Consider the following 71,787-nt stretch of genomic DNA (forward strand, 5'->3'; position numbering starts at 1 on the left):
AGAGGGTCTTGCGGGTTTTTTTGGGTAGGGCCTTGCAGGCTTTTTTGGACCGGGCTTTGTGGGCTTTATTTTCAAATAAATGTTTACAAATAAACACTTATTAGTTTCCGTTGATGCATATATATCTTTTTTATTTTCCCTTTTTTATTTGAAATCTGAATTTTATTAACTAGAAAGCAATACAACCATTGGGAAATATCCCATAAACAAAGTTACTTACCATCCACAATAATCTTGTAGAGCCTGGAGCCATGGAGGTCATACTTCTTAACAATACATATTGACCTGTAAATAGGCCAGATTTTGATCCGTACTCACTCTAGATCCGTGGCTATTCGACGGGTTTGGATTGAAAATTTTGATCCGTTGATCCGTTAATGATCTGAATCCGTTAAACCCGTTTATTTAACAGATCAAATACGGATTTAGGTTGATCCGATCCCTTTTTATAATAATAAAATATTATTTTTTATTAATACATTATTATTTTTTGAAAAATATAAAATATAAAATATAAATATTAAGAATTTCTAATACAGATTTTTGCAAAAACCTAAGGGCGGTCTTCATAAACAGTGTCCATCAATCCATCACCCAAGAAGCATTATTGATAAAGGCTTTGTTTAGTTTACCAAAAAGCTAAGAAGGTTGTACAAGCACAATAATCTCATACACATCTCCTAATGTCTCTCTCTTAATTTATTGGGTGTAGGGAATATTTTGATAATGTAATTCTACTTTTGGTGATACGTTTCATGTTGTTTTAATATTTTCTTAATTTTTTTTATGAGGTATCATGATATAAATTTAATATTCCTATTTAAAATTTAAAAATATTTAAAATTATAAACGGATCAGACACGGATTTAGATCGAGCTATCAATGATCCGCTAAATTAACTGAGCGGGTTCGGGTTGAATTTTTTTATTAGTAAACAGATTTAGATTTAGGTTGATGCGCTCTAAATTCGGTCTATTTACAAGTCTAAATACATAACTTGCACCATATGCAAGGTTCTCTAGCCTGTCTATGTCTCTATGAGCAATTCCATTATGTCTCTTACGTAAATGTTTCCATGAAACTATCTCAAACTCTTTTATCAGAGATTGAACTCCATCTAGTAATCCTCCAATGTCACAAAGATCCAATCCACTCCAATTTAAAGCTTGAATGATATTCAGAGCATCCCCTGCAATTCTTACCCTGTTTAATACCCAACTGCTTGCAGTAGCACAATCCATTTCAAAGCGCTAACGCCTCAGTTGCAGCCAGCTTAATCTTACCATTAACCGGAATAGCCAATGCCCTTTCAACCTTCCTGCGCCATCAAGTATCACAGCTCCCAAACCCACCTTGCCTTCATCTATAACATTTGAGCATGAGACCTGCCCATCACTTGGATCCCATGCATTTTGATCAGCCAACAAATACTCACTGCAGCTGTACAAACCGCCAATCCCAACCTGATCAGCATTCACCCTTCCATTCAAACCATCCACCCCATTCTACCCAATCTGTACGTTCATTAGCCACATTCTCAAATTGCTGCATCGTTCCTATACCATGATATCCGCCCCTTCTTTTCCTAGCCTCTTGTGCCTTAATGAACTCCCCCTGCCATTCAATGCACCTCACAACAATTACTTGAGGTGACACCTCATCTTTCTCACGCTCCACTTCATTTCTGTTTTTCCAAATCCACCAGCAAATTAAGCTAAAAAGTTCCACCTCCCTTTGACTTCAACTTGATTTATTATTTTGTATATTTAACTTTATCAATTTTTAATATGTGGCAATTAAATCTACTTGTTCTAATGAGTTGATATTAGATTGTACAAAAATATAAGGGTTTTTGGCACCAGTATCTGGACACTTAGATGACTTTTAAAATGACACTCGAACTTATAATGTTATCAGCATGATACCTAGACTCATTTTTTCTGATCAACGTCGTACCTCTGTTTATTTATTTATTTTTAACGGAGTCGTTAACTCTACCACATGTGACGCACGTGAGACACAAAATGAAGGTAAAAAGACTAATTTCCATGTATATGACATTTGACCTATTTTTAATAAATAACCGATTTATCTTTTTTTTTTTGGGTTATTATCACAAATGGTACCTGAACTTTTCCTCTATTTTATCGATGGTACCTGAACTTCAATTTTGATCACAACCAGTACCCGAACTTTTCGATTTCATTTTAAATGGTACCTAAGGCCACATTCGGTCACTATTCCGGCCAAAAAAACTCAAATTTAAAAAAATAAAAAATAAAAAAACAAGTTCAAGGCAAGTCTTTACTAAAAAATCATCACTATATATGATCACAACCCTTGAAATCATCAAAATCATCACTATGATCGCCTCCCGTGCCGTTTTTAGTCGGAATAGTGACCGGAGGTGGCTCTAGGTACCATTTAAAATGAAATTGAAAAGTTCGGGTACTGGTTGTGATCAAAATTGAAGTTCAGGTACCATCAATAAAATTGAGGTATAGTTCAGGTACCATTTATGATAATAACCCTTTATTTTTTACCTTCTCCACCTCTTGTTTTCTTCCTCTACACTCTCCCCCTCTTGACATCTTCCTCCTAAACTAAAGAAATGAGGTTTCACAGTCTTCCTTCCCACTTCTAACCATCCACCACCTACAAATTGTAGTCGTTGTCCTCTGTAGCTTTCAGAATCGAAGAATTAACATGAGGGGTTCCTCTTCTTCTCTATGCTTAGAGTCGGTGCTCGACATAACTGGGCGATCGAGAGAAAGAAGTAGAGAGTAGGAAGGAGTAGTAGAGAGAAGGGTGTGTGAGAATTAGGGGAAACTGTGAAGGGCTCTTCGTTTATGGTTTCTGGGTTTGTATGAGTTAATGATAGAGAGCGATTAAGTAACGATTAAAAGGTCCATGCTTTCTGGTTTCTGGGTTCTTCATGATTTATGGGCTCTTCGTTCATGATTAAAAGGTCTGCAGAATTCGGAAATTGAAATCGAGGGAATTTAATTGGAATGTTGGGTTACTTATTTGGTGGGGGGTTATGGGGATTGAATATTGATTATGGATATGGGTTTGGTGGTAGTGTGATTTGAGTTATTGAATTTTTCACCCATAATCTAGGTTCTTCACCTTTTGAATTTATTTAGAATTTTTAAGGCTTAATTTGGACTTGGACACACTCTGTGGAAGCAAAAAATTTGAAGGGAGATGGAGTGAAGAAATGGGTTTTGAAGAAAAGGTCACCCAGAAAGAGAAAAAGTTAAAGGTTCAATTTTTTTTTTTCCAACCCTGGTCTTGAATCTCTCAAATCTCGACGTCACCCAACCCTCCACTCTCATCTCCCACGGTGCTCTTGATCTCAAAGAAATTCAGATCCTCACTAATTTTTTCATGTTCGAGTTCCGTCATTGCACCATTGCTGATGAGATCGCCATTGAGTCCTTCTTGTTTCGTCATACCCTGCCAGTCTGCCTTGATCCTTCGCAGTGATCTTAAACAGAAGAACTCTGTTCTTTGGCGCTATACTTTCTAGACATTGATCCAGTATCTGCACACCATTAACCGCCGTACTCGAATCTACCAAACTGCTTCTCGGACGAATCACTTCAAAATCTACGGGATTGTAGATCTGTAATCCAAAAACCAATCTTTGAGGAGTATCATGACGATCTATGACGACGTCTTTGAATGAGATTTACAACTTCACAACTTTGATATTTTCCTCTCTTACATTCAAATATCATTGCGTTTTTATTAGTTGTGATCTCTGATGACGGATTTTTGCAGGTGATTTTCGTTTGGATGGGGTTCAACCCGTTTAAATGGTTATTTTTCTCTCCCGGCTACTGGGAGATAGTGTTCAGTTTCTGAACAGTTTGTTGTTCCAAATTGTCCAGTTACTCGATTGAGTTCCATTTTGCTCTACTCTATTCATCATGGTTGACAGAGATGAACAAATAAACATAGAAGAATTTCACAATCCAAGACAACCAGTCATCTATCAACTTCGTGTTTCGATACTGGTGGCGGTCCAGTTTCGCCGACAGGAGATGCGAACGGTTGCAGGAAGTTTTGAGGAGGTTACTCACAAGAAGAAACCACCCTGTTTTGCGGGAGTAGGAACTGCTATTGGCTACAACCAGTTGGCACAGTACAACTGTCCAAAACGTTCAATTTGGGTTTGACAGAAGAAATGGGCCGATCGTAGTTCACCTCGGCCTTTATTCATGATTGTTGGCTTGTTGCTGAGTTGGTTTAGGTCCCAATTGTTATTATAGGTGGTACTCTTTACTCAGTTCGGAATTTTTCCCATTGGGTTTTATACGAACAAGGTTTTAACGAGGCCACCTTTAGTTTAGGTTGAGGAGAAGTGAAGACCTTTTTCCACTTCTTCCATTTTCTAGTTATAAGTATGTTCTTTCGTGAAAGTTACAGGCAGCGCAGCTAATTAGTAGTGAACGCGCTTTTGTTTCCAGACTTTCATAGTTTACCTGGGTAGGATTGTCATTTTGACCCTCCCGTACTTATTTCTTGTAATCGTATCTCATGTGAATATAGTTCCGCTTTATTCTATAAAAAAAACCCTGGTCTTGAATCAAATTTGAAGAAAAATCTGAAGAATGGGAAGGAACAAATTCCCAACAAATAAATGCGTGCTGGTAAAATATATACTTGTTCTAAAGATTTGTCTTGTTGGCGAGACAAATCTAAAGTTGGGCACAAATCCAAAGAAAGTGTAAATCAACGCTTTGTTCTTTAGATTTGTCTAAAGTTGGATTAAAGTGTTCGCGGAACAAATCACAAGAGATTCTTCATTTTTTTTTAATAAAAAAAGTATAATAACACAATTTTGTCCTTGAAAATCAAGTCACATGCGTGACATGTGCTTTATTTTAACGACTCCGTGATAGAAAATGAAAGGAGATACGACGTTGATAAGAAATAATGAGTTCAGATATCATGTTGATAGCGTTATGAGTTCAAGTATAAATTTAAAAATCCTCTAAGTGTCCAGACACTGTTGATTCAAAAAACTCCAAAATTTAGTTTATTTAAATTCATATATTTTGAAATATTTATCAAATGAAAGTTCAACCCAGTCTATTTCAGAATTCTCGCTCCTTTCTTGGTCCCTTGGGGGACCCGGATTTTCTGCTAGAAGAAAAAAAGTGCTTGGATCTGCTTCACTTTGTTGGCAAGGTGCCTCATCATTCTTACACAATCCAACACCTAAAGTTTAAAAGACGAGAGAGTATTTAGTGCACCAACATGCACTTATACTAATAGAAATTGATGGCTGAATTACATTGTTGGAGCATGTGGGATAGACTCCCACATCTAATAAATGGTTTAAGCCAATTGTCCTTATAAGTGTTCACTTGGAACACATGATAAATGGACAAGGAAAGGGACAAGGCCCTTTGGATGGGAGGCAAGGCTCTATTGGAAATATATACATATAGTAAGTTCATTTTTGGTGAGTTCTGTTGGTTCTTGTTCTTGTTCTTGGTCACCATACTGGCTTGGCGTGAAACTTTTATGACACTTAGGTCATTTTCAATAGGAGGGCCAAAATGAGATCTCTAGCCATTTTTTCTAAATTATGGACTCCAACAACAAAAAGTCCAAAGAGCTATAAATGGGTCAAGGTTCAAAAGATGGTGGAGAGGGCTGAAAATAGCCCTGGAGGTGGCTCTTTGGCTCTTGTGGAACCCACTGAAAACCAACGACAATTAAACTTTAATGATCATGGTTGCTGAAGCATTGCAATTAAGCTTTAATAATCATGGTTGCAATTAAGCCATGCAATGCTGTTTGCATTTGAAAACTAATCCAAAGGCCCATATGATATAACCGTTGCAATCCAACGGTAGATAATCAAGCAACTTAATTAAAAGCCATGCAATGCTGCATGCATTTGAAAAAAAATCCAGTAGCTCATATGATATAACTGTTGCAATCCAACGGTAAATAATCAAGTAACTTAATTAAACATATCTGTTGTTCAATTTTATTTTAATATATATTATTAAATTAAAATATTATTATAATAAAATAAACTCATAAAATATGAAATTTTCCACTGTTCATTGTTGATCACTTTGTTTTGCCATTGATGGTAAACCACCCCCCCCCCCCCACACACACACACACACACACAAAAATCAATCTATTTCTACCTTAACGTTGGTCCCTCCTTTTTGTTTTCATCACTGGCAGTAACTTAACGATGAATTGAGCGATAATGGGAAAGGGGAGGCCAAATATGCTCCACATGTGGAGAGGCACAAACCAATAGCACCCAGCCTCATGTGGATAACCACCTCAGGCAGATAGCAGAAGTTTCCAGAAATGGGTTGGTACTTGTAAAATTTATACCTAGAGAGTGGAATATATATTTTTTTTTGGTTAACACCTGGAGAGTGGAATTTAATTTGACAAGTCCATGTAAACCTAACCTCGTCCTTTTCAATTCCTTTTAGGAAGGGAAAGAAATTAATGGAACTTCAAAGTTCTGAAAGATAGAGACCAGAGATTTCATTAAAAAAGGATCCATTAATTACAACCACTAAGCTATATATTCTACTTCTCCATTAGGCCTCATCATGGGCCGGGCTAGGGCCAGCCCTACCCTAAATTTTAGGGCTTAGGGCCGGGCCGGGCCGGGCTTTGACCAAGTCAACAAAACTTAGGGCCGGGCCGGGCCGAGGCTTCAAAATGCAGGCCCTTACCCGCCCTTAAGGCCCATTCCACAAGGGCCGAAAGGGCCGGGCCGGGCCACCCTTTCCGAGTAGGGTCGGGCCGGGCTTTTGTTTAACTCACATCAAACCAAATTTCTGTAAAAGATAAAAAAAAAAAAAAATGAAACTAAATACTTCAGATTTCAGAAACTGAGTGGTTGAGTTGATTAAAAATAATTACAACATATACTCACATTCTCAGTGATCAAGTCCTCTAATTGAAATTAAAATTGCACAGCCACTGAAGCACTAAGCCACTGACTCACTGTGGGTACAAAAAGTGAAGCAGTGTTTGATACAAAAACTGATGAACTGATCAAGTCTTCATCAATTCACAAAAAGTTGTTATCTTTGATACAAAAACTGAAGGATGTCTTGATTTAACACTAGCAAACTTTCCTTCATCTCTTACTGATATCCATATTCATGGCAACCAAGCAAAGAACCTGCACAAAACCAAATAGATAATTTAGCTACTGGATATATATTTCATTTCAGCAACACAATACAAATACAACTAAATAAATATCTGACTTTAGTTCGGCAACATATATATATAGACTTCAACCCAACTGGACAGTTTGATAACAATTAACACACAAGGATAAAATCATACCAAGATTACCAGACAATGTACAATTTCATGTTTATTTTGCAGCAGTCACACCTTTCAAACCAAAAGCATTTTAACACACAAGGATAAAATCATAACAAGATTACCAGACAATGTACAATTTCATGTTTATTTTGCAGCAGTCACACCTTTCAAACCAAAAGCATTTTAACACAAACAAAACATACCACATCAAAAAAAAAAAAACAAAGAAAACACACCGGATCCAAAAAACAGTCACACACCTCTTCCTCAATCTCCAATTGACTCGACGCCTTCCGTGTTTGAATTAGCACGTTCAAGTGCAATCATCCATTCCGGTCCTGCTAGTTTTGCATTTTGTTCCTCTTCAGCTCGGAGCTCATCTTGCTCTTTGTCTTGCTGCCTTGCTTCTGCCAACTTCCAATCTTTCAAGCAAATCAATGCTTGAATTGTGTCCGGGTTCAGACTTGCTCTCTTCTCCGATACAACCCTTCCACCGGCACTAAAAGCTGCCTCAGATGCTACTGTTGAAGCTGGAATCGATAGCAGGTCACTAGCTATCAAAGAAAGCACTGGATAGACTTCTTCATGAGATCTCCACCAACCTAAAAGATTAAGTTCAAATCTATCAGCAACTTCAAGTGTAGGCATATCAATATAATATTGTAAATCAGAACTAGAAGAGGTGGAAGTACAAGTTGCTGTTTTAGCTTTTTTTAAGACCTCTTCAGCAAAGTCCTCATCTTCATCATTAGGTAAAACAATAGTATCAGCAGAAGATGCAGGTAAATTAGAGCTTATACTAGAAGTTGGAACTGCAGGCACTATATTATCCTTATACACTTCGTGCAATTCAAACAATTGATGCTTTATACTAGAGATAGAACTTTCAATTTCCCAATCTTCAACACCCATACTTTTCATCCATTGGCTAATTGCAAAAAACTTATATCTAGGATCCAAAGCAGCAGCAAGACAAAATACGGTAGGAAATCATTTCCAATACTTAGCAAATTTAGACTTCATGGCCACCAAAGCAGCAGCAATTACAGAATATTTAGCATATTTATTAAAAGCTGCATTGATACTTACTAAGCAAGGAATAACACGACATGATGTCGGATAATACACACCACACAAGGTTTTTGTTGAAGAATCAAAAATTTTTAAAAAGCGACACACAATTGAAGCAACTAACCAATCTTCATCAGTGGGAAGTGCTAAAGTGGAATGGCGATTAGATTGGTTTAGTTTTTGAACATATCGATTCAAAACAAATTTATACCTTTCAGCTACATGCAGCAAATCATAAGTGGAATTCCACCTATGAGGAACATCATTATCGATATTCCTCTTTGGCATATTCAAATCTTGACAACAATTAACCCACAACTCATGCCTCTTAATTGAGCTATTCATGCTGCGAACTATATTTGTGATTTTTTCAACTGATGAAGATAATAACTGCAGACCATCTTGAACAATCAAATTCAAAATATGAGCACTACAACGCACATGAAACAACTTTTTAAACACAGAATTAAGCATGAGAAGATCAGGCAGTATTTCAACAACAACGTCATTATTTGTCGCATTATCTAAAGATATTGAGAATATTTTCCTATGAATGCGCCAAGAAATCAGCTCCTCATATATGTGACTAGCAAGTGACTCACCGGTGTGTGGGAACTCTATCATTTTAAAAGTAATGATTCTTTTATTCAAATTCCATTTTTATCAATAAAATGAGCAGTTAAAGACATATATCCCATCTTTTGACGCGATGACCAGCAATCAGAAGTTAAACAAATTTTCCCTTCAAAAGTTTCAAAAGTTTTAAGCAATTCATTTCTTCCTGCAACAAAGAGCTTCATCACATCTCTTTTGCAAGTAGAAGCTGATAATCCCACAAACTGAGGTGCAAAACCTCTTTGAATCATTCCCTTAAAATCATGTTTGTCTACAAATGTAAACGGTTGTTCAGCCCTAATGACATAATCGACAACTTCCTTTCTAGCACAATCTTTATTATAAGACCAGTTTAATACATTCCCACTAGAATCTGAACCTAATTGCATTTGAGTCCTAATATCAAGCGATTGACTGCTTATATGACCCTCCCAATGCCTACGTAAATGGCTAGTTCCATTCTTTCCTCCACGTACCAATAACTGAGCGCAAACACTACATTTAGCATATTGTACAGCAACATTATCATCATCTATTTCAACCTTTTCATAAAAACTCCAAACAGAATCTTTTTTTCTGTTTGTTTTTTAGGCAAAGGAGGTTTTGAAGGAGTTTGTAAGGCTGTTTCAGACTGAGGTGTTGGGTTTGGGCCTATGGAAGCAGCAACCATGGGACTAGTTACTGAGTCAGACATTTCCTCCATCACACTCGGGAGAATTAATCTAACAAAACACAGTGCACCACCAACAATACAACAAGCACATACACTAAACTACTAGGACAAAGGTTCAGAGTTTACTTGACGTCATATGTATCAAAATACAAGAGCCACTGCTCACTAAACAGAACACATCTCCTTCTCCTTGCAAGTCTGTTACTGCTCCCAGGTCTTCCACTGTTATAACACACAGAAGAGAAATTCCGTAAAGATGCTGATACTGAATTGTAATCAAGGGAAAAATATGTTTTTGAAAATAATGGAAACTCTTACAAGTAGTTCAAAACTGAATGCTAAATATGTCTTTATGTCTGGAAGAAAGAAAGAATGTACACTACTCCACTACTTATAGTTATAAAGGCTAGACATATTACTGTTTTTAACGGTAACTTAAAATTTTGGAGAAAGAAAATTGCAACGGACATATTACTGTTTATAACGGTAACTTAAAATTTTGGGAATCTGTGAACAACGATCTAAAGTCTCTATAGTCTATATAAACAAACCCAATGTCACTACACAGCCAACAACACTCACCAGATTAGTCATAGTGTCATACACAGTTACCATTGCCGCATCTTCATGAAAGTTGAGAATCTTCTTCTTCCTTCTCTCTCTCAACCCAACCAGAAAACCAAAAACCCACAAACATCAATCAATAATTCTAATTTCAACCGTAACTATGTAAAAACAGTAGTACCAGATCTTACCATGTATCGAAGAAGCGATGTCGGCGAAGGGTTCGGACTGAGTCGTCCACCACGCCTCGCAGATCGAGACGGCGAAGGGTTTCGACTGTGTAGACCGAGGACGCAGTTGTTAACTCTCCCACACAGATCGAGACGTCGACGACCAAGCACTCGCTGATAGAAGATGGAGCCGTCCACTACACGTCGCAGATCGGGATGGAGAAGTCCACCACACGTCGCAGATCGAGACGGAGCCGTCCACCACACGTCACAGATCGAGACGGAGAAGTCCACCCACGTCGCAGATCGAGACGGAGAAGTCCACCACACGTCGCAGATCGAGACGGAGCCGTCCACCACACGTCACAGATCGAGACGGAGAAGTCCACCCACGTCGCAGATCGAGACGGAGAAGTCCACCACACGTCGCAGATCGAGAAGTCACAGATCGAGACGTCGCAGATCGAGAAGTTGCAGATCGAGACGGAGAAGTCCACGATCGAGACGGAGCCGGCCAAGCCCTCCCCGACCGTCTGATGACTCTGATTGACTCATTCGAAATCGGAGGCTGTGGTGGTGATTTTACAGGAGGCGGAGGTGTGTGGGTTGGGTGTCTGAAGGAAGAGAGGGTTTTGACTTTTGAGTCTGTGAGAGAGTGAGAGAGAGGCGGAAACGAGTCTTCAAGTCTGAAGACTCCATCGAACTGATCGAAGTATTATCTAGGTTTTCCTCGAGTTGGACTTAATGGTTGGGCACTTGGGCTTCATATCTTTGGGCCTCAGCCGGACATCAACTTAAAAGACCCATAGATGGCATAGAATATGACAGATTCAATACAAGTTTATCTATACTTCTATAGTTTCATACACATATAATAGAAAATAACAAAAATATAATTTTAAATTTTAGGGCCGGGTTAGGGCCGGGCTTTTAGGGTCGGGCCGGGCCTAGCCCTAAAGGGCTCAATCGGGCCGGGCCGTAGGGTAGGGCCGGGTTTCATTTGTATGACCCATACCCTACCCTATTTTGAAAAGGGTCGGGCCGGGCGGGCTTAGGGCGGGCTTTGGGCCCAAGGGCCATATGATGAGGCCTATTCTCCATGATACGATTTAATTTCAAATCTAAAATAAAAAATCATAAATCCGGGAAAAGAAAAAAAACAATAAGGAGTCCTGATGTAGCACGGGGTTCTAGTTATGTGTTCCTCCCGTTGCAAATTCTACTATTAGTATAATAAATGAAAGCGGGCGTGGACTAGTTCCAAACCCTATTAAAAAAAAGAAAAAGGATCAGACCATATGTGGTAAAAGTTTTTTTTTGGGGGGGGGCGCCATTGGTTCCATGTTTTCCTTCACTTTCAATTGGCGCCATTGGTTCCATGTTTTCCTTCACTTTCAATTGGCATCAATTTTTTCTTGCTTGGGTGGATTGATGGCAGGGGTGGGCGTGGTTCCGTCAGATTGGTGTTGAACCCAAAATATTTCTATACCACCCAATTTGGTTGGGCCAAATCTCAAACCACAACTTAATTATTTCTGAGATGGACCCACATGTTCAGTGGGACGAAATAGTGGTTCGGCCTAATTCAGTTTCGGGTTTTTTTAATGGGCTTAAAAATTATTTTTTTTAACAAAATTCTTTTAATCAATTGTCTAATATCCAGACCCAATTTCAAACTTAGTAACATATTTAAGGCCCAATTTCAATTTAGCAACATATTTTAGACTTCAACAAAAGATCAACACCAATTCTTCAGTAATTTTTAATTAATATTGATGAAAAAAAATTGGGTGAACTGACAACAACAAACTAACTTATATATTACAGATCAAAGGAATCAAAAGTGTCACAATTCAGTAAAACAAATATACCAACAAAAATATATCAAAGTTTGGACGACAGAGTTCTAATATCCAACTTCTAATCATTTGGCTCCCGCAGATGACCAAGACCTGTGAAAACCACTGATCTTGGTACAAATTAACATACAAAAGTGTATTGCTGCTTCCAAAACAAACCCAAGCCTCTATTGTATCAGAGACTAATCTGTGCCGTAGGGTCATGTTAGAAAAGTTCTTCCCCTCCGGCTACCAAGAATATATTAAGATTTAACTCAAATCAGTGTCGGCGGGATTTAAACCCGGGTGTGAGGGGTCCACACCTCAAGGCTCTTACCAACTTGACCACCTATGGTAGTTTGTAAATTATAAACTTCAAGTTTTCATGTCATACAAAAGAGAAAAAAAAAATATCATCACTCAAGCATTAGATGAAATAACCAATCCTCATAAATATTTCCTTTTTGCAAAGCCTGTTTTCTTTGCAAATGTCCTATAACAAATTTAACAGATAGATTTTGATGTGAAGATAAATACTCATAAATACTCCTTTTTGTTGATCGTCTTTTCTTTGCAAATAAATATAATCAATCGATCCTCAATCCTCAAATCCAAATCCTTAGAAAGCAAACCCAAAACCATCCAATCAAAACCCAGATCTATAGCCTAGTTTATATTCAAAATAGGAACTTACCAATAGATTTTGATGAAAACCCGATTCGTTTAATGATGTCCGTTAGATCACGAACAAAAATAGTGACTAAATATTTTGTTTATGGATGATTTTTGTGAGAAAGAATGAGAGAATTGAGAGAATGGGAATGAGAGGGTGTGGGAGAACGAGAGAATGAGAAAGCTGTTGTTAGAGAGAGAGATAGAGAGAGAGGCTATTAGCTACGGTTATTGGATTTATATTAGGTGATTCAAAATTGTGTGTAGTAAGCTACACAGTAAACAAAACCTCACACACTAGCAAAGTGATAGCACATTAATAAAAAATAAAAAAAGTAATTGTGTTATAATTTGGTCAATTCGGTGCAGTTCCCTCAATATGAAGTGTAAAACCGGTTCCGAACCAGAAAGATCCAATCTGGTTCGATGAATGTCATTTTCTGTGTTTGTTGCATGCGGTTCGTTTTCTGACCCAATTTGGTAGGTTTTCGAGATCTTGGTCGGTTTAGGCCCACCCCTTTTGATGGTGCTTCTTTTATCAGGTTTGTAGGATGGACTGTGATTATCTCGATTTACTTAACTGAACTCATGGACGCAAACCCTAACTACCAACCATCATCAATATTTCTTGCAACACAAGGTACTTTAGCCATTGATTAAGACCACTTAATTTATATTCACAAAAAATAAATAAAAAATAAAGACGTGGTAGAACACTAGATTGTGATGCATATCATCATCTCCCTTAAATTTAAATTACATTTGTTTACTTAATGGTTTACAAGATCAACAATGGTTGTATATGTGCCTAGAACTCCAGCAAGAACACCAAACACCATTATAGCTAAAGTGGCTACTAACTTGCAGCTCCATGTTCTAAAGCTATGAGTAAGCTTGATGTAGCATGCACAAGGCAGTAAAAAAGATGCTAATACAATAAAAATGGATCCTAGTATGCCCACTAGGGTCTCAAAATAGGGAAAGAAATAAGCCAATAAGGTACTGCTAGCCAAAATTACTAGCCTAACAGCTCTCTGAATTAAACTCCTATTTTGGTACTTCTGAGGGAGGTGACCCTCAATAGACGAAGCTACAGGGGTAACTAACAATGCAAAGCGGGTAATCGGTATTAATAGTAATGTATAAATAGCGACTTTCGCACCTGCTTCTGAGGTGGGGAGGTTGAGAGTTATCTGAGATTGCACTCCTCCTCCATACATAAGATATCCAATCACAGCTATAACCAAGCAAGTCGTGGTGGTGAGAAGAAAGCTAATCATCAACACCTACAATATATGCATATACCAAATTAATTGCCATGAAATTAAACAACAAATTATTATGAAAGACATAATATTAGAGTTCAAGTGCATGCCTAGCGAGATTACCTTAATGAACTGTTGTCGATGTCTCATAGACACATAAATGGAAGGTAGAACCGCGTGGCCCGCGAAGCAGAAAATGTAGAAACTCATAGCGGTTGGGATTCCACTCATGTTCCACAGCTGATGCCCTTGTGCGTGGAAGCCAACTTTTGATATTCCAACGGATATGAGCGATCCCACGATAAGGAGAGAAGAAAGAACTCCCATGACCGACACGTACGACAATATGCTCAAATCCGTGAGCAGCATTGTCGGTAAAGTAATGCAAGCAGTAATTAAGACGAAAGTTTTTCTACCGCTAATTATTGTTGCCCCGCCGCCATGCTTAATGGAAAACGTGGGGAATAATTTGTGTAAATTTTCACTTTCGACTATCATCAAGCTGAGAGCGACTAAGTATAGTTCTGTGTTTAAAAACATGGAAGCTATAATCCTCCATTTATTGCCAAACGCTCGTTCGACAATATCGAGGTACGTGGTTAATGATGGGTTCGCATCCATGCATGCTTTTAGTAGCATGCCAGTATAGCATGTCATCATGGCGATGACAATGCAAAGAAGGAGCGATACCCACCCTCCTCTGGAGAGTGCGTACGGTAGAGTAATAATGCCTATCCCTGAAAAATAACAAGTTGATTAGCAACGATAGATTTCATCTAGTTTTATTAGATCAAATAAATTTTAATTATTCTAAAAAAAAAAAAATTAAGTTCCTCGAACGAAGTCACATTTGTGTAACAAAACAGATTGGTACATAAGACATAAAACAGCTAGGGCAATCTCACAGAAATACACACACATTAATGCACATATGGTTATATAGAAAAGAATAGGTTTTTGTATTAACATTGTTTGACTGGCAATATTGTTTTCAATCTAATCATTATGTAGGTCACGATCTAGTAATACTTGATTGGGGCACTGTAGGTTTTTCCGTTTTTATGAACAATTTCACTTTCTATGCATGTATCTCTAAAGCCTATCTTTCTTTCTTTCTTTTATTTTTTTATTTTTTTTATGACAATCTCTGAAGCTTAACTTTTATGCATCATAAAGTTGGATTGATGGACGAGGTTTAATTCCCAATATCACAAGTACAGAAAGGTGAGTTCTATGTTATATCATTTTCCATTTTGCTGGAGTAATTAATTCACTACTCATTCTTAGTCCATCAACTACAATAAACTAAATTAGCTATAGGTTGATCAAGGTTTTAACAGTTAGCATGACTCGAACAAATCTCTATCAAAAGCTTCAAAATTATCCAGCCATGCCAGCATAATTATATTGGCAGACACAAAAAGCAGAACTCAAAGGGAAAATAGTATAATGCGAAACTTTACCTCATTCAAGTTCAATGGAGTTTACAGTAAAATAAAACAACTAAACTGGATCACTACTTACCTAAAAACACACTAGTTGTATTAAACGTAGCTTTCCAAAGGCTGGATTGGCCCGTCGAAGGAGTTGTACTTTCACTGTTCATTCTGGTGAAATTAAAAAATAAAATAATTAAAATATTGTGGACAAAGAAAATATAATAATGAAAATGATATAAAGAAAATGATATACTATGATTTTTTCAGTTGCGGGGATGATGATGATGATGAGGACGTCTGGCTTCTTATGGATTCAGAGACAGCGTTGGGTTAGATCAGCAATGGATTCAGTTTTGGATTTGTTGGAGCAAATTCAGAAATTTTTATGCTTACTTCTCCTGAATTGATGGTTGGGGTGTAGATCAACGCACAAAGGCAATGACTTCACAACTAGTAAAACCTTTTCTTAACTACCTGATATTGGTGAGCCGATGAAGGTTCACTAAATTTATAGTGTCAATATTACTATCTTTCATTATTTATTGTTGTTCAAAGATTGTTGCTATCTTTTTACAAAGGCCGGATTCCTTAAGTGTTCGCTTGCTAAAAGCCAAGTATTATCCTAATTATTTTTTAATGGAAGTGGAGTTGAAAAAAGGTGCATCTGATACTTGGCATCGCATTATAGCTGGTAGAGAGGTGTTACAAAAGGGTTTTCGGTACCAAATTGGTGATGGAAGAAATGTCTCTTTGTGGAATGTTCCGTGGGTGCCCATCCATAGCTCTTTCAAACCCTTCTCACCCATAATGGAGGAAACAGTGGATTAGATAGTGGCAGATGTTATTGATCATGGATGGAGCCATGTTGGGGCCCGGTGGGTCCTGTGCCCCACTGAGATTTTTCCATAATAAGTAGTATAGAGTTTCCTACACTAACTAGATGCCAAGTTGGTGTAGGTTGGTGTAGTTGTGGCTTCTTGTTTTTAGTTACTTGTGTAGCTGCAGGTTTCAGATTCGAGGCTTTTTGCCACCATTAGACTAAGTTTTGTTTTTAATTTCTTGCATTTTCAACATTAACACTATTATTTCTTATAATTTTAAAAATAAAAGATAAAATATGTTACCATCATAAAGAAAACTATAAATTTGATTAAAAAATATATAACTTTTTTTAAAAAATAATTGATATTTTCGTAAATTTATTCTAATTTATTATTTTTTATTAAAATTTGATATATTTTAAGTTTCAAATGGTTTTGTAAAATTTCCGGCTGCCCCACTTGAGATTAATTTCTAGCTACGCCACTGTATTGATGAAGAGAATAAGGAGTGAGTTATTGAGGTATTAAATGAACTCTTTACGGATGAGGAAGTCAGTAAAGAGTGGTGTGGCATTATGATACAAAAGGGGTGTTTAATGTAAAGAGTGGATATCATGTTTATTGCAACTCACTGAAGATGGAGGAAAAGAAAGCGCTTCAACGTCATCTGTTATTGTTGGAGGTCAGTTGCGGCAATACTAGAGCAAAGTCTGGAAGGTTACTGTGCCTCAAAAATTCAAGGTGTTCATTTAGCGTCTCTTGCATGGTGCCCTACCTACCAGGCCTGCACTCCTTAAACGATATAATATAAGATATCTATGTTATATATGAAGCAATTCGTTGAGAAAGAGAGAAAAACTCATAGATCATTAGCCTTGGTCATAGGCAACTATGTTGAACTATAGGCTTGAGGATCATCACAGAGTTTAAGAAGAAAAAGAAATAAGAGCAAAAATGTGTTGATAACGTGTTATAAACTAGAGAATAAGAGAGATAGAAGAAAGAAACAGAATATGGAGGTAAAAGTATGTATTATTCATTCTCACGGACTTCTTTATATAGGTGTTGAGTTTATATCTTAAGGACATAAAAGATGAGAATTAATGTGGATAGCCACATATTTATAATATTTACAACACAAGATATTGATATTCTTTTCTCTGAAAGTATATTTCCCTATAATGCCGATAAACACGTACTGAATAAAAAAAAGCTTCAAGATGAGCACGCAGGGGCCCCCTTTTCCCAAGAAACAGGTCTTGTCACCCCACAATTGTAGGAGTAGGGGCAAAGGCGAGAAGTCCTAGCTCCATTACTATCATCATCTGGTGACTCTATAATTCTACAAAACCAAATAAAAACAAGGTTTAGTTTTTCCTCCAATCAATACACTGATATCGAGGCAACATCAGATTTTATAATTTTGAATTCTGTACTAAGCACATAATATTTTTGAATTCTGTACTAAGCACATAATATTTTATCCAAAGGTAAAACCAAATGTACCTTTACACTTTGTAATAGCTGTTTGGCAGCTTTGTCATTCTTGAAATGGGATCGTACGGGCTGTAAAAACAAAAACAAAAAAAACAATAAAAAACAAACAAAGAAACAAAGTTAATCCCAGCAGAAATGAACAAGAAGGCACATGTGCAAATTGCACAGTTCCTTAGCATAGACAAAACAACGGGTCAACAATATATGATAACAGCAAAAGATCTTGATCCTACAAATGAGGGAATAAACTTTTAAACTTTTTTGGGGTAGCGAGAAGGATCATATATCAGATATACAGCTTTGAATAAACTCCAATAATTTCTTGACAATATGGGGAAGGAATACCAACAATAATTGCCATCGGAACCTGAATTCAGGAAAAAGAAAAATTGAACGCACATGACATAAAAATATGAACCTACCTCCAGTATTCTATTCAATGCTTTTGCCAAAGATGGTTTGAGGTCTCCGGGATGGACCTCACCTTTTGCATAAGCAGCACTCAATTCTTCAAACTCTTTGAAAGTGCTGTATTGGAGGAATAGAATGTGGCACAAACAGAACAATTGTTACCAATGTTACAGGAAAAGTCCACTATGGAAGATAGCTCAAGACAACAACACCAAGTTTAAAAAATTGGCACTCTCAGTAGAATGTGAGGAAAATCGAACTAGGTAGGTGAACTTCAACCGGCATAGAATTATTTAGAGTCTGTGACTTACATATCTCCACCGTTCTTTTCACTGCACTCTACGGTGAACTCATGAAACCAAGGGAAAATGAGGTACTGTACGTATTCCAAACAAGGATTGCCTTCGACCTTTTCTGGAGGGCAGTAAGCCTTCTTAATCTTTGTATTCACTTCCGCCTAGGATTCAATCACAAATATAAAAAACTGAATTAAAACCAATCAATTTCAAGTGGCATAAAAGAATAGCTACCAAAATTTTAAACTTAAATATTTTCCCTTCCATTTCATTGTCAACTAGCAGTAGAGGTTAATTTACTTTACCCTTGCCTGAAAATGCAAGTTTAGTAAACATTAGTACCACCCCACCTCTTCATCTTCCATAAATATGGAGGAGGATAGATCACTTTTTGACATTTTCTCCTGCCCTTGCTGTAAACCAGGTAGCATATCTGCAAATCATCATATGAGCAAAATAAACAAAAATTATGTTACTACTCTCACATATCAGTATAAAAGATTAGCATTGCAATAGCTATAATAGAATTAGGATGTTACGGTGTGACAAGATAATAGGCTTGTTTTTCTTCTTGATGTCATCACAGTACTCTCGTGCGAGCACATTCACTTTACGTTGATCCATACCGAGTTGACAGATGTCAGCCTATTTAAGGAAAAACATCACATATCATCACATGTTGGTTAAATTTCAATATAGATATGTTCCTCTTCTTTTTATGTCAAACAAAACATCTATCTGATGAACCATGTTATATGCTAAGACCGGAAAATCAAAGTATCAAAATAAAGGGAAGATCAGAAAAATAACAGAATATAATGAATCACATTTAGTCTGCAAGCACCACAAACTAGTTCCATCATGTTGTAGGTGGTTGTGGCAATCCAAACCCTAGTGAGGACTAAATAGTGATAGGACCGCAATACTCGAAGAAATGAGCAATAAACAAGGGAATCTGAATTGTAAGGCGTGTATAAGTGGACATCTCGACATATCTCATTAAACTAAGCATCGCCCTTTTAGTTTTATTAACAAAGTTCTCAATAAAACCGAGTTAGCAGACAGGAAGTCTAATACCTGCTGGATTAGTGTCTCAAGATATGTTACCAGGGGTGAACCTAAGACTAGGCTAGGTAAATCCTACCTTTAAAACTCCGAAAATCATATAATGGTTTATATTCGAGCCATATAACAAAAACCAAGCAGTGTTCCTATAAAAGTGCTTTCGTCAGATGTCAGATAGCCATGTTGGCTTCCTCTAATTGGCTTTATGAGCTTCTTGCCCTTTGCAGTTTTAATTGATTAAGCTTTCTATATTCATGCAAGTATATATATATATATTTTTTTTTTAAATGAGGGCAAGAACTGAAATAGAATATACTGCAATGTCATCCAATAAGTGGATCTAACATATGCTTTACTCCCTAAAACTAGCATGGCTTCTTTCGAATCCATGCAAATCCATGCAACATTCAAAAAATGATAAAGGCAAACCTACATTCAGTCTCAAACACGAGCCAATGTCAAAAAAATATCAAATTCAAAAGTAAAACAGTAAGCACCTGCAGGAAGAAAATATCTGCACATTGCATACACGGGTAGAGGATCTGGGCAGCAGTTAACTCTTCTTGATCTGTGCGACCCATAATTTGACTACACCTGAACATTAGAAGCACAAGACATTAATATCGAAATTCACCAGATCCAATACAATGAGAATCACACACTCTAGGTACCTAATGATCCTCGAAAGCTTGTTTTTCCTGGCAATATCCATTACACGCGGCCAGTACTCATGTGACCTGGCATTGATCTCCTTAGAAGACCACAAAAACTCAACTTTCCCACTGTCCAGATTCATCCCCACAGACCTCCATATCTCAATAAAATACTTCCCCACAGTCTCAATCTTGTTCAAATCACCCCCCATCTTATTGTTTAGCTGCGCAAACCAATCGGCAATCCATATCTTCACTCTGCAGCCTGCGCCAATCATCTTGTTCACATTAATTGCCTTCAAAACTCCCTGCACAACAACAATAAAGACAAACACTTGCCTAATCAAATAACAGCTTGGCCCTTACATTCCGATTCGAATCTCTTTAACAAAACAAACTCTCATTCATAAACTGATAGCTCCGGAGTTCAATTACCTGAGCAATATGCATTCTACCGGAGGGCTCAAAGCCGTCGTAGCAGATCGGCTCGGCCTTCTTATCCAGCAAATTCTTGAGCTCTTCTTCTAGGATACACTCCTCCGCGATGCTCCTAAGTAGGTTGTACCTCTCATCCAGACTCAATCTTCAGCATAATCATCAACACAGTTTCCAAAATGAGTTCAAGTTAACAAGAATGATAGAGAAGATGAAAGAACAGAGAAGAAAGCGATGGAGACTTACTGGACAGATGGACTGGACGAGCTTGCGGGCTGGTCTTGCGACTCAGAGTCGGCGATCGACATCGATTTGATTTCGTCGTCAGGGACTTGCTCCGGTACTTCGGTTGCCATTGGAGAGAGAGCTGGAACCTTTCTAGTTGGGGCAGCTTTCTAGTTGCGTGAGAGGAGAGATTCTTACGTAGAGTATATGAGGGGTTCTGAGGTTTGTGGAAGGCTTTTGCTAAACGCTTTAATTGCGTGGTTTCAAAGCCGAAACAAAAATTAATAATAAAATAATAAAAAATAAAAGTATATATATATATATATATATATATATATATATTCGTGGCGGAATTATACATTTGGGCTCTATCCATGCAAAATTATACACTTGGGCTAGTCTATAATGTGTCAAAAATTATACCCCATGATGACATGATCTATCCTTTTACGAAAATGCTTGAGATTCCAAAAAATTGTACCAAAACTCATTTCCAAATGTTGTGGCATATGCCACATTATTGATTACATGGAGTTTTTACTTAATGGATTTTTTCTTTTTTTATTTTATTTTTTGTAATAAAAATAAACTAAAGTAAGAGCAACTCCAACAGTTTCTCTATAATTTTTGTATTATAGGGAAGCAAAAGTCAAAGCTTTAAGCAATTTTTCTTCTTCAACTCCAACAGATTCCCTAGTTTACAGCAATCTCTAAAATCTCTAAATTCTTCCTTAAAATTTTAGAGATTACTATAAATTTAGGGAATTTTGTTTTCTCTCTCCTCACTTTCCCTAAAATGGAGAAAGTTATAGGGAATTTGTTGGAGCAAAAGAGGCTCGTTTTTCCCTAAAATAGAGAAAAACTAAAATATGAGGAAGTTGTTGGAGTTGCTCTAATGAATAGAAAATAAATTCAAGATAAATCATTAAACTTTTTAAGAACGAATCATTCATTTGGTGCTTCAATTGCTGATATGAAATCATGATCAGTTTCATATATATGTCAATTCATTTGATGCTACAATAACAATTTGTAATCGATTTTGAAACTTTTTTTCTTTTGAAGAGAAATTGGTTTTGATACTATGATTAAAGTGATCAGTGGGATTCTATTAGGGCAAAAAAGTTGGTTCCAGATAGAAGGAAATTTTTTTTTATAGAATTAATCAACAGCCAAAGCAAATACTTCCATCAATTGCATTTGAAAGATCTGAGTTCTCAAAAGGCTGAGCATGAATTTTATATTTTGCCACTCTGTTGGTATAGATTGATTAAAACTACCAAACATCTATTATAAAATACAATTATTAATAGTTTCTAACATGAATTTCTTGAAAATATTATAGAGGAAAAAATTGGGTAAACCTTGAACTTTGGGCCTAAAATCAGTCTGGTCTTTAAATTATTATTATTTTTAATCAGACTGGTCCTTATACTCTCAAACAACATCACCCGAATTCAAAACTTGAATCTGGGTCCACAAATGACGTCACTTGCTGAGTTGGAGCTGACATGTGGGTCCACACTTCAGATTTTTAAACCTGAAGGAGGGTAGAATGGACATTTCAAATTTAATATAATTTCTAATTATTTTTTTTATTTTTTCTCTATATACTCTCTCCCTCCCTCCCTTTCTCTATGTCGGCGATCCCTTCTAAGATGCCAAAACCCCTCCTCCTCCGCTAAGCCCAAGAGGCCTCAGAACCATGCCCCCAAGTTCTTCAGCTTCGCCGATGATGAAGAAAATGCCATGCCATCTCGCTCAGAGCCGATGACGAAGAAAACGCCATACCATCTCGCGCTCCCTCTCTTCCAAACTCAGAGTCGACAAGAGCAGCTATCCTCCAAACTCATAGCCGCTAAGACCATCTCCAAAAGGTACAACTACAAAGATGAAGGATCTTGAAATTTACTTTTAGTCTGATCCAGAAATTTTGGATTTTGGATCTTGAAATTGCAAATCCAGAGTTGCTTGAATTTGGTGATTTGGGAGGGAGTTCGGGAGTAGATTACTTTGGTGGCGGTGCGAAGATCGGCTGTGGTGAGGGGTGAGGCCAAATTGGGCATTGAAGTTGGATTAGTGGCCGTCAGAGACTTGGGCCACCAAGGCCCGCTTCTTCTTCTTTAAGCCCTCTCTCCCTCCTCCATCCTCTCCCTCTCTGTCCACCTCAGCCTCGTCGTTGGAGAGATCACCGCCGAGGTGCTGAAGCAGTACAACGGCTCCGATCCCAAGAAGTCTCTGCTCATGGCCATCAAGGGTGAGATCGAAGACAGTGGATTTGAGTTTGATAGCAACTAGATTTGAGTTTGGGTGTTGGATTTGAATTTGAATTTGATAGCAATTGGGTTTTGGATTTTAATTTGGTAGCAATTGGCTTTGAGTTTGGGTGTTGATGGGTTCGGAATAGCGTGGAAGAAGAAGAAAGAAAGGGAATTGGATGGGTTCGGAAGAACAAAATCCTCTGAGGTTTTTTTTTTAAATCTTTTATTGTAAGAATGTCCATTCTGCCCTCCTTTAGGGTTTAAAAATCTGAAGTGTGGGCCCACATGCCGGCTCCAACTCAGTAGGTGACGCGCGTCATTTTTAGACTCGGATTCAAATTTTGGATTCGGGTGATGCTGTTTGAGAGTACAAGGATCAGTCTAATTAAAAAAAAAAAATTAAGGACCAGACTGATTTTAGGCCCAAAGTTCAGGGGGTAAACTGAATTTTTTCCTGTTATAAAATACAATTATTTTCATTTTTGATATATCTTAGAGAACCCTAATTCACCGATGCCTATGAGTTTCTTCTAAAACTTTATTTGAAGGTATCTGACAAAATTTGACATCTCCACCAACCACTACAAATCTTAGAGCTTGATGAAACAACATATAACAGATGTTTGTCTGTTTTTATCAAAATCTATACCAACCGAGTGGCAAAAAATAAATTCATGCATGCTCGGCCTTTTGAGAACTTAGATATTTCAAATTCAATTGATGGAAGTATTTGCTTTGGCTGTTGATTAATTCTAAAAAAATTCCTTCTACTTGGAACCAACTTTTTTAAGTTCTCAAATCCAATTGATGGAAGTATTTGCTTTGGCTATTGACTAATTCTAAAAAAAATTCCTTCTATTTGGAACCAACTTTTTCGAATCCCACCGATCACTTTAATCATAGAATCAAAACCAATTTCTCTTCAAAGTACCAAAATCAATTACAAATTATTGTTGTAGCATCAAATGAATTGACATATGAAACTGATCATTGTTTCACATTAGCAATTGAAGCAACAAATGAATGATTTGTTCTGAAAAAGTTTAATGATTTATCTTGAATTTATTTTCTATTGGTTACTTTAGTTTATTTTTATTACAAAAGATAAAATAAAAAATAAAAAATAAAAAATCCACTAAGCAAAAACTCCATGTAATCAATGATATGACATATTAATTTGGTAATGAGTTTTGGTACAATTTTTTGGGATCTCAAGCATTTTCCTTTGAAAATAATAGTGTTGGTGTGGCTGATGCCACATCATTTTGTTTTCATATTTGATAAAAAAAAATTTGTGATATGTAGCACTGCTCATCCTTATAATGAGCCATCTACAATAAAAAAATTTGAACCTAGGGCCCGATCTAACTTTTTGTTGAGAGAAAGAGGAGACTTGTCTTGTCTTATTATTTTTTTTTTTCAAGGACAATGATCATATCAATAGTGTCTCGATTGACGACTATATCAATAGTTTGAGTTTGAGTTTTCTTCTAGGAAAAAAATTGATGCCGGTAGTGTTAGAGTTTGTGGCACCTTTCTAGTTGCATGAGAATATATGAGGGGTTCTAAGGTTTGTGGAACTTTCTAGTTACTTTAATTGCGTGGTTTCAAAGACGAAACAAAAATTAATAATGAAATAAAAAAAAATATATATATATATATATATATTTTCAAGGACAATGATCATATCAATAGTGTCTCGATTGACGACTATATCAACAGTTTGAGTTTGAGTTTTCTTCTAGGAAAAAAATTGATGCCGGTAGTGTTAGAGTTTGTGGCACCTTTCTAGTTGCATGAGAATATATGAGGGGTTCTAAGGTTTCTGGAACTTTCTAGTTACTTTAATTACGTGGTTTCAAAGACGAAACAAAAATTAATAATGAAAAAAAAAAAAATTATATATATATATATATATATATATATTCTTGGCGCCGGTGGCGGAATTATACATTTGGGCTCTATCGATCCAAGCAAAACACATGTATATATACTACTAAGTACAAGAAAATGACTTTTGCCTATTGCCTTTTGCCTTGGGTAATCTGTGGGTGCGTAAGTGCATTGCTACTAGTTTGAACAGTTTAGAGGCCACAGTTCATTGTTAGCCAGTTCGTTGTTTTTTCATTGCTCTCAGCAAACCCTAGTCTGGGTCTTCCCAGAAAACCTATATCGGGCATTCGCCCGTTGCATTGTGCGGCACCGAGTCTCCGGCGGTCGCTGTTCTATCTCGACGGCGCAAGCTCTCCGAGCACCCAATCCTCCTAGCGAGGTTTTTCTCTTGGCCGCTGTTGTACGGCGCGCTTGTATCAACGTTGCCGGTGTTTGCACGGTTTCTGGTTCTGTTTTAATCCGGAGGGGGTTAGAGGAGTTCGATCAGTGTTCTTTTCTCAGTTTACGGGTTTGGGAATGGAGATTCTATCATGGAATATCAGGGGTACCAAAGACCCTAAGAAATTCAGGGCTTTGGCGTCGATTATTCAGCAGAGACGTCCTAGTATTGTGTTCTTGATCGAGACAAAGTGTAGAGACAAGCAAGCATTCGAACGGTTCCGCAACGATTTGGGTTTCCGTCATGGCATAATGCAAGCGTGTTCTGATATGGGTGGAGGAGGTTTGATGCTATTGTGGGTGCATGAAATTGATCTTCATCTCTGGTCGCACTCACCGCATCACATTGATGTAGATGTTGTGCTGCCGGAATCTGAGGGAGGGAGATGATGACTCACAGGTTTTTATGGGCATCCAGAAGCTCATCTCCTCTCTGCGTCATGGGATTTGTTGCGTTTGCTTGCCTTCATGCCAGGTTCTCCTAACTGGTTGGTGGTTGGTGATCTAAATGAAATCATCAGCTCGAGGGAGAAATCAGGAGGAGGTCTTCGTCCCTCAAGGCAAATGGATGCGTTCCAAACAGTATTGGATGACTGTACTCTTACAGTTGCCACGCAAGGTTGGTGTCAAGTGTTTGGACTAAATAGGGTGCTCCACCTTCCGCCCTCTTGTTCTGATCATGTCTCGATTCTTGTTGAAGCACATATTCAGGCTCCAATTCAGCTTCCATCACGCAGAACCAGATTTCGGTTTGAAGAGATGTGGACGAAGGATGATTCTTGTGAAGAAGTGATCCGGGAGAAGTGGCAGACGGATAGGGATGGTTTCGAGCAGTTTCGGTTGCAGGGAAAACTTTAATCATATTTTAAATTTATTTGTTGTAGATTTTGATTTTAAAAAAGACAGTATGACAAAAAATTATTTTATTTATTAAATTCTTATTGGGCATTTGGGGCGGGTTTGGAGACTTAGTCCCCAGTGGGGATGGAGACGGGGAATCTCCAATATATTTTTATTGGGGATTGGAGCGGGGATGGGAATATAGAATGATCCCGAGGATAGAGATGGTATTCTGATCCCCATCCCCAACCCGCCCCATTGTCATCCCTATCTCCCATCAATGCTTCAAAATTATGTAGCCAGCACAATTATATTGACAAACACAAAAAGCAGAACCTCAAGGGAAAATAGCATAATGCGAAACTTTGTCTCATTCAAGTTCAATGGAGTTACAGTAAAATAAAACAACTAAACTAGATCAATACTTACCTAAAAGCACACTAGTTGTATCAAACATAGCTTTCCAAAGGCTGGATTGGCCATTCGGAGGAGTAGTACTTTCAATGTTCATTCTGGTGAAAATAAAAATAATTAGAAAAATTGTGGACAGAGAAAATATAATAATGAAAATGATATAAAGACCTTTTTTTCTTTGGGTTAAAAAATGGTTGAGGTCTTAAAATTTCAACCAAATTTGGGATCACAAAAATTGTTGGAAAAAACTGTTAAGATGACTTTTCTAAAATAAAATAAAAAACTGTCAACATGCCTTTTGTCATCAAATCTCTTTTCTTTTTTTCAAAACATTTTTTATTTTCTTATGAAGGAAAATATCTATAAATTTATTTAGAAGAGAAACTTCGATATTATTAATGTTACTATCACTACTACAAAAAATACATTTAAGGACGTTCGAAAAACGACTTTGAAAATTTTAGATGACACGCAAAAAAACGTCATCTATCAAGGAGTCATTATAGGTGTCTTTTTAGGACGCTGAAAAAACGTCCTAAAATGTTTTCTAGGACGCATGAAAAGTGTCCTTGTATATCTATAAAAACGTCATCTAATGTTTTCTAGGACGTTGAAAAAAGGTCCTTATAACTCGAACAAGCGTCATCTAATATCTATTAGTACGTTCAAAACATGTCCTCTAATGTTTAGTATGACACTAGCTAAGTGTCCTTAGATCTAAAAAAAAGATGTCCTTGCATGTATTGCATCTAAAACTGTCGACATATATAAAAAAAAACGTCCTTAAAACTTGCATATGAACCAATATATATATATATATATATATATATATAAAGATGTCCTTGCATGTATTGTAAGACATCTAAAAACTGTCGACATATATGAAAAAAAACGTCCTTAAAACTTGCATATATATATATATATATATATTGGAAACCAATGATCTATGAATGCCATTACAAACCAAAACTATATATTATTGACCAAAAAGTATTGTTTGAATGAAATCAAACACAAAATTCCTAACAAGTTCCCATCTACATCAAATTCCTCAGGGCTGCATTGCATGCAAATCATATTTGAACTGCAAAAATGATAAAAGAGGAGTATTACAAAATTTGTTAATGTTAGGGGTAATGCTAAAAAGAAGATAACATACACAACTATTGTTGGCTCTTTTACTTTCCAAATAACTTTAAGCAAGTGATTGCAACTGAGATTGATAACTATTTAAGATTAGCCAGCTGAATTTAATCAAATTCAACAACACTTTTCTGAGTACAAATTAAGTATACATACATAAACAAAGACACTCCTTAGAAAGATTTGCATAGACTAAGAACATTCACAAACTTTCCCGATATGGGATTCACAAGGTCCCAAGTAGTCAAGGAGGATCAATAAAAACTTATGAAAGACTCTTCCCAAGCTTTATTAAGAGTTTCATAACTAGTCTTTAAGATTCATACGTATAATACTACTTTAAAATTACACAACAACCCATATTAGATATGTCACAGTTCCCTAACTTCTCAATTGACCAGCAAATCTATCATTCTAAACTAACAACATCAACTACTACCAAGCTAAGGTTAAGATAATTAGCAATCCTCAATAGGCTGCACTCAAGCCGAAACAATCTACAATTAAGCAATTGACCATGTAGGACTCATAATATCCAACCTATAGCTAATGGTAGAAATTAAGCTAAAACCCGATTATAGTATAGTTAGTGCAAGCACGAGGTCGTTCCAACAAGGATTGAAACTCAAATTGATTCTAACTCAAATAACCAATTGAACACAAAAATGAACAAGCATTTGGGAAGATTGAAATTATAGCTAAACAGCTAAGAATAGAAACAAAAGAGTTAAGAGAAGGGTTTTTTTAGAAGGTTGAAAAATATGAGAGTTGAATGCTAAGACTTTGAAACCACCACGTAGTACTTCTACTCTACCGCTAGCTGACAACCATTGAATTCCCTAGATTTCATGCTAATGATTTCCATACATAAGCCTTATTGATCCCGGACATATGCCAAAGTTCTTCTAACTTATGAATTCTAACTTATTGATCCTGTATAGAACTCAAGTAGCCAAACTATAATTTACTTCACTTAATGATCAGGTTCAAGCAAACATGTTCAACTCCATTAAGCACAAAAGAACTAGAAAATCATGCAAACAAGAATATCGACTATGATCAAGCACTTGTATTCTTAATTCACAAATCTTTAATTACAAGATTGAATTATCTTTTGGCACCCTAGAAAACATCTACTCTTTGATCAAGCCTCATGTTCTCCAACCAAATAACTAATAAACAAAACCTAGGTCTTTTTGATCCCGAGCAAAGATTTTGAATAAATATTGAAAAGGTGATTAAGAGTTTAACATAGTAATCTAGAAATTCAATAGCAATCCAACTAAACAAATAGAATAGTCATACTAGGGGCTTCATCTCAGCCCTAGCTTAGGAATTTAGCAAAAAGAAACGATAAAATAAATAAGAAAAACATAGTGAATGAGGAATAAAGATGGAGGTGACTCCTCTTGCTCTTATTGCGTCCCAATCTGCTCTCTAGGCTGCCTCTTGTGTCTCTAGACGTCCTCGGTTTCTGCCTCATATGTCTCTTTTTAATTCCTACTTGACTTGGGCTTCACAAGTCTTCTAGTCCAAATTGGAATAGATTTCTTCTCTCCAAAGAAACACAAGGTTATTATAGTCAATGAAAGAAATTACTCCAAATATTTCAAACACATTCAATCTTGTTCCATTCGAGTGCTAAGAACAACAGACTTGGGCTTCACAAGTTTGATTCCGAAAAGATATGCAAAATCCTTCAGAATCCGCCTTACCGAACTAGGTTCATTTAAATCATCATAACTTGCTCCACAAGAATGTGAATCCACTTCCGTAAAATTTCTCAGGAAGTTAACATCCGTATCTTTCCAATGGTATATGGCTCGCCTGCTAATTCCTTATGAGAAAGTACAGTTTAATCCTCAAAGCTGACGCTCCGCAGAGGCAATTCTGGAAGCTCAGGATAGCAAGCACGCTTTCAATCATGCGTTTGACTTTAAGCTCCAAATCCTTCTTTTCTCCAATTTAACCTACAAAACATGATTACACGCATTTTTATGCATGTAATTGCATTCTAAATACTAGAATTAAGCTAATAGTCAAGTTAATTAATATGTAATTAATCTATTTTTATTTATTTTGTAGTAAATAAACGGAGTTACGAAAATCAAGAAAAAATGACACGAAAATGAAGCTAATTGAAGTTTCCAACATAAGGACAAATTGTCAACCCGGTCAAACCATGGTTAATGCAAGCTAGAGAGCGAAACACGACTAGTCTCTTGATAATATATATGGAAATATTCAAGATTGAGGAAAGAGAGGAGGAAAGAAAAAATAGAAAGGGAGGAGAAGATACAATTGTGTTAATTAATCATTTGATTAATCAATTATGCATGATTGCTTGCTTTAGCCGTAGTCCCGTGCAGCAATTAAACCTTACGGTGATGTTTGTTACATGGGATTGGATGAGATTGGACATCCTTATCTAGTCTAATCCCAGTTATCCCATGTTTGGCAGCAAGGATGACTCTTTTTAATGAGACTCCACAGTCCCAAAAACACCCCCGACACTTTCTACCACAAACCCATCAAAAACCATGGGATTGTGGAAGCCATGTTCTACTCTTCACTGTTCATCACACCCAAAATCATCCTCTCTCTCTCTCTCTCTCTCTCTCTCTCTCTCTCTCTCTCTCTCTCTCTCTCTCTCTCTCTCTCTCTCTCTCTCTCCAATTTTAGTTTGGATTAGACATTGGGCAGATCGCTCAATAGAAGAACACCCAACAATCAATCAATCGATGGATTCAAAACCTCAACGCTCAACGCCGGCCGAGACAAATACCATTCTGCCGATCAATCGATGGGTCTCAGAATGTGGGCAGCGGAGACGAAGATGAAACTCAGATTCAGACCATTTTCGAGATGATTGAGATCTTGGGGAGGGGTTTCAATGGAGTCAGAGAGGCTTTCTCAACTTCCAGAGACACACATTCAAGATTTCGAAGAAGGCGAAACTTGAGAAGGTTCACACGTTTCTCTGGGACAATTACCAGATTGAGAGGCTGGAAAGGCTCAAAATTGAAGAGAGGTGGGCAATGATAGTCCTTTCAACACCAAACATGAGCCAGGTATTACAATAGCATAAGCTTGGCTAGAGGAGTCCAGGACTCTTATAGAAATTAAGCTGGGAAATGACAATCCTGTGAAACAAACACCACCTACATTTTTAATTGGGTTTGAGCAATTAGAAACATACACGGGGCCTTCTTTCTTATCTCATTTCCCCACCTCTTCTTGATCCACCGAGACCACATATTGACATTATAAATATACAAAAGTAAAATGGGATTTATTGAACAGTGATACAACTCTTTTTTTCCTTTCCGGATTTGCCCTCAAAATGGATAAACATGGGGTTTTATACTGTTCTGCTGTGATGCTTTTGTCTCTTCTGCCGCTTCAATCTTTTTTCTTTAATTCGTTTTGGGTCTTGGTCGGTTTCGTTAGAGAAGAGAAACAAGAAGAAGAAGAAGGAGGAGGAGGAGGAGACGGGAAGCTCTCTGGTAAATATAAAAGCTGATCATCAGCTTACGCCTGAATTTTTCCTTTCTCTTGCCTCTGAGTCCGCTCACTGCTCTGGTATGATTCGTTCTTGCATGCGCTTAATTGATCTTGCCAAGGAATTCTGCTGGTCGAGAATGGTATTCTGGTATGGTTTTCAAATCATCAAAAGGTAATCCCGGTCTTCAAGTTTGGATTTTTTTTAAAAAAAAAAATTTGGCTTCTGGGTTTGATGAGGTTTTGAAGTGAAATGGTCCGAATGGGTAGGAAAGTTTGGAACTTTTGGGGTGTTAAATGCCTTTTGCTTTCAGGGTTTTTTAGGTTTTAATTGGAAAAAGGGTGTTGTAGACTTTGCATGCAGTCCCAGCGCTACCTCACCTTCCCAGTCATACTCCGGCGAGCCATTAAAACATATTCAGGTCTTCTTCACTCATTTAGCCCCTTCAATTTTCTGTATCTACATGCTTTAATTAATTATGACATTCAATTGATGATTTGGTATTTTAGATGAAGAGGAGCCTCACATGAAAAGGAAGGTGCTTGCTAAGGCCAAATTGAGGATGGGGATTGACTGACATTGAAGCTATATGAGTAACATAGCCGAAATTTTTTTGTATTCATCGTATTTCTCCTGGGTTAGTTTGGCGATGGAGGACTCGAAAAGATGAGCCGCCTATTTTTCTGGGTTGCGCCACCATAGGAAATAGGTAATTGATAATCATTCATTGAGATTATGAGTTCGCTTGGTTTGAGCATTGAAATGTCAAACTCGAAGTTCAACAATGTATTTTATATCTTTGATTAGGAGCAAAACAAACGATCCAGTTTGAATTTTATATTTCTTTTGTGCTTCCCCAGTTTGATATCTTTTATGTATTTTACAAGCTTGATAGTTCATATCTTTTATGCTGATTTTGAATCAATTTGGCACCTTACAATCGTGAGCAATGTTTAATCAAAATTTAAGATCCAACGATACAGTGCTGTTGTCAATGCTAATAAGGATCGCCTAAGAATCTTTAGACCTTGCATTCGTGTATGAATTTGGATTGCATTGATGAATATATAGAAGCTCGATACCATTTGAATAGAACTTATGTTTTGTATTGAATGGATCCATTAGGCTAACTGCGTATAAGATTACTTTGGAGTGATCTTTACACGTACTATTTTGATCAGATTTTTATTTCATTTTGGATTCAAGCCCATTTGTGAAGAACATTTTTCTTAGAGACTTTGAAAGGACATCCAGTATTACTTTGATGATTGGCCAACAAATGTTGCAAAGCTCGCATTTGAAAAATCTATGTTTACTATGACTCTAAAGACAAATGGAAGGATAGAAGATATGTAACAAACTGGTATTATTGAAGTACATACAGTGCCACTCCAGTGATTTTTCTTTTTCTTTTCGATATGCTACAGAAAGTCATGTTATAACATCAAATTTGCAGTCTTCATAATTTACTATTGTATCTTATGCAGCGGCGGTAATCATGTTCGAGTGCAACGTTGTTATATATAAGTTTGTGCAGGAACTTCACTTCTTTGTGACTGGAGGTGACAATGAAAATGAACTCATTTTAGCAACTCTACTTCAGGGATTCTTTGATGCAATTGCCCTTCTTTTGAGGTAGAGTGGTTCATAACTCTTGCCTCTAGCTCTTTTTACTTTGGATAATTATTTATTTTTGAACCTTTTGCTATATATTCATACATATTTGCAGGAAAAATGTCGACAAAAGGGAGGCATTAGAGCACCTGGATCTCATACTCCGACAGTTCAATGCTTTGATGTGATAATTGATCAAGGGTATGCAATATGTTCCTTATATATTCACTCTAAAGTTAGCACACTCTTCGAGTGATGAGTATGGTTAAGTCGCTTAGATGAAGTGGGCTAGATTTGTTCTTGATCTTAGTTCTATCAACAATAAGGATATGATTATATAATGTTTCTTATGTATTCACTCTAAAGTTAGCACTCTCTTCCAGTGATATGGCAAAGTCACCTAGGGTAATAACTTTCTACCTACTTTTGCTATGTGAAGATAATGCTGTTATCTTTTCCAATTTTTCTTATAACTTATACTAAAGGCACATACGAGTTGTTACGTGTATATAGTTACTTGAAATATGCAATATACTCGAACCTAATAGCATATCAATTCTGAGTCACTTCAGTACATGTTGCATATGAGATGTTAGCTTTTGATTTCATTCATAGTTTTGGGTTTTCTTCCTAATATCTCATTCCAAGATAGAATATATTATCATGGTTATCTATGATAATACGACGTATGAGCTACATGATAAGCTTAGAGAAATGTTAACATAGTGGCCCTAAAAAACCTTATGCGCTATCTTAAAGCAGAGAGGCAAAAAACTTCCATTTTGAGACCGACGTTAAAGCTTTACTAATAGAATATATAGGGCATTCTTATTATCACGTTGCGTGCGGGAAGTATTTGAAAGATTTTTTTTAGGGATTCTGATTGACCTAGGAGAGGGGGAAGGGACAAGCAGGGCTTGAAACATTGTGGCTCAATCTTAAACCTGGATAGGTGATCAGTTTCAATATGGCAGGTTAGTTCAACAAAAGTTAGGAGGTCCATCTCTGTCTAAATATGAAAAGCTGTAGGCTGAACTATCAGATTTGTGGATGAAGTATAACAGACTTTTCACAGTTTACCAAGAGACCAGCGCAGCATCAAAAATTTTCTGCATATGAGGTTTAAATATGAGGGGATTGATATAATGTTTTTGTAGTGGTTTTTTATTGTATTTGAAAAAACATGATGGACAATTGGTTAAGATCTGCTATTGTTTATTTTGTATAATTGAAGAGTTTAATATGATATTTTGTTATGTCTGATGACAGATCTGCTCATTTTTTACCCTTTGAAATTGTTAAAGCTGAAGAGATTTCGGTGTCACTGCCTGCTGAAATACTTCACTTAGTTAAGTTTCTGTGATTAATCCTAAAACTTGCAGTAGTAATTGGTCATGGAGAGTTGCCTACAATTATAAGATGATTCATCAAGCGCAATTTCTTTTGCAATAATTGATCATTTTTTCTGTTGCGTGATCTATGGACCTTCATTGGTGTTGATGTCTACTGAAATATGTAAATATACTATTGTGGTTAGAACATTTTATTTTGTGGAAATATTGCAGTTAAAATGTCTATTTAAACAATATCGGTTAATATTTTGTTTGAAATATGTAAGTGTGGTTAAAACACCAGCTTTTGTAATATGTAAAATGATAGCATTGCAGTTAACTTTAATCAACTGCTAACAATGATTCTGTTACGAACAAATTTAAGAACAATAAAAGGACACAAACCCGCAGCATCATGCGAGAAGTATTATCTAGTATTACTCTATATACTAAAGATTAGTTGCCCCATTTCCTGTTCATCACTGTACACAAGTTGGAGTGATGGTTTTGCCCTTGATATTTTGATGAATGACAGTGTTGCTTGAGAAGTTCGGCTATAATTATGGGTTCTTCTTCTTTTTGGAAGTATCTATTTTCACTAATATCTCCACACCGACATCGGTTCTTGCAGACTGCCAAGGTGGTTTTAGGTTCGATTTTCAGTCTATGTTGGGTTCCTGTTTGATTACACTTAACAAAACCTGTTTTTGCTTTCCGATTTTGTTGAAACAGAAGAAGAGGAGGAGGAGGAAGAAGAAGAAGAAGAGGGAGACGGGAAGAAGTTGTTACTCGATTCGAATCTAAGTAGGAATCAATTTACCTGGGTTTGGGTTTTGTAGGGGTATTGTTCCTACTGCAGTTTGGGGTTTGAGTGATTGATTTGAGGAGGTTGAAGGTGAGTTTTGATTTTTGGGTAATTTCAGAACAATTGAAAAGAGAGAAATTCGCATTATTACCTGAAAACAGAGTAATCTGAAAACAGGTTGAAGTTTGGATCTTGGTTGTAATCTGAAAACAGAGTTGTGCCAAAAACAAGTAAAACAGGTTTGATCTCTAATGAAAGTCTTTCACTACTATTACAGTTCAATTGCTTTGGAAGTCATTTCTGTTGAGAAGGTGAGCCTCTGTCTATTTGTATTCAAATATGTAATACAGTAATAGTGCCCTATGTACTATTACTAATACTCAAATACATCCAAAACTCTTTCCTTCTGAAATTTGAACCTTAAGTACAGAACTGCTATATTCATCCATTGTTATTCAGTTTTTCTTGCATTAGTAAAGACTTGGGGGGAGAGACTGAGAAAAAAGACATAAACGATTAGCATAAAAGTGATCAAAGGCAAAAAATATTGGACATCCAATATGCGGGTTCTGACCACTAATAGGAATGAAGTTGTTTCCATTACTTGAAGACAAGCTTAATTATTTGAATGATGTACTTGAGTATCAGTAATAGTACATAATATATATATATATATATATATATTTTTTTCTAGAAACTCTGAGGTGTTTAATGGATTTAGGATGGAGGTTTAGATAAGCTAACTATACTTTCACTACTATTGTTCTTTCAATTGGATGATTTACTGTTATTAGTTTTGAAATGATATTAATTTTTATGTTCTATATACTTTATTTGTTCTATAGTTTCAAATTTAGGTAATTGACTGCGACAGCTTCAAGGTATGAATCTAATCATGGGATGAATAATAGAATGCTGTAATTGCTTTGGTTTCTTGAGTTAGTGTGAAAATGTTCAGATGGATAAACCTAGGAAAGGATAGGTTGCTGTAATTGCTTCAGTTTTTTTTTTGGGTGAAAAATGTAATAAAGTTTTAGTCTTTCGATTCCATTTATGATGTAAAAATGTTATAGTTATCAATTTATGTACCAATTTGGGTTAGTTGATGCACTTATCTGGGTAGGTGAGAGTTTTTGTTATTTCTTTCTTTCATTAATTGAAGCTCATCTGATTCAATTGTTCATGTGTGGAATTTGGTTTTGTAACTTCTCTATTTATGATTGCAGAGATGGAGCTATCCCTGGTCTCACTTTGACAATTGAAAGAAACCTCCTTAAAGGTTTACAATGCCAATTAAATATCAAAGTATACATTTTCTAGATTCATGTGTAAGATAATTGGCTGATTTGAATAAAGTAATAGTAAATTAAGTTGGACAGAAATCAAGTATAGTGGGTCTGTGTTCTAACATTCTCAATTTGTTCTAACATTCTGAATTTGTTTATATTGGACAGATCTCCTATTATTCATGCCAATTATATAGGTCTGTTTTCTTCTTTGGAAGGGAGGAAGAAGCCGTGAAGAAATCAAGGCTGGTCTGCGCCGAAACATTGAAGGTATTACACTCTCAATTTGTTTATATGGTGTGAAACCAAGTATTGTGAGTATGATCATACTGTTTATTTGATTTGTTTGTGCCTCTTGATTGATCTTTTCGATGTGGGTGTCAATGTTTGGATTGAAAGACCAGTAATATTCATAGGATCAGAAATTGTGTGATTGTCAAGGAAAGTAATGTGACTATAACTTCAATGGAAACGAGGAAAGGTGAATGAGGAAAATGACTATAACTTCAAAGACAAAGTAAATGACTCAAAAATGACAAGAACTAAGCCTAGAATTGTGATGCCCCGGAAATTCGTATTTATTTTCCGAGGAATTTCCGGAATCTAATTTATGGTTGTTGGACGGTTTCGTGGCTCATGGATGGAGCGGAAGTATTTCGGACGAAATTCTATTTGAAAAGTGTGACTTTAGGGGGGGGCTCAAGGTTGACTTTTTATTCGTTGGGATTCTCCGAAAACTTCCTTCACGAAAGTTGTAGAGCGCGTCGATACGAGTTCGTGGATATGTGGAAAGCGAGAATCGGAGTTCGTATGAGAAAGTTATGGCCATTGGAAGGAATTTCCATTTTAGTATAAATAGAAGTTTCCCAAGTTGGAAACTTACTATTTTCATTTCTTCCATTTTCGGAAGTTACTTTCTCTCTCTCTTCTCTCTCGGCTGCTACCTTCAGAATCGAAATAATCCGACTGACCCGACCCGGACCCGGTCGATCCGACCCGACGTTTCCGGCGAGCTCCGACCATCTCCGGCGACGAAATTTTCCAGACAGGATCGTCTCCGCCGTCTGGTGGTCCCTGTGGTGTTCTCTAGCGCCGATTCTCGGTGGTAGCGGCGGTAGAAGGCGGTTCAGGTTGGTGTTTTCGGACCCGGCCGGAAAACACATCTCCGGTGACTTCATGGCTTCAACGATTCCTTGGTTGAGCTCAGAGCGGCCTCGTTGATCGATCCTTGGTGGTTGTTTGGATCGATTCACGTGAAACTTCGATCAACTCGGATTGGATCACTGTTCACGGCTTGTGAGGTAGTTTTCGATCCCTTAGGCTTGTTTTCTGACTTCGAGCTAGTTATGAGAGTTCACAAGCATGCTTAGATGAAGCTTTTTGATGTTGGGAGTTTTGTGAAATAATGAGTTTTTGGCCGGCGGCGGTGCACCACCGTCTGTGGTGGCGTTCCGGCGGTGTTCCGGCCACTTAAGGAATTGGTTTTGGTATTATATATGTTCTACTCGTTGATACGAGCGTTTCGATATATAATATGCAAATTTTGGAGTTCGTATGGAATTGTTATGATTTTTGCCGTTTCATACCGATCGATTTATTCGATCCTTGAGGATTCGAGCGTCCGATCGACTTGTGGTTTGGTCACATCGATCGTGGACATATTCCGGGGACTTTGGGAGGCCTCGGATGCGGTTTCGCCTCATTTGGCGTCACCTTGGGAACTTTGGTTCGATTTAGGGTTTCGAACCCCTTGTGATTCGTTGACTGAATGAGAGCTGTAATTCCTTAGGTACGTGACGTAGTACTCCTTGGACGGCTATTTTGTGGATTGGCTGCCTTGTCCTGAATTGAAGACGCAGCGGGAGTTTCGAGGTGAGTAATCTCACGAAGTTCATATCACGAACGGGCTTACCTTTATCGTTTTGAGAGTTATTTAGTTAACTACAAACTATAGTTGGTATTAGTAGGCATTCCTGAGCGGATGACTACGTATATATATATATTTACATGAAATATATGTGTTTTGGTGGTTTGTGGATTTTGAAACAATATGCATGAAATGATGCTTTTTATTGTTTTGGGTTGTGGCTTTTGGAAAACAAATGATTGTGGAAATGTTGATTTCGATTTGTTTTGAAAAGCGTTGAGACTTGTGTATTTGAGGAACATTTTAGTTCGCGGGTGGTTTATTCAAATATGGGTTTTTACCGGGAGTAATTGATAGGGATCAATTACGGGGAATCTTTCATTTTAGATTCGTGTAACATTTTGGGTCCACTGTGACTCCTTTAATGTTTTGGTATTTATACCGCGGGTCCAAAGACTTACGAGTTGAGGATCGTGGGTGGGAAAATCGGGACTTCACGCCTTTGGCCGGGTTAGTGAATACGATCAGTTAGAGCTCTAGTCTGTCCGCCGCGTTTGTTTATTCATTTAAACGTGTGAGTTTATCTCGTGATTTGAGTGAGTTTATCTCGTGCTTTGTTTCTTGATTGAAACGCGTTTGTTTATTCATTTAAACGTGTGAGTTTATCTCGTGATTTGAGTGAGTTTATCTCGTGCTTTGTTTCTTGATTGAAACGCGTTTGTTTATTCATTTAAACGTGTGAGTTTATCTCGTGATTTGAGTGAGTTTATCTCGTGCTTTGTTTCTTGATTGAAACGCGTTTGTTTATTCATTTAAACGTGTGAGTTTATCTCGTGATTTGAGTGAGTTTATCTCGTGCTTTGTTTCTTGATTGAAACGCGTTTGTTTATTCATTTAAACGTGTGAGTTTATCTCGTGATTTGAGTGAGTTTATCTCGTGCTTTGTTTCTTGATTGAAACGCGTTTGTTTATTCATTTAAACGTGTGAGTTTATCTCGTGATTTGAGTGAGTTTATCTCGTGCTTTGTTTCTTGATTGAAACGCGTTTGTTTATTCATTTAAACGTGTGAGTTTATCTCGTGATTTGAGTGAGTTTATCTCGTGCTTTGTTTCTTGATTGAAACGCGTTTGTTTATTCATTTAAACGTGTGAGTTTATCTCGTGATTTGAGTGAGTTTATCTCGTGCTTTGTTTCTTGATTGAAACGCGTTTGTTTATTCATTTAAACGTGTGAGTTTATCTCGTGATTTGAGTGAGTTTATCTCGTGCTTTGTTTCTTGATTGAAACGCGTTTGTTTATTCATTTAAACGTGTGAGTTTATCTCGTGATTTGAGTGAGTTTATCTCGTGCTTTGTTTCTTGATTGAAACGCGTTTGTTTATTCATTTAAACGTGTGAGTTTATCTCGTGATTTGAGTGAGTTTATCTCGTGCTTTGTTTCTTGATTGAAACGCGTTTGTTTATTCATTTAAACGTGTGAGTTTATCTCGTGATTTGAGTGAGTTTATCTCGTGCTTTGTTTATTGATTTAAACGTGATTTGAGTGAGTTTATCTCGTGCTTTGTTTCTTGATTGAAACGCGTTTGTTTATTCATTTAAACGTGTGAGTTTATCTCGTGATTGGTGTGAGTTGTGTGTGGTTTGAGTTACTCATACGGGCTTGCAAAAGCTTACCGGGTTTGTTGTGTGGCAACCCGGTGCACCATTCAAACGGTGTAGGGGTTAATCCTGCAGGTCAGGAGAATCGGGGCTGAAGTTTGGGGTTGCATACTTGCAGCTAAACGGTAGGAAGCAAATTTTGTGACTTTACCGTTATTTGGACTTCCGTTGTAGTGAGCTCTGAGGAGCATTTACGTTTTATCTTGTTGTTGACAATTTAATTCGTAAGCTTGTGTAATATATAACTCTATGGAGCGAGTGTATATTAACTTTGAGGGTTCAGGGCATCAATATGTGTGTAAGTTAAGGGGAAAAAGATTTCAGGTATTTGTATTGATGACTGAACGTTCACGCATGTATAATTATGGGATTATATATATCGATTTTCATGTGTGTAAAATCAGGGGCGTGACAAGAATCCTACATTTAAGGGTATAAAAATATATGAAATTATGAACCTATCACCTATCAGTTACTGATTCATTCAAACAGACCCAAAAAATAGAGAGGAACAATTAAGAGCACAAAGAGCTAGAAGGATCAAACCTTTGGGAGTTGCTCTTGTTCCTTCTAGTAGCCTGCCTAGGCTTTCTCTTTTTCTTTTTCTTGGAAATGGCGCCCACTCTCTTCTTCTTATCCTGGTTATCCTCGAAAAACCTCCTCTTCTTGCACTCCCGGAACACGCCGACCCTGATGACCTCCCTCCAGAACCAGTTCAGGAGCCACTCCTCCGGCTCGTTGTCTTGGACCATCACCTGGGCTTGAACCCGGCCGAGCTAAAGAAAAGCACGTTTGAGTTGGCCAGCGATGGAAAACTGTACCCTAAACCCCAAATCAGAACGAACAACAACCCAATTAATGAGTTTGAGTGGATATTAAGTCAGTGGCAATGCCTGTAAATTGTAATGAAACTCGAGCATTTTGGTCATTTTCCATTAAAATTGGCAGTCAGGCTTACATTGTTTGGATTTTGGGCCTGGGCTCATGTCCTTATTTGTATAAATCTTTTTGAAAGTTAGTTTTCTGTATTTACATATTTGTTTATGTGCTACTATGTAATTTTTTTTATTTTTTTTTTGGGTTAAAGGAGCTGAAGCAGGGGTATGTACATAAATAGAGGCTTTACTATAGCCCAAGGATAGATTCCTCTGTTGACAGGATCAAAGAATTGCAATGTTTCAGAACAATAGCCAAAAGGATCAGAAAGAGAGAGTTATGGTTTCCGATCGATCAGGAAGTAGAGGACTCCAAGCCTGCAGTGGCAAAACAAAAGAAACTATTGTGCTCCCAATTTGGTAACTGGTTGTACACTTTTTTTTTGGATTTCTCTAATTGTGTGTATGTGTATTTTTTTTTTTGTGAGAAGACAATTGTATAGGTTTTTTTATCCAAAATCTGACATCCTTATATATCTTAGCCCATGCAGTTTCCTCATGTCATAAGTAAAAGTAGGCCTAATTAACGGGCCGGGCTGGGCCATTCTTAGAGGGCTTGGGCTGGCCCTTACTACATTTTTAAATAATAACGGGTCGGGTTGGGCCGGGCTTTATTGTAAATCGAAGGATTCAAACCCATCCATAGAAAGAGGGTCTTGCGGGTTTTTTTGGGTAGGGCCTTGCAGGCTTTTTTGGACCGGGCTTTGTGGGCTTTATTTTCAAATAAATGTTTACAAATAAACACTTATTAGTTTCCGTTGATGCATATATATCTTTTTTATTTTCCCTTTTTTATTTGAAATCTGAATTTTATTAACTAGAAAGCAATACAACCATTGGGAAATATCCCATAAACAAAGTTACTTACCATCCACAATAATCTTGTAGAGCCTGGAGCCATGGAGGTCATACTTCTTAACAATACATATTGACCTGTAAATAGGCCAGATTTTGATCCGTACTCACTCTAGATCCGTGGCTATTCGACGGGTTTGGATTGAAAATTTTGATCCGTTGATCCGTTAATGATCTGAATCCTTTAAACCCGTTTATTTAACAGATCAAATACGGATTTAGGTTGATCCGATCCCTTTTTATAATAATAAAATATTATTTTTTATTAATACATTATTATTTTTTGAAAAATATAAAATATAAAATATAAAATATTAAGAATTTCTAATACAGATTTTTGCAAAAACCTAAGGGCGGTCTTCATAAACAGTGTCCATCAGTCCATCACCCAAGAAGCATTATTGATAAAGGCTTTGTTTAGTTTACCAAAAAGCTAAGAAGGTTGTACAAGCACAATAATCTCATACACATCTCCTAATGTCTCTCTCTTAATTTATTGGGTGTAGGGAATATTTTGATAATGTAATTCTACTTTTGGTGATACGTTTCATGTTGTTTTAATATTTTCTTAATTTTTTTTATGAGGTATCATGATATAAATTTAATATTCCTATTTAAAATTTAAAAATATTTAAAATTATAAACGGATCAGACACGGATTTAGATCGAGCTATCAATGATCCGCTAAATTAACTGAGCGGGTTCGGGTTGAATTTTTTTATTAGTAAACAGATTTAGATTTAGGTTGATGCGCTCTAAATTCGGTCTATTTACAAGTCTAAATACATAACTTGCACCATATGCAAGGTTCTCTAGCCTGTCTATGTCTCTATGAGCAATTCCATTATGTCTCTTACGTAAATGTTTCCATGAAACTATCTCAAACTCTTTTATCAGAGATTGAACTCCATCTAGTAATCCTCCAATGTCACAAAGATCCAATCCACTCCAATTTAAAGCTTGAATGATATTCAGAGCATCCCCTGCAATTCTTACCCTGTTTAATACCCAACTGCTTGCAGTAGCACAATCCATTTCAAAGCGCTAACGCCTCAGTTGCAGCCAGCTTAATCTTACCATTAACCGGAATAGCCAATGCCCTTTCAACCTTCCTGCGCCATCAAGTATCACAGCTCCCAAACCCACCTTGCCTTCATCTATAACATTTGAGCATGAGACCTGCCCATCACTTGGATCCCATGCATTTTGATCAGCCAACAAATACTCACTGCAGCTGTACAAACCGCCAATCCCAACCTGATCAGCATTCACCCTTCCATTCAAACCATCCACCCCATTCTACCCAATCTGTACGTTCATTAGCCACATTCTCAAATTGCTGCATCGTTCCTATACCATGATATCCGCCCCTTCTTTTCCTAGCCTCTTGTGCCTTAATGAACTCCCCCTGCCATTCAATGCACCTCACAACAATTACTTGAGGTGACACCTCATCTTTCTCACGCTCCACTTCATTTCTGTTTTTCCAAATCCACCAGCAAATTAAGCTAAAAAGTTCCACCTCCCTTTGACTTCAACTTGATTTATTATTTTGTATATTTAACTTTATCAATTTTTAATATGTGGCAATTAAATCTACTTGTTCTAATGAGTTGATATTAGATTGTACAAAAATATAAGGGTTTTTGGCACCAGTATCTGGACACTTAGATGACTTTTAAAATGACACTCGAACTTATAATGTTATCAGCATGATACCTAGACTCATTTTTTCTGATCAACGTCGTACCTCTGTTTATTTATTTATTTTTAACGGAGTCGTTAACTCTACCACATGTGACGCACGTGAGACACAAAATGAAGGTAAAAAGACTAATTTCCATGTATATGACATTTGACCTATTTTTAATAAATAACCGATTTATCTTTTTTTTTTTTGGTTATTATCACAAATGGTACCTGAGCTTTTCCTCTATTTTATCGATGGTACCTGAACTTCAATTTTGATCACAACCAGTACCCGAACTTTTCGATTTCATTTTAAATGGTACCTAAGGCCACCTTCGGTCACTATTCCGGCCAAAAAAACTCAAATTTAAAAAAATAAAAAATAAAAAAACAAGTTCAAGGCAAGTCTTTACTAAAAAATCATCACTATATATGATCACAACCCTTGAAATCATCAAAATCATCACTATGATCACCTCCCGTGCCGTTTTTAGTCGGAATAGTGACCGGAGGTGGCTCTAGGTACCATTTAAAATGAAATTGAAAAGTTCGGGTACTGGTTGTGATCAAAATTGAAGTTCAGGTACCATCAATAAAATTGAGGTATAGTTCAGGTACCATTTATGATAATAACCCTTTATTTTTTTACCTTCTCCACCTCTTGTTTTCTTCCTCTACACTCTCCCCCTCTTGACATCTTCCTCCTAAACTAAAGAAATGAGGTTTCACAGTCTTCCTTCCCACTTCTAACCATCCACCACCTACAAATTGTAGTCGTTGTCCTCTGTAGCTTTCAGAATCAAAGAATTAACATGAGGGGTTCCTCTTCTTCTCTATGCTTAGAGTCGGTGCTCGACATAACTGGGCGATCGAGAGAAAGAAGTAGAGAGTAGGAAGGAGTAGTAGAGAGAAGGGTGTGTGAGAATTAGGGGAAACTGTGAAGGGCTCTTCGTTTATGGTTTCTGGGTTTGTATGAGTTAATGATAGAGAGCGATTAAGTAACGATTAAAAGGTCCATGCTTTCTGGTTTCTGGGTTCTTCATGATTTATGGGCTCTTCGTTCATGATTAAAAGGTCTGCAGAATTCGGAAATTGAAATCGAGGGAATTTAATTGGAATGTTGGGTTACTTATTTGGTGGGGGTTATGGGGATTGAATATTGATTATGGATATGGGTTTGGTGGTAGTGTGATTTGAGTTATTGAATTTTTCACCCATAATCTAGGTTCTTCACCTTTTGAATTTATTTAGAATTTTTAAGGCTTAATTTGGACTTGGACACACTCTGTGGAAGCAAAAAATTTGAAGGGAGATGGAGTGAAGAAATGGGTTTTGAAGAAAAGGTCACCCAGAAAGAGAAAAAGTTAAAGGTTCAATTTTTTTTTTTCCAACCCTGGTCTTGAATCTCTCAAATCTCGACGTCACCCAACCCTCCACTCTCATCTCCCACGGTGCTCTTGATCTCAAAGAAATTCAGATCCTCACTAATTTTTTCATGTTCGAGTTCCGTCATTGCACCATTGATGATGAGATCGCCATTGAGTCCTTCTTGTTTCGTCATACCCTGCCAGTCTGCCTTGATCCTTCGCAGTGATCTTAAACAGAAGAACTCTGTTCTTTGGCGCTATACTTTCTGGACATTGATCCAGTATTTGCACACCATTAACCGCCGTACTCGAATCGACCAAGCTGTTTCTCGGACGAATCACTTCAAAATCTACGGGATTGTAGATCTGTAATCCAAAAACCAATCTTTGAGGAGTATCATGACGATCTATGACGACGTCTTTGAATGAGATTTACTACTTCACAACTTTGATATTTTCCTCTCTTACATTCAAATATCATTGCGTTTTTATTAGTTGTGATCTCTGATGACGGATTTTTGCAGGTGATTTTCGTTTGGATGGGGTTCAACCCCGTTTAAATGGTTATTTTTCTCTCCCGGCCACTGGGAGATAGTGTTCAGTTTCTGAACAGTGTGTTGTTCCAAATTGTCCAGTTACTCGATTGAGTTCCATTTTGCTCTACTCTATTCATCATGGTTGACAGAGATGAACAAATAAACATAGAAGAATTTCACAATCCAAGACAACCAGTCATCTATCAACTTCGTGTTTCGATACTGGTGGCAGTCCAGTTTCGCCGACAGGAGATGCGAACGGTTGCAGGAAGTTTTGAGGAGGTTACTCACAAGAAGAAACCACCCTGTTTTGCTGGAGTAGGAACTGCTATTGGCTACAACCAGTTGGCACAGTACAACTATCCAAAACTTTCAATTTGGGTTTGACAGAAGAAATGGGCCGATCGTAGTTCACCTCGGCCTTTATTCATGATTGTTGGCTTGTTGCTGAGTTGGTTTAGGTCCCAATTGTTATAATAGGTGGTACTCTTTACTCAGTTCGGAATTTTTCCCATTGGGTTTTATACGAACAAGGTTTTAACGAGGCCACCTTTAGTTTAGGTTGAGGAGAAGTGAAGACCTTTTTCCACTTCTTCCATTTTCTAGTTATAAGTATGTTCTTTCGTGAAAGTTACAGGCAGCGCAGCTAATTAGTAGTGAACGCGCTTTTGTTTCCAGACTTGCATAGTTTACCTCGGTAGGATTGTCATTTTGACCCTCCCGTACTTATTTCTTGTAATCGTATCTCATGTGAATATAGTTCCGCTTTATTCTATAAAAAAAACCCTGGTCTTGAATCAAATTTGAAGAAAAATCTGAAGAATGGGAAGGAACAAATTCCCAACAAATAAATGCTTGCTGGTAAAATATATACTTGTTCTAAAGATTTGTCTTGTTGGTGAGACAAATCTAAAGTTGGGCACAAATCCAAAGAAAGTGTAAATCAACGCTTTGTTCTTTAGATTTGTCTAAAGTTGGATTAAAGTGTTCGCGGAACAAATCACAAGAGATTCTTCATTTTTTTTTAATAAAAAAAGTATAATAAGACAATTTTGTCCTTGAAAATCAAGTCACATGCGTGACATGTGCTTTATTTTAACGACTCCGTGATAGAAAATGAAAGGAGATACGACGTTGATAAGAAATAATGAGTTCAGATATCATATTGATAGCGTTATGAGTTCAAGTATAATTTTAAAAATCCTCTAAGTGTCCAGACACTGTTGATTCAAAAAACTCCAAAATTTAGTTTATTTAAATTCATATATTTTGAAATATTTATCAAATGAAAGTTCAACCCAGTCTATTTCAAAATTCTCACTCCTTTCTTGGTCCCTTGGGGGACCCGGATTTTCTGCTAGAAGAAAAAAAGTGCTTGGATCTGCTTCACTTTGTTGGCAAGGTGCCTCATCATTCCTACACAATCCAACACCTAAAGTTTAAAAGACGAGAGAGTATTTAGTGCACCAACGTGCACTTACACTAATAGAAATTGATGGCTGAATTACATTGTTGGAGCATGTGGGATAGACTCCCACATCTAATAAATGGTTTAAGCCAATTGTCCTTATAAGTGTTCACTTGGAACACATGATAAATGGACAAGGAAAGGGACAAGGCCCATTGGATGGGAGGCAAGGCTCTATTGGAAATATATACATATAGTAAGTTCATTTTTGGTGAGTTCTGTTGGTTCTTGTTCTTGTTCTTGGTCACCATACTGGCTTGGCGTGAAACTTTTATGACACTTAGGTCATTTTCAATAGGAGGGCCAAAATGAGATCTCTAGTCATTTTTTCTAAATTATGGACTCCAACAACAAAAAGTCCAAAGAGCTATAAATGGGTCAAGGTTCAAAAGAGGGTGGAGAGGGCTGAAAATAGCCATAGAGGGGGCTCTTTGGCTCTTGTGGAACCCACAGAAAACCAACAGCAATTAAACTTTAATAATCATGGTTGCTGAAGCATTGCAATTAAGCTTTAATAATCATGGTTGCAATTAAGCCATGCAATGCTGCTTGCATTTGAAAACTAATCCAAAGGCCCATATGATATAACCGTTGCAATCCAACGGTAGATAATCAAGCAACTTAATTAAAAGCCATGCAATGCTGCATGCATTTGAAAAAAAATCCAGTAGCTCATATGATATAACTGTTGCAATCCAACGGTAAATAATCAAGTAACTTAATTAAACATATCTGTTGTTCAATTTTATTTTAATATATATTATTAAATTAAAATATTATTATAATAAAATAAACTCATAAAATATGAAATTTTCCACTGTTCATTGTTGATCACTTTGTTTTGCCATTGATGGTAAACCACCCCCCCCCCCAACACACACACAAATCAATCTATTTCTACCTTTACGTTGGTCCCTCCTTTTTGTTTTCATCACTGGCAGTAACTTAACGATGAATTGAACGATAATGGGAAAGGGGAGGCCAAATATGCTCCACATGTGGAGAGGCACAAACCAATAGCACCCAGCCTCATGTGGATAACCACCTCAGGCAGATAGCAGATCACTGGCAGTAACTTAACGATGAATTGAACGATAATGGGAAAGGGGAGGCCAAATATGCTCCACATGTGGAGAGGCACAAACCAATAGCACCCAGCCTCATGTGGATAACCACCTCAGGCAGATAGCAGAAGTTTCCAGAAATGGGTTGGTACTAGTAAAATTTATACCTAGAGAGTGGAATATATATATTTTTTTTTTGGTTAACACCTGGAGAGTGGAATTTAATTTGACAAGTCCATGTAAACCTAACCGCGTCCTTTTCAATTCCTTTTAGGAAGGGAAAGAAATTAATGGAACTTCAAAGTTCTGAAAGATAGAGACCAGAGATTTCATTAAAAAAGGATCCATTAATTACAACCACTAAGCTATATATTCTACTTCTCCATGATACGATTTAATTTCAAATCTAAAATAAAAAATCATAAATCCGGGAAAAGAAAAAAAACAATAAGGAGTCCTGATGTAGCACGGGGTTCTAGTTATGTGTTCCTCCCGTTGCAAATTCTACTATTAGTATAATAAATGAAAGCGGGCGTGGACTAGTTCCAAACCCTATTAAAAAAAGAAAAAGGATCAGACCATATGTGGTAAAAGTTTTTTTTTGGGGGGGCGCCATTGGTTCCATGTTTTCCTTCACTTTCAATTGGCGCCATTGGTCCATGTTTTCCTTCACTTTCAATTGGCATCAATGTTTTCTTGCTTGGGTGGATTGATGGTAGGGGTGGGCGTGGTTCGGTCAGATTGGTGTTGAACCCAAAATATTTCTATACCACCCAATTTGGTTGGGCCAAATCTCAAACCACAACTTAATTATTTCTGAGATGGACCCACATGTTCAGTGGGACGAAATAGTGGTTCGGCCTAATTCAATTTCGGGTTTTTTTAATGGGCTTAAAATTTTTTTTTTTTTAACAAAATTCTTTTAATCAATTGTCTAATATCCAGGCCCAATTTCAAACTTAGTAACATATTTAAGGCCCAATTTCAATTTAGCAACATATTTTAGACTTCAACAAAAGATCAACACCAATTCTTCAGTAATTATTAATTAATACTGATGAAAAAAAATTGGGTGAACTGACAACAACAAACTAACTTATATATTACAGATCAAAGGAATCAAAAGTGTCACAATTCAGTAAAACAAATATACCAACAAAAATATATCAAAGTTTGGACGACAGAGTTCTAATATCCAACTTCTAATCATTTGGCTCCCGCAGATGACCAAGACCTGTGAAAACCACTGATCTTGGTACAAATTAACATACAAAAGTGTATTGCTGCTTCCAAAACAAACCCAAGCCTCTATTGTATCAGAGACTAATCTGTGCCGTAGGGTCATGTTAGAAAAGTTCTTCCCCTCCGGCTACCAAGAATATATTAAGATTTAACTCAAATCAGCGTCGGCGGGATTTAAACCCGGGTGTGAGAGGTCCACACCTCAAGGCTCTTACCAACTTGACCACCTGTGGTAGTTTGTAAATTATAAACTTCAAGTTTTCATGTCATACAAAAGAGAAAAAAAAATATCATCACTCAAGCATTAGATGGATAACCAATCCTCATAAATATTTCCTTTTTGCAAAGCCTGTTTTCTTTGCAAATGTCCTATAACAAATTTAACAGATAGATTTTGATGTGAAGATAAATACTCATAAATACTCCTTTTTGTTGATCGTCTTTTCTTTGCAAATAAATATAATCAATCGATCCTCAATCCTCAAATCCAAATCCTTAGAAAGCAAACCCAAAACCATCCAATCAAAACCCAGATCTATAGCCTAGTTTATATTCAAAATAGGAACTTACCAATAGATTTTGATGAAAACCCGATTCGTTTAATGATGTCCGTTAGATCACGAACAAAAATAGTGACTAAATATTTTGTTTATGGATGATTTTTGTGAGAAAGAATGAGAGAATTGAGAGAATGGGAATGAGAGGGTGTGGGAGAACGAGAGAATGAGAAAGCTGTTGTTAGAAAGAGAGATAGAGAGAGAGGCTATTAGCTACGGTTATTGGATTTATATTAGGTGATTCAAAATTGTGTGTAGTAAGCTACACAGTAAACAAAACCTCACACACTAGCAAAGTGATAGCACATTAATAAAAAATAAAAAAAGTAATTGTGTTATAATTTGGTCAATTCGGTGCAGTTCCCTCAATATGAAGTGTAAAACCGGTTCCGAACCAGAAAGATCCAATCTGGTTCGATGAATGTCATTTTCTGTGTTTGTTGCATGCGGTTCGTTTTCTGACCCAATTTGGTAGGTTTTCGAGATCCTGGTCGGTTTAGGCCCACCCCTTTTGATGGTGCTTCTTTTATCAGGTTTGCAGGATGGACTGTGATTATCTCGATTTACTTAACTGAACTCATGGACGCAAACCCTAACTACCAACCATCATCAATATTTCTTGCAACACAAGGTACTTTAGCCATTGATTAAGACCACTTAATTTATATTCACAAAAAATAAATAAAAAATAAAGACGTGGTAGAACACTAGATTGTGATGCATATCATCATCTCCCTTAAATTTAAATTACATTTGTTTACTTAATGGTTTACAAGATCAACAATGGTTGTATATGTGCCTAGAACTCCGGCAAGAACACCAAACACCATTATAGCTAAAGTGGCTACTAACTTGCAGCTCCATGTTCTAAAGCTATGAGTAAGCTTGATGTAGCATGCACAAGGCAGTAAAAAAGATGCTAATACAATAAAAATGGATCCTAGTATGCCCACTAGGGTCTCAAAATAGGGAAAGAAATAAGCCAATAAGGTACTGCTAGCCAAAATTACTAGCCTAACAGCTCTCTGAATTAAACTCCTATTTTGGTACTTCTGAGGGAGGTGACCCTCAATAGACGAAGCTACAGGGGTAACTAACAATGCAAAGCGGGTAATCGGTATTAATAGTAATGTATAAATAGCGACTTTCGCACCTGCTTCTGAGGTGGGGAGGTTGAGAGTTATCTGAGATTGCACTCCTCCTCCATACATAAGATATCCAATCACAGCTATAACCAAGCAAGTCGTGGTGGTGAGAAGAAAGCTAATCATCAACACCTACAATATATGCATATACCAAATTAATTGCCATGAAATTAAACAACAAATTATTATGAAAGACATAATATTAGAGTTCAAGTGCATGCCTAGCGAGATTACCTTAATGAACTGTTGTCGATGTCTCATAGACACATAAATGGAAGGTAGAACCGGGTGGCCCGCGAAGCAGAAAATGTAGAAACTCATAGCGGTTGGGATTCCACTCATGTTCCACAGCTGATGCCCTTGTGCGTGGAAGCCAACTTTTGATATTCCGATGGATATGAGTGATCCCACGATAAGGAGAGAAGAAAGAACTCCCATGACTGACACGTACGACAATATGCTCAAATCCGTGAGCAGCATTGTCGGTAAAGTAATGCAAGCGGTAATTAAGACGAAAGTTTTTCTACCGCTAATTATTGTTGCCCCGCCGCCATGCTTAATGGAAAACGTGGGGAATAATTTGTGTAAATTTTCACTTTCGACTATCATCAAGCTGAGAGCGACTAAGTATAGTTCTGTGTTTAAAAACATGGAAGCTATAATCCTCCATTTATTGCCAAACGCTCGTTCGACAATATCGAGGTACGTGGTTAATGATGGGTTAGCATCCATGCATGCTTTTAGTAGCATGCCAGTATAGCATGTCATCATGGCGATGACAATGCAAAGAAGGAGCGATACCCACCCTCCTCTGGAGAGTGCGTACGGTAGAGTAATAATGCCTATCCCTGAAAAATAACAAGTTGATTAGCAACGATAGATTTCATCTAGTTTTATTAGATCAAATAAATTTTAATTATTCTTAAAAAAAAAAAAATTAAGTTCCTCGAACGAAGTCACATTTGTGTAACAAAACAGATTGGTACATAAGACATAAAACAGCTAGGGCAATCTCACAGAAATACACACACATTAATGCACATATGGTTATATAGAAAAGAATAGGTTTTTGTATTAACATTGTTTGACTGGCAATATTGTTTTCAATCTAATCATTATGTAGGTCACGATCCAGTAATACTTGATTGGGGCACTGTAGGTTTTTCCGTTTTTATGAACAATTTCACTTTCTATGCATGTATCTCTAAAGCCTATCTTTCTTTCTTTCTTTTATTTTTTATTTTTTTTATGACAATCTCTGAAGCTTAACTTTTATGCATCATAAAGTTGGATTGATGGACGAGGTTTAATTCCCAATATCACAAGTACAGAAAGGTGAGTTCTATGTTATATCATTTTCCATTTTGCTGGAGTAATTAATTCACTACTCATTCTTAGTCCATCAACTACAATAAACTAAATTAGCTATAGGTTGATCAAGGTTTTAACAGTTAGCATGACTCGAACAAATCTCTATCAAAAGCTTCAAAATTATCCAGCCATGCCAGCATAATTATATTGGCAGACACAAAAAGCAGAACTCAAAGGGAAAATAGTATAATGCGAAACTTTACCTCATTCAAGTTCAATGGAGTTTACAGTAAAATAAAACAACTAAACTGGATCACTACTTACCTAAAAACACACTAGTTGTATTAAATGTAGCTTTCCAAAGGCTGGATTGGCCCGTCGAAGGAGTTGTACTTTCACTGTTCATTCTGGTGAAATTAAAAAATAAAATAATTAAAATATTGTGGACAAAGAAAATATAATAATGAAAATGATATAAAGAAAATATAATAATGAAAATGATATACTATGATTTTTTCAGTTGCGGGGATGATGATGATGATGATGAGGACGTCTGGCTTCTTATGGATTCAGAGACAGCGTTGGGTTAGATCAACAATGGATTCAGTTTTGGATTTGTTGAAGCAAATTCAGAAATTTTTATGCTTACTTCTCCTGAATTGATGGTTGGGGTGTAGATCAACGCACAAAGGCAATGACTTCACAACTAGTAAAACCTTTTCTTAACTACCTGATATTGGTGAGCCGATGAAGTTTCACTAAATTTATAGTGTCAATATTACTATCTTTCATTATATATTGTTGTTCAAAGATTGTTGCTATCTTTTTTACAAAGGCCGGATTCCTTAAGTGTTCGCTTGCTAAAAGCCAAGTATTATCCTAATTATTTTTTAATGGAGGTGGAGTTGAAAAAAGGTGCATCTGATACTTGGCGTAGCATTATAGCTGGTAGAGAGGTGTTACAAAAGGGTTTTCGGTACCAAATTGGTGATGGAAGAAATGTCTCTTTGTGGAATGTTCCGTGGGTGCCCATCCATAGCTCTTTCAAACCCTTCTCACCCATAATGGAGGAAACAGTGGATTAGATAGTGGCAGATGTTATTGATCATGGATGGAGCCATGTTGGGGCCCGGTGGGTCCTGTGCCCCACTGAGATTTTTCCATAATAAGTAGTATAGAGTTTCCTACACTAACTAGATGCCAAGTTGGTGTAGGTTGGTGTAGTTGTGGCTTCTTGTTTTTAGTTACTTGTGTAGCTGCAGGTTTCAGATTCGAGGCTTTTTGCCACCATTAGACTAAGTTTTATTTTTAATTTCTTGCATTTTCAACATTAACACTATTATTTCTTATAATTTTAAAAATAAAAGATAAAATATGTTACCATCATAAAGAAAACTATAAATTTGATTAAAAAATATATAACTTTTTTTTTTAAAATAATTGATATTTTCGTAAATTTATTCTAATTTATTATTTTTTTATTAAAATTTGATATATTTTAAGTTTCAAATGGTTTTGTAAAATTTCCGGCTGCCCCACTTGAGATTAATTTCTAGCTACGCCACTGTATTGATGAAGAGAATAAGGAGTGAGTTATTGAGGTATTAAATGAACTCTTTACGGATGAGGAAGTCAGTAAAGAGTGGTGTGGCATTATGATACAAAAGGGGTGTTTAATGTAAAGAGTGGATATCATGTTTATTGCAACTCACTGAAGATGGAGGAAAAGAAAGCGCTTCAACGTCATCTGTTATTGTTGGAGGTCAGTTGCGGCAATACTAGAGCAAAGTCTGGAAGGTTACTGTGCCTCAAAAATTCAAGGTGTTCATTTAGCGTCTCTTGCATGGTGCCCTACCTACCAGGCCTGCACTCCTTAAACGATATAATATAAGATATCTATGTTATATATGAAGCAATTCGTTGAGAAAGAGAGAAAAACTCATAGATCATTAGCCTTGGTCATAGGCTATGTTGCACTATAGGCTTGAGGATCATCACAGAGTTTAAGAAGAAAAAGAAATAAGAGCAAAAATGTGTTGATAACGTGTTATAAACTAGAAAATAAGAGAGATAGAAGAAAGAAACAGAATATGGAGGTAAAAGTATGTATTATTCATTCTCACGAACTTCTTTATATAGGTGTTGAGTTTATATCTTAAGGACATAAAAGATGAGAATTAACGTGGATAGCCACATATTTATAATATTTACAACACAAGATATTGATATTCTTTTCTCTGAAAGTATATTTCCCTATAATGCCGATAAACACGTACTGAATAAAAAAAAGCTTCAAGATGAGCACGCAGGGGCCCCCTTTTCCCAAGAAACAGGTCTTTTCACCCCACAATTGCAGGAGTAGGGGCAAAGGCGAGAAGTCCTAGCTCCATTACTATCATCATCTGGTGACTCTATAATTCTACAAAACCAAATAAAAACAAGGTTTAGTTTTTCCTCCAATCAATACACTGATATCGAGGCAACATCAGATTTTATAATTTTGAATTCTGTACTAAGCACATAATATTTTTGAATTATGTACTAAGCACATAATATTTTATCCAAAGGTAAAACCAAATGTACCTTTACACTTTGTAATAGCTGTTTGGCAGCTTTGTCATTCTTGAAATGGGATCGTACGGGCTGTAAAAACAAAAACAAAAAAAACAATAAAAAACAAACAAAGAAACAAAGTTAATCCCAGCAAAAATGAACAAGAAGGCACATGTGCAAATTGCACAGTTCCTTAGCAAGTGAATACATAGACAAAACAACGGGTCAACAATATATGATAACAGCAAAAGATCTTGATCCTACAAATGAGGGAATAAACTTTTAAACTTTTTTGGGGTAGCGAGAAGGATCATATATCAGACATACAGCTTTGAATAAACTCCAATAATTTCTTGACAATATGGGGAAGGAATACCAACAATAATTGCCATCGGAACCTGAATTCAGGAAAAAGAAAAATTGAACGCACATGACATAAAAATATGAACCTACCTCCAGTATTCTATTCAATGCTTTTGCCAAAGATGGTTTGAGGTCTCCAGGATGGACCTCACCTTTTGCATAAGCAGCACTCAATTCTTCAAACTCTTTGAAAGTGCTGTATTGGAGGAATAGAATGTGGCACAAACAGAACAATTGTTACCAATGTTACAGGAAAAGTCCACTATGGAAGATAGCTCAAGACAACAACACCAAGTTTAAAAAATTGGCACTCTCAGTAGAATGTGAGGAAAATCGAACTAGGTAGGTGAACTTCAACCGGCATAGAATTATTTAGAGTCTGTGACTTACATATCTCCACCGTTCTTTTCACTGCACTCTACGGTGAACTCATGAAACCAAGGGAAAATGAGGTACTGTACGTATTCCAAACAAGGATTGCCTTCGACCTTTTCTGGAGGGCAGTAAGCCTTCTTAATCTTTGTATTCACTTCCGCCTAGGATTCAATCACAAATATAAAAAACTGAATTAAAACCAATCAATTTCAAGTGGCATAAAAGAATAGCTACCAAAATTTTAAACTTAAATATTTTCCCTTCCATTTCATTGTCAACTAGCAGTAGAGGTTAATTTACTTTACCCTTGCCTGAAAATGCAAGTTTAGTAAACAGAAGAAAGGCTTGTGGAAGGCTTTTGCTAAACGCTTTAATTGCGTGGTTTCAAAGCCGAAACAAAAATTAATAATAAAATAATAAAAAATAAAATTATATATATATATATATTTATATATATATATATATATATATATATATTCGTGGCGGAATTATACATTTGGGCTCTATCCATGCAAAATTATACACTTGTGCTAGTCAATAATGTGTCAAAAATTATACCCCATGATGACATGATCTATCCTTTTACGAAAATGCTTGAGATTCCAAAAAATTATACCAAAACTCATTTCCAAATGTTGTGGCATATGCCACATTATTGATTACATGGAGTTTTTACTTAATGGATTTTTTCTTTTTTATTTTATTTTTTGTAATAAAAATAAACCAAAGTAAAATGAATACAAAATAAATTCAAGATAAATCATTAAACTTTTTAAGAACGAATCATTCATTTGGTGCTTCAATTGCTGATATGAAATCATGATCAGTTTCATATATATGTCAATTCATTTGATGCTACAATAACAATTTGTAATCGATTTTGAAACTTTTTTTTTCTTTTGAAGAGAAATTGGTTTTGATACTATGATTAAAGTGATCAGTGGGATTCTATTAGGGCAAAAAAGTTGGTTCCAGATAGAAGGAAATTTTTTTTTATAGAATTAATCAATAGCCAAAGCAAATACTTCCATCAATTGGATTTGAGAACTAAAAAAATTTGGTTCCAAATAGAAGGAATTTATTTTAGAATTAATCAACAGCCAAAGCAAATACTTCCATCAATTGCATTTGAAAGATCTGAGTTCTCAAAAGGCTGAGCATGAATTTTATATTTTGCCACTCTGTTGGTATAGATTGATTAAAACTACCAAACATCTATTATAAAATACTATTATTAATAGTTTCTAACATGAATTTCTTGAAAATATTATAGAGGAAAAAATTGGGTAAACTTTGAACTTTGGGCCTAAAATCAGTCTGGTCTTTAAATTATTATTATTTTTAATCAGACTGGTCCTTATACTCTCAAACAACATCACCTGAATTCAAAACTTGAATCTGGGTCCAAAAATGACGTCACTTGCTGAGTTGGAGCTGACATGTGGGTCCACACTTCAGATTTTTAAACCTGAAGGAGGGTAGAATGGACATTTCAAATTTAATATAATTTCTAATTATTTTTTTATTTTTTCTCTATATACTCTCTCCCTCCCTCCCTTTCTCTATGTCGGCGATCCCTTCTAAGATGCCAAAACCCCTCCTCCTCCGCTAAGCCCAAGAGGCCTCAGAACCATGCCCCCAAGTTCTACTTCAGCTTCGCCGATGATGAAGAAAATGCCATACCATCTCGCTCAGAGCCGATGACGAAGAAAACGCCATGCCATCTCGCGCTCCCTCTCTTCCAAACTCAGAGTTGACAAGAGCAGCTATCCTCCAAACTCATAGCCGCTAAGACCATCTCCAAAAGGTACAACTACAAAGATGAAGGATCTTGAAATTTACTTTTAGTTTGATCCAGAAATTTTGGATTTTGGATCTTGAAATTGCAAATCCAGAGTTGCTTGAATTTGGTGATTTGGGAGGGAGTTCGGGAGTAGATTACTTTGGTGGCAGTGCGAAGATCGGCTGTGGTGAGGGGTGAGGCCAAATTGGGCATTGAAGTTGGATTAGTGGGCGTCAGAGACTTGGGCCACCAAGGCCCGCTTCTTCTTCTTCAAGCCCTCTCTCTCTCCTCCATCCTCTCCCTCTATGTCCACCTCAGCCTCGTCGTTGGAGAGATCACCGCCGAGGAGCTGAAGCAGTACAACGGCTCCGATCCCAAGAAGTCTCTGCTCATGGCCATCAAGGGTGAGATCGAAGACAGTGGATTTGAGTTTGATAGCAACTAGATTTGAGTTTGGGTGTTGGATTTGAATTTGAATTTGATAGCAATTGGGTTTTGGATTTTGAATTTGGTAGCAATTGGCTTTGAGTTTGGGTGTTGATGGGTTCGGAATAGCGTGGAAGAAGAAGAAAGAAAGGGAATTGGATGGGTTCGGAAGAACAAAATCCTTTGAGGTTTTTTTTTAAAATCTTTTTATTGTAAGAATGTCCATTCTGCCCTCCTTTAGGGTTTAAAAATCTGAAGTGTGGGCCCACATGCCGGCTCCATCTCAGTAGGTGACGCGCGTCATTTTTAGACTCGGATTCAAATTTTGGATTCGGGTGATGCTGTTTGAGAGTACAAGGATCAGTCTAATTAAAAAAAAAACAAATTAAGGACCAGACTGATTTTAGGCCCAAAGTTCAGGGGGTAAACTGAATTTTTTCCTGTTATAAAATACAATTATTTTCATTTTTGATATATCGTAGAGAACCCTAATTCACCGATGCCTATGAGTTTCTTCTAAAACTTTATTTGAAGGTATCTGACAAAATTTGACATCTCCACCAACCACTACAAATCTTAGAGCTTGATGAAACAACATATAACAGATGTTTGTCTGTTTTTATCAAAATCTATACCAACCGAGTGGCAAAAAATAAATTCATGCATGCTCGGCCTTTTGAGAACTTAGATATTTCAAATTCAATTGATGGAAGTATTTGCTTTGGCTGTTGATTAATTCTAAAAAAAATTCCTTCTACTTGGAACCAACTTTTTTAAGTTCTCAAATCCAATTGATGGAAGTATTTGCTTTGGCTATTGACTAATTCTAAAAAAAATTCCTTCTATTTGGAACCAACTTTTTCGAATCCCATCGATCACTTTAATCATAGAATCAAAACCAATTTCTCTTCAAAGTACCAAAATCAATTACAAATTATTGTTGTAGCATCAAATGAATTGACATATTGTCACGCCCCTGATTTTACACACATGAAAATCGATATATATAACCCCATAATTATATATGCGTGAACGTCCAGTCATCAATACAAAATACTTGGAATCTTTTTCCCTTTAACTTACACAGATATTGATGCCCTGAACTCTCAAAGTTAATATACACTCGTCCATAGAGTTATATTACACAAGCATACGAATTAAATTGTCAACAACAAAATAAAACGTAAATACAGCTCAGAGTTAACTATACAACGGAAGTCCTTATCGACGGTAAAGTTAAAAAAATGGCTTCCTACCGTAAAGCTGCAAAGGCGCTACCTCAGCTTCAGCCCCGATTATCCTAACCTGCAGGATTAACCCCTACACCGTTTGAATAGTGTACCGGGTTGCCACACAACAAACCCGGTAAGCTTTTGCAAGCCCGTATGAGTAACTCAAACCACACACAACTCACGCCAAAAATAAGGAAAACAACTCACGCTTTGATTCCTTAAAACACGAAATAAAGGAGAATAACTCACACTTTAATTTCCTTTCAAATCGAAATAAAAGAAAGCAACTCACACCTTGTTTCCTTTTAAAACGAAACATAGAAAACAACCCGCACTTGAATTCTATCAATAAAACATAGAAAGCAACTCACACCTTGATTTCTATCAATAAAACATAGAAAGCAACTCACTCCTTGATTTCTATCAGTAAAACATAGAAAACAACTCACACCTTGTTTCCTATCAAATGTACCATAATCGTACCATAGAAAGCAACTCACACCTTGATTTCTATCAAAACGTTAATAAGGAAAACAACTCACACCTTGTCCCCTTAAAAACCATTAATAAGGAAGCAACTCACACCTTGTTCCCTAAAAATACGTAATGTCATGAGTTGTAAATAACCAATTCCCGTTACCCCATGAATTACCTATATGGCAGACAAATTAGAGCTCTAACTGAAAACGTAACCACTCGTCAGGCCAAAGACGTGGTCACCTGAGATTCTGCCCAAGGTCTTAGACCTTCGATCCTCGGGCCGCAATGTCCCTTGGAGCAAAACATTAAAGGAGTCGCATCGGACCCAAAATGTTACACAAATCGCAACGCTTTTGAAAACAATCGAAATCAACATTTCCATAATCATTGTTTTCCGAAAAAGCCATAACACAAAACAATAAAAAGCATCAATTCATGCCTATTGTTTTCATACCCAAATCTCAACACTTTTCTCAAATCTCAACGCTTTTCAAAACAAATCGAAATCAATCATTTCCACAAATCATTTGTTTTCCAAAAGCCACACCCCAAAACAATAAAAAGCATCATTTCATGCATATTGTTTTCATAAATCCACAAACCACCAAAACATATATATTTCACGTAAACATATATCTACTAATACATGAATACGTATGTATATATATACATCCCATAATATATCTATACACACACGTAATCATCTACTCTAAAGTGCCACTAATACCATCTATAGTTTGCAGTTAACTAATTAACTCTCAAAACAATAAGGGTATTCCCGTTCGTGAAATGAACTTCGTGAGATTACTCACCTCGAAACTCTCGCTGCGTCTTCTATACAGAACCGAACTAACACTATCACCAACAACTCGTCCAATTCACCTTTAGAAGCACCTAATCACCAATGATCAAAATCAGTAACGATTCAAATTTGATTTAAGTCTGAAACCCTTGTTTTGAACTAAAATCCCCAAAGTGGTGCCAATCGAGGCAAAACCACATCCGAGACCTTCCAAAGTCTCTGGAATACGTCCACGATGGATGTGACCAAACCACAAGTCGATCGGACGCTCAAATCCTCACGGATAAAATAAATCGATCGGTATGAAACTGCAAAAATCATAACAATTCCATACGAACTCCAAAATTTGCATATTATATATCGAAACGCTCGTATAAACGAGTAGAACATATATAATACCAAAAACAGTTCCTTAAGTGGCCGGAACACCGCCGGAACGCCGCCACAGACGGAGGCGCACCGCCGCCGGCCAAAACTCAATATTTCACAAAACTCCCAACATCAAAGTTCTTCATCTAAGCATGCTTGTGAATACTCATAACTAGCTCGAAGTCAGAAAACAAGCATAAAGGGTCGAAAACTACCTCACAAGCCGTGAACAGTAATCCCAACTGAGTTGAACCGATTTCCACGTCAACCGATCAAAACAAACACCATGGATCGATCAGCGAGCTTGTTCTGAACTCAACTAAGGAAGCCTGAAGCCATGAAGTCGCCGGAGTTGAGTTTTCCAGCCGGGTCCGAAAACACTAGGCTGCACCGCCTTGCAGCGCCACCGTGGAAGAGAATCGGCGATAGAGGGCACCACAGGGACGACCAGACGGAGGAGGCGAACCTGCTGACCAAGTTTCACGGCCAGAGACCGCCGCAGTTGGCCGGAAAAGCCGGGTCGGGTCGGCCGGGTTCGGGTCGGGTCAGTTGAAAATCTTCGACTCAGAGGGCGCGGACGAGAGAGAAGAGAGAGAGAAAAATGGCTTCCGGAAAAGGAAATGAGGAAAATGAAAATATATTTCTGATTTTTCCTATATATACTAAAATGGAAACTTTTTCCAATAGCCATAACTTCCTCATATGAACTCCGATTCTCGCGTTCCACATGTCCACGAACTCGTATCGACGCGCTCTACAACTTTCGTGAAGGAAGTTTTCGGAGAATCCCAACGAATAAAAAGTCAACCTTTGGCAACCCCCCTAAAATCATATTCTTCAATTAATTATTCGCCCGAAACACTTCCGCTCCATCCACGAGCCACGAAACCGTCCAGTAGTTATAAAACTAATTCCGGAAAATCCTCAGAAAATAATTGTGAATTTCCGGGGCATCACACATATGAAACTGATCATTGTTTCACATTAGCAATTGAAGCACCAAATGAATGATTTGTTCTGAAAAAGTTTAATGATTTATCTTGAATTTATTTTCTATTGGTTACTTTAGTTTATTTTTATTACAAAAGATAAAATAAAAAATAAAAAATAAAAAATAAAAAATAAAAAATAAAAAATAAAAAATAAAAAATCCACTAAGCAAAAACTCCATGTAATCAATGATATGACATATTTGGTAATGAGTTTTGGTACAATTTTTTGGGATCTCAAGCATTTTCCTTTGAAAATAATAGTGTTGGTGTGGCTGATGCCACATCATTTTGTTTTCATATTTGATAAAAAAAAAATTTGTGATATGTAGCACTGCTCATCCTTTTAATGAGCCATCTACAATAAAAAAATTTGAACCTAGGGCCCGATCTAACTTTTTGTTGAGAGAAAGAGGAGACTTGTCTTGTCTTATTATTTTTTTTTTCAAGGACAATGATCATATCAATAGTGTCTCGATTGACGACTATATCAATAGTTTGAGTTTGAGTTTTCTTCTAGGAAAAAAATTGATGCCGGTAGTGTTAGAGTTTGTGGCACCTTTCTAGTTGCATGAGAATATATGATGGGTTCTAAGTTTTGTGGAACTTTCTAGTTACTTTAATTGCGTGGTTTCAAAGACGAAACAAAAATTAATAATGAAATAAAAAAATATATATATATATATATATATATTTTCAAGGACAATGATCATATCAATAGTGTCTTGATTGACGACTATATCAACAGTTTGAGTTTGAGTTTTCTTCTAGGAAAAAAATTGATGCCGGTAGTGTTAGAGTTTGTGGCACCTTTCTAGTTGCATGAGAATATATGAGGGGTTCTAAGGTTTCTGGAACTTTCTAGTTACTTTAATTACGTGGTTTCAAAGACGAAACAAAAATTAATAATGAAATAAAAAAAAAATTATATATATATATATATTCGTGGCGCCGGTGGCGGAATTATACATTTGGGCTCTATCGATCCAAGCAAAACACATGTATATATACTACTAAGTACAAGAAAATGACTTTTGCCTATTGCCTTTTGCCTTGGGTAATCTGTGGGTGCGTAAGTGCATTGCTACTAGTTTGAACAGTTTAGAGGCCACAGTTCATTGTTAGCCAGTTCGTTGTTTTTTCATTGCTCTCAGCAAACCCTAGTCTGGGTCTTCCCAGAAAACCTATATCGGGCATTCGCCCGTTGCATTGTGCGGCACTGGGTCTCCGGCGGTCGCTGTTCTATCTCGACGGCGCAAGCTCTCCGAGCACCCAATCCTCCTAGCGAGGTTTTTCTCTTGGCCGCTGTTGTACGGCGCGCTTGTATCAATGTTGCCGGCGTTTGCACGGTTTTTGGTTCTGTTTTAATCCGGAGGGGGTTAGAGGAGTTCGATCAGTGTTCTTTTCTCAGTTTACGGGTTTGGGAATGGAGATTCTATCATGGAATATCAGGGGTACCAAAGACCCTAAGAAATTCAGGGCTTTGGCGTCGATTATTCAGCAGAGACGTCCTAGTATTGTGTTCTTGATCGAGACAAAGTGTAGAGACAAGCAAGCATTCGAACGGTTCCGCAACGATTTGGGTTTCCGTCATGGCATAATGCAAGCGTGTTCTGATATGGGTGGAGGAGGTTTGATGCTATTGTGGGTGCATGAAATTGATCTTCATCTCTGGTCGCACTCACCGCATCACATTGATGTAGATGTTGTGCTGCCGGAATCTGAGGGAGGGAGATGGTGACTCACAGGTTTTTATGGGCATCCAGAAGCTCATCTCCGCTCTGCGTCATGGGATTTGTTGCGTTTGCTTGCCTTCATGCCAGGTTCTCCTAACTGGTTGGTGGTTGGTGATCTAAATGAAATCATCAGCTCGAGGGAGAAATCAGGAGGAGGTCTTCGTCCCTCAAGGCAAATGGATGCGTTCCAAACAGTATTGGATGACTGTACTCTTACAGTTGCCACGCAAGGTTGGTGTCAAGTGTTTGGACTAAATAGGGTGCTCCACCTTCCGCCCTCTTGTTCTGATCATGTCTCGATTCTTGTTGAAGCACATATTCAGGCTCCAATTCAGTTTCCATCACGCAGAACCAGATTTCGGTTTGAAGAGATGTGGACGAAGGATGATTCTTGTGAAGAAGTGATCCGGGAGAAGTGGCAGACGGATAGGGATGGTTTCGAGCAGTTTCGGTTGCAGGGAAAACTTTATAGCACGAGGTTGGGTTTACTCAATTGGAAGAGGCAGGTTTTTGATGCCCGGCATGAGGAGATGGCCTATATTGGTAAGCAGCTGGAACAATTTTTGTCTGTTCCCTTTGCAGTGTCTGACCTTCCCGAAAGACGATTGCTACAAGAGTGATTGGATACTCTGCTGGAGCTGGAGGACACTTTTTGGATGCAAAGGAAACTACTTGGTTGAAGGATGGTGATAGGAACACGCGTTTCTTTCATCAAAAAGCATCTAACAGAAAGCAGCGAAATTACTTAAAGGGCTTATTTGATTCAGCTGGAGTTTGGCAAGATACTCCAGGAGGTATCGAAACAATTGTTTTGGATTATTATAATTCACTGTTTCGATCTACAAATGTTTCTGATGTGCAAAGGGAGCCGGTTCTTTCTTCTTTGGTACCGGTAATAACGCCAAACTTGGGTGCCTCCTTATTACTTGAATACTCTGCGGATGAGATTAAACAAGCCTTGTTTCAGATGTATCCTACAAAGTCTCCAGGTCCAGATGGTATGCCTCCTCTGTTTTTTCAAAAATATTGGCATATTGTAGGTGATGATATTGTGACTGCTGTGCGTGAATTTTTATCTACTGGTAATCTGTTGAAAGAGGTTAATTTCACTCATATTTGTTTGATTCCAAAAGTGAAAAATCCTACTGAAATGTCCCATCTTCGCCCAATCGCCCTTTGCAATGTGGTTTACAAGATTTGTGCAAAGGTGCTTGCAAACCATTTGAAGCCTATTCTTGATCAGATAATTTCCCCATATCAGAGTGCTTTTGTTCCTGGTCGGTTGGTAACAGATAACACTCTGGTTGCTAATGAAGTGGCTCACTACCTATGGAATAAGAGAGATGGAGGTGGAGGTCACCTTGCTCTAAAGCTTGACATAAGTAAGGCCTATGACAGGATGGAATGGGTTCAGGTTGTGATGGAGTGTGTGACTTCTGTTCAGTATTCTTTTCTTATCAATGGTAATCCGAGAGGCTACATAACTCCAACAAGAGGTCTCAGGCAAGGAGACCCTCTTTCTCCCTATTTGTTCCTTTTATGTACTGAAGGGTTTTCCTCACTCATTCAAAGGATACACAATAATGGTTCTCTAGTGGGGATTAAGATATGTAGAAGGGCCCCGGTTCTTCATCATCTCTTATTTGCAGATGATAGTTTTCTCTTTGCAGAGGCTACTCCTGTCAGTTGTATTCAGATCAAGGAAGTTCTTGAAGTGTATGCTACTGCTTCAGGTCAGTTGATTAATTTTGGGAAGAGTAGTGTTTGTTTTAGTCGTAATTTATCACTAGAAGGGCAGCAGGATTTAATGGAGTTATTGGGTGTTGATTTGGTGCCGTACCATGAAAAATATCTTGGGTTGCCTACTCTTGTGGGGCGCTCCAAGAAGGATACTTTCTCATATTTGAAGGATAGATTGGGGAAGAGGCTAGCAGGGTGGAAAGGAAAATTTTTAAGTGGTGCAGGAAAGGAGTTATTGCTGAAAGTGGTGGCTCAATCTCTTCCAAACTATGCTATGAGTTGCTTTTTATTACCTCAAACTTTTTGTAACGAGCTGCAGCAAATGTGTGCCAACTTTTGGTGGGGTGACTCAGCGAATGGGAGAAAAATTTATTGGAGCTCTTGGAATAATATGTGTGCCCCAAAGGACCGAGGAGGGTTGGGTTTTCGTAATCTTTATGCTTTTAATCTAGCCATCTTGGCCAAACAAGTTTGGAGAATTATAGAAAATCCAAACTCACTTGTGGGAAGGCTCTACAAGGCACGGTTTTTTCATTCCAAATCTTATTGGGAGGCTTCTTTGGGGGGGGCTCCTTCTTGTTCTTGGAGAAGCATTTTGCAAGGCAAGTGGTTGAACTAGGCTCAAGATGGCAAGTTGGAAATGGTGCTACAATTGCTATTTGGGAGGACATGTGGCTGCCTAGGCCTCATGGTTTTCAGCCTTTGCTACCACTTAGGAGCCCTACTACTTTGAGGTATGTTCACCAGCTCATTGATGTGGCTAATGGTTGTTGGAATGTCCCTTTATTGGAGAGTTTATTCCCTAGTGAGGATGTGGAGGTTATTAGCTCAATTCCTTTGAGTTCTAGATGTCCTGAGGACAAACTGATTTGGCATTATGATAGTAAGGGAGTTTTTTTAGTGAGTAGTGCTTATGTTGTGGCTAGAGACAGTTTGATCCTCCCAGTCATGGCTACTTCTAGCTCCTCTCCTCATCAGCTTATTGATACTTTTTGGAAGAAGTTTTGGAAGTGCAAGGTGCCGGGTAAAGTGAAACTTTGTTTATGGAAAGCTTGTCAAGATTTTCTCCCTACTAGATCTAATCTAGTTAAGAAGAAAATGGAAGTGGAGCTTTTTTGCCCTTTATGTGAAAACGAGGAAGAAACTCCTCTTCATATTTTTCGTTATTGTCCTATTGCAAAGCAGATGACTCATCACTTGTCTGGTATGTTGGGTTTCTCTCCCTCACTTTCTCTTAAGGAATGGTTGAATTATTGTATGGAGAAATTACCTCAATCATCGTTTTGCCGTCTTTTGGTGAAACTGTGATTTTTGTGGAAAGCAAGGAATGATAAAGTGTGGGAGAATAGAAATTGTGAGCCTCGATCTCTCCTCCTTAGTGCTCAAGTTTGGCATGCCAGTTATCTTCACGCAAATATTTCACCCCCCAAGGTCCCACGCAATCAGCATGCCTGGACGAAGCCTCCTGTTGGTTGGTTTAGTGTTTGCATGGATGGAGCTTTTGATGTGCACTCTCATTCTGGTGGTGCAGGAATTGTGGTACGTGATTCAAATGGTTCTTTTATTTGTGGGATGGCCATTAGTTTTGATCAGGTTTTTCCTCCTGTTCAAGTGGAGGCACTCGCTGGTCGAGTAGCTTGCAGGCTGGTTCTTGACCAGGGTTTGGGTCTAGTTCGTTAGAGTCAGACTCCTTATTGTTAGTACAAGCTATGCATTCTATCCAAGATTCTTCTATTCAGCTCCAGGTTGTTTATAAGGATGTTTTGGCTCTCTTTTCTCAGCTGCCTGGAAGTACTTTCTCACACTTGTATCGAGAAGGGAATACTGCTGCTCATTCTCTTGCTCGTTGGGCATTATGTAATAGGCCGTGTAATGTTGTTTTTACTTCTACACCTCCCTTTATAGAGGAGATTATTTATAGAGACTGTACTTAATCTCTTCGCTTCAATAAAATTGTCGTTTCTTCTAAAAAAAAAAAAAGTACAAGAAAACACGTTGGCTCGTAAGAGTTTCAACATAGACCAACAGTTCAGCTTTCAGAAGAAAACGAGTTGCTAGCTATGAACATAATTAGTAATAGCTAGACTGTTTCTACACTCACATAACGACACGTGAAGCATAACATTTTCTATTACTAGTAATTAATATCCCCAAATTTAGGAAGAAAACGAGTTGCTATGAATATTATAATTAGTATCAAACTCTTTCTACACTCACATAATGATACATGTGATGCATTACATTTCCTATTACTGGTAATATTCCCAAGTGATTCCTAAAGAAAACTTCTATTTCATGATAGCTAGGCTTCTATAGAGCTAGGTAATTTCATATCTATAAGTTGAACGGCAGGTTCCTCACCCAAACCCAATCATAAATGCCATTTTTGTTTTCTTCATAAGTAGCATGAGAACTAGTCATGATTTACACACTACCATTAGAATGAAATTTAGCTAGGGTAAATTGATCATGGATTCATGGCCCTCCTTCTATGAGTTTATTGATACGTGTATTTCTCTCTCTCTCTCTCTCTCTCTCTCTCTCTCTCAAGGTTTTTAAGATAACTTACAGTTTGCATTGCTTTTGCACCTCAACTCGTAATTAATCTCGTGCATCCTAATTAAGGTTGTTGATTATGAAGTACATGTGTGAATCCAAAATAATAAATACATTTACTAACAAAAAATCATGATTTTGACACTATCTACCGTCAGTTTGCGCTCTTCTAATGAGTTTCATTAATTGAGTTTCCTATCTTTTTTTTATCATTTTCACTTCTTAATTTACCCTTGACCTTTAATTTTATAATATTTTGCTAAAATTCTCACAGTTGCAATATTCCTCTTAGAATGAAGAAAGACATCTTTAGTATGCATCACTTCTGGTATATCTTAGTGGAGAAGGAGAGACCCATATGTGTCTCTTCTCTCATTTGAGTATTTATTGTTCTTTTCTTCTTGATCCATTTTGTCAACTAGTCATAACTCATTCATTGCATTTTGGTTGGCAATCACTAATCGGTATCCTTGTAATATGCTATGTAAATGCTTTGGTAGAATAATTGATCATCGATCTCCTTCCCACTTTGAGTATATTGATGACATCGATCAATTGGGTTGGTACATTTACTTAGTTGATATGCAAGTCTTAAAATTAAATGCTTGCTTTCACATATGTAAATTCATGTTCAGTGGCCAGATGCGTAAATTCATGTTCAACATGTAATGAATTTTATTCGTGTTCTAAAATGGTAAAGAGATTCAATAACATCATGAGCAATTCTAAGAAGATACAGACCATCTTTGAAATATAATTCTAATACAGTTACAAAATCACTTGCATCACTAAAAAGCAAAGCTTCCCTTGTAATGTTTAATGAAACGCCAGTTAAAAAGATATTAGAGCCGTACGTGTGCTTCTCTCGTTTATATCCTCGTGAGAGGATGTTGCTCTGCTATAGTTGCAGAGAAGTCTAGGGTTTTCCCCTCCGCTTTTTGAGATGACTGCTGACCCTATTTTGAACGTCAAGTGTAATATTTGGATGGTGGCATGGCACAATTGGGTTTGGTTCACTAAAACATGTTCCGTACATTGGAGTTTCTGGCTTTTTTCACCTTTCAGTGAAGAGTATCCATAAGAGATCCTTTGTTTACCTAGATTGGCAAGGAGAGTACAAAGTCTAGGCACTAGCTCAGAGAGGACGAACAGGGAGGGGAATATGGCCTGCCTTTGTTGAACTATCAGACTGGACTAGAGCTCCACCTGCCATGTGATCATCTTTGTAATTGCAAAAGCCACCACTTTGGGTCAAGTTGTTCGATTAGATGCGACTTGGACTTTATATTTAAGTCCAATGAGGTACATTTTCTGTTTTCATTGCTGCAGATAAAGTGAGATTAATTTGATCTACTGAGTTGGATTGCTGCAAACTTATTGGTGCAATTGTGCAAAGAAAGGTTCTGGTTTTCCTCAGGTTCCAATCGGTCAAAAGAAATAAAAATCGGGAGCATGACAGTGTAATCACCAAGAAGTAAAGATTGGTGTCCCCTTGGGAAGTGAAGAGATGAAACTTGCATAACTTATAAACGTGCTTATATGAATAAGCAAGGGAATAGGTATATGAAGCATCACACATCACTCTGTTTCTCCTTCTTCTTCTTCTTCTTTTTTCATGGTTTTCTTTCATTCATTTTGAGGAAATTTTACTGCCTATTTCTCTCCACATAACTAATATATGTCTGATTTGATCTAAAAGATTAAAGAATCATAAATAATAACAAGTTGAGAGTAAAGACTGCGAGATTAGAGTACAAAATGTCTGTGACAGCAAGGATTTGCACTTTGATATACAGAGTCATTTGGAGCAGTTTGTGTCCCGGTTCCATTGGACCCAAATAAACAATCAAGACAGGACCATCCTATATTGCTTTTTGAATTATGACTACAATTATTGTGAGCTGAGCTTCTTCGATAATGAGTATAAGAACCACTTGCAACTTTAAAGCAAGTGCAGTATGTTCGATATTGTGGGTGCTCTGTAGACTTGGCCTCCATCTAATTAACAAACATGAGAATGAGGAATATATACCTCTATTTTGGAACGTACTTTCTCGATGAGCTCTCTTCTGAGGATTTTTCCTGATGCCGACTTAGGGACAGTGTTTATGAACGTCACTTGTCGCAGTCTTTTAAAAGATGCAACCTGTTTCAAGAAAGAAAATGAATCATAATGCAAGAAGACAATAATAGCATCAAGGAAATCAATTTAGATTGTTAGCTGTTGATTCTTCCTTGAAGTTGCCTCCTTACCTGACTCGCTATAAAACTCTTGATATCTTCTTCGGTCAGTGAACTGTTTGGCGAGCGCACAACATATGCAACAGGGACTTCAGCATCAGGAAATCTGCATGGTGCAAAAAATCCAATTATTCAAGTCCTGTGATTAGTACAGGTCATGAATTTTTTGTATACAACTTATGGGATGACAATGGCGTCCAATATTTCAGGGTGAGAAACTAACAGGCCTTCAAGTTCAGCTGGTGCTACCTTGCAGAGGACCACAAAAGCAAAGAAAACATGATTGAATAGTATAGTGGATGTACAGAGCATGCATAAAACAAGAACAGTAAATAAAAGGCAAGAGTCAAATCAAAGGAATTGTCCGATGTCTACGGTCTGAGTGAGGAAAACAACGTGACAAAGTCTATTTCAAATTAAGAACATGGTAATTATATGATTAACCAAATGACAGGAGATATTGCAACAGTGACAATTTATTTTAAATTGAGACCATGACAATCATATGGTTAGCCAAATGACAGGGGATATTGCTACTACATAGAAAACAAAATTATTATTATTATTTTTTCATGCAGAAACTTATACCCAATAGAACTAGTTAGAACCAAAATCACCACTAGACATTTCATGTATTGATTCCTTTACATAAAAAATAGAAGTTACCTGAAAACCTTTATACTTAATTAATTCGGTCAGCCACAAAAAGTTGGCCACCTTCATCAAAGTATCCAAGATTTCCAGTATGTACCCAACCATTTTTATCTAAAGTTAGCTGGGTGGCCTGTGGGTTGTTAAAATAACCTGAAAATGAGTAATGTTATCATGAATTCATGATGTTATCATATGCAGGAATATTGCAAGAGCATATAAAAGCCTTAAATACAACTCAATGAAAAGTTCTACCAACTTCCATACAAATTTAAGCCAAATAGACTTGATGGACAAATCTAAAGCAAAGGTTTCCAACCTGATTAGATTGAATAATTTTATTGAATGAAGGCATCCATAACTGAGAATTCTCATTGGAAAAAGAGAGTACTTTTGTCTGTTAAACTAGTACCTCAGTTAAAACGTGCATCATACTGACATGTCTCCAGGTTACTGCTTAGAGTGTTCTTAATCCATGCTCAAAATTGGTAAATGGAAGGGCAATTAGATTCCCATGCCATATAAAGTCTTCCATGCCTAAGTTATTGTAGTAAAATGCATATTATTCATTTAGAGGCAGACCAATTTAAATTTCTCCGAAAACATTCCACATAAAATCTTCAGCCGGGAAAGAGTGAACATTGTGAGGGGAGGGAGTGCGATCCACATGGTAATGAACAAAGAAATATTCTCCTTTGGGATGAACAACGCATCACTACAAGAGCTCTGCCTCTTCTATAAGTAATAAAAAATTAATTGAAAATAATCATTTGGAATCTTAGATGATACATGACAATGTTCCAGCAATTTGCAAATTTCAACTATACCCTTTGAAATAGGTTGCAGTCAGTAGTAATACTTGAACAAACTCATAGTTTGACACTGTGCAGCTTCTGCCAAAATTGACAACCAGATTTGACAAAATAACCCAACCTACTGAGTTTTCTACATTCTGCCCATAGGTGTTGAATACACCCGTCCCAAGCGGAAAAACATTCCTTTGTCATAAATATGTGCAGACTGTTAGACATGAAACCTATAAAATATCAATCAAAATTGCTACTGCAGAAATTGTCATCAAACGCGGTCCAAGGTCCAAGGTACCTCATGTTTCATTGTTATTTTTCTATACGCAAACTAACTGCCAGAAAAAAAAAAAAAAGCACTCTCTAATTGAGTATGGATTGCAATGCAAATGGAATGAACTGCCAGTCAAATGCA

General features: G+C 37.1%; 5 protein-coding genes, 1 long non-coding RNA gene and 2 pseudogenes across 6 annotated transcripts; 2 read left to right on the forward strand and 6 right to left on the reverse strand.

Annotated features, from left to right (window-relative positions):
- Positions 1-6,991: 6,991 nt before the first annotated feature.
- LOC112202531 (zinc finger BED domain-containing protein DAYSLEEPER-like) lies at positions 6,992-8,508 on the reverse strand. The gene is made up of 3 exons (XM_024343540.2): positions 8,031-8,508; positions 7,599-7,940; positions 6,992-7,186 (listed from the first exon to the last, which is right to left on the reverse strand). The coding sequence occupies exons 1-2, from the start codon at positions 8,257-8,259 to the stop codon at positions 7,606-7,608; spliced, it is 564 nt and encodes a 187-aa protein (XP_024199308.1). The 5' UTR covers positions 8,260-8,508; the 3' UTR covers positions 6,992-7,186; positions 7,599-7,605.
- Positions 8,509-13,668: 5,160 nt separating this feature from the next.
- On the reverse strand, positions 13,669-14,927 carry LOC121049008 (amino acid transporter AVT1I-like). Its single transcript, XM_040505400.1, has 2 exons — positions 14,330-14,927; positions 13,669-14,227 (listed from the first exon to the last, which is right to left on the reverse strand). Exons 1-2 carry the CDS (start codon positions 14,864-14,866, stop codon positions 13,712-13,714), a joined length of 1,053 nt encoding a protein of 350 aa, XP_040361334.1. The 5' UTR covers positions 14,867-14,927; the 3' UTR covers positions 13,669-13,711.
- A 2,553-nt stretch (positions 14,928-17,480) lies between these two features.
- LOC112201773 (tyrosine--tRNA ligase 1, cytoplasmic) lies at positions 17,481-21,260 on the reverse strand. The gene is made up of 10 exons (XM_024342691.2): positions 21,070-21,260; positions 20,824-20,971; positions 20,407-20,696; positions 20,233-20,329; positions 19,210-19,315; positions 19,021-19,103; positions 18,686-18,831; positions 18,386-18,491; positions 17,973-18,032; positions 17,481-17,808 (listed from the first exon to the last, which is right to left on the reverse strand). Exons 1-10 carry the CDS (start codon positions 21,177-21,179, stop codon positions 17,788-17,790), a joined length of 1,167 nt encoding a protein of 388 aa, XP_024198459.1. The 5' UTR covers positions 21,180-21,260; the 3' UTR covers positions 17,481-17,787.
- Positions 21,261-30,778: 9,518 nt separating this feature from the next.
- Positions 30,779-33,341, forward strand: LOC112163785 (annotated as a pseudogene).
- A 17,234-nt stretch (positions 33,342-50,575) lies between these two features.
- LOC112201774 (amino acid transporter AVT1I) lies at positions 50,576-52,985 on the reverse strand. Its single transcript, XM_024342693.2, has 4 exons — positions 52,777-52,985; positions 52,595-52,677; positions 51,194-51,807; positions 50,576-51,091 (listed from the first exon to the last, which is right to left on the reverse strand). Exons 2-4 carry the CDS (start codon positions 52,674-52,676, stop codon positions 50,576-50,578), a joined length of 1,212 nt encoding a protein of 403 aa, XP_024198461.2. The 5' UTR covers position 52,677; positions 52,777-52,985.
- Positions 52,986-54,477: 1,492 nt separating this feature from the next.
- On the reverse strand, positions 54,478-55,877 carry LOC112201776. The gene is made up of 4 exons (XR_002936900.2): positions 55,577-55,877; positions 55,277-55,382; positions 54,854-54,913; positions 54,478-54,689 (listed from the first exon to the last, which is right to left on the reverse strand). It is a non-coding gene; the product is annotated as an uncharacterized LOC112201776 (long non-coding RNA).
- A 7,191-nt stretch (positions 55,878-63,068) lies between these two features.
- On the forward strand, positions 63,069-66,798 carry LOC112163786. The gene is made up of 6 exons (XM_024300045.1): positions 63,069-63,273; positions 63,466-63,609; positions 63,691-63,884; positions 63,980-65,442; positions 65,571-66,322; positions 66,650-66,798. Exons 1-6 carry the CDS (start codon positions 63,069-63,071, stop codon positions 66,796-66,798), a joined length of 2,907 nt encoding a protein of 968 aa, XP_024155813.1.
- A 2,641-nt stretch (positions 66,799-69,439) lies between these two features.
- LOC112163788 overlaps positions 69,440-71,787 on the reverse strand; it is a 3,455-nt pseudogene continuing 1,107 nt past the window's right edge.

This window comes from Rosa chinensis, chromosome 5 (genome assembly GCF_002994745.2).
Source record: "Rosa chinensis cultivar Old Blush chromosome 5, RchiOBHm-V2, whole genome shotgun sequence".
Taxonomy (NCBI): domain Eukaryota; kingdom Viridiplantae; phylum Streptophyta; class Magnoliopsida; order Rosales; family Rosaceae; genus Rosa; species Rosa chinensis.

Coding starts and splice junctions, on each gene's coding strand:
- LOC112202531 (XM_024343540.2), bottom strand. CDS start 8,259: ATGAAAAGTATGGGTGTTGAAGATTGGGAAATTGAAAGTTCTATCTCT. Junction 7,941..8,030: donor AAAAGCTAAAACAGCAACTT/GTACTTCCACCT, acceptor TTAATCTTTTAG/GTTGGTGGAGATCTCATGAA.
- LOC121049008 (XM_040505400.1), bottom strand. CDS start 14,866: ATGATGACATGCTATACTGGCATGCTACTAAAAGCATGCATGGATGCG. Junction 14,228..14,329: donor ATCGACAACAGTTCATTAAG/GTAATCTCGCTA, acceptor CATATATTGTAG/GTGTTGATGATTAGCTTTCT.
- LOC112201773 (XM_024342691.2), bottom strand. CDS start 21,179: ATGGCAACCGAAGTACCGGAGCAAGTCCCTGACGACGAAATCAAATCG. Junction 20,697..20,823: donor GTAGAATGCATATTGCTCAG/GTAATTGAACTC, acceptor GTTGTTGTGCAG/GGAGTTTTGAAGGCAATTAA. Junction 18,033..18,385: donor CATTGAATAGAATACTGGAG/GTAGGTTCATAT, acceptor TTGTTTTTACAG/CCCGTACGATCCCATTTCAA.
- LOC112201774 (XM_024342693.2), bottom strand. CDS start 52,676: ATGAACAGTGAAAGTACAACTCCTTCGACGGGCCAATCCAGCCTTTGG. Junction 51,808..52,594: donor TACAACTAGTGTGTTTTTAG/GTAAGTAGTGAT, acceptor GTTATTTTTCAG/GGATAGGCATTATTACTCTA. Junction 51,092..51,193: donor ATCGACAACAGTTCATTAAG/GTAATCTCGCTA, acceptor CATATATTGTAG/GTGTTGATGATTAGCTTTCT.
- LOC112163786 (XM_024300045.1), top strand. CDS start 63,069: ATGGAGATTCTATCATGGAATATCAGGGGTACCAAAGACCCTAAGAAA. Junction 63,274..63,465: donor TTCTGATATGGGTGGAGGAG/GTTTGATGCTAT, acceptor CCTTCATGCCAG/GTTCTCCTAACTGGTTGGTG. Junction 65,443..65,570: donor TGTAACGAGCTGCAGCAAAT/GTGTGCCAACTT, acceptor CTTTTAATCTAG/CCATCTTGGCCAAACAAGTT.